The 70,601-nt window shown below is 49.1% G+C and overlaps 1 protein-coding gene across 4 annotated transcripts; it reads left to right on the top strand.

Annotated features, from left to right (window-relative positions):
* Nucleotides 1-42,487: 42,487 nt before the first annotated feature.
* LOC130018854 (glutathione S-transferase C-terminal domain-containing protein-like) lies at nucleotides 42,488-69,187 on the top strand. Of its 4 annotated transcripts, none has more exons than XM_056109535.1 (5): nucleotides 42,488-42,907; nucleotides 43,641-44,060; nucleotides 47,658-47,918; nucleotides 50,573-50,666; nucleotides 68,348-69,187. In XM_056109535.1, exons 1-5 carry the CDS (start codon nucleotides 42,488-42,490, stop codon nucleotides 68,416-68,418), a joined length of 1,266 nt encoding a protein of 421 aa, XP_055965510.1. In that variant the 3' UTR covers nucleotides 68,419-69,187. The 4 variants fall into 4 exon arrangements, with proteins under 4 accessions (XP_055965510.1, XP_055965509.1, XP_055965507.1 ...); XM_056109534.1 differs by having other exon boundaries at nucleotides 68,345-69,187; XM_056109532.1 differs by lacking the exon at nucleotides 68,348-69,187 and adding an exon at nucleotides 51,340-51,461.
* Nucleotides 69,188-70,601: the final 1,414 nt, after the last annotated feature.

The raw sequence follows: 70,601 nt of genomic DNA, 5'->3' as shown, positions 1-70,601 counted from the left end.
CACTTACGAGTCCGATGTTTGCTGAAGGCCCTCTTTAGGAGATTCAATGAGGATTCCTTTGGTCGAGGAGGCGATCCTGAGGAGGCTATAGAGGTCTCAGAGGGATGAGGAGGTGCGCCTTAGGAAATTTACTGAGCAATCTGATGGTTGGAGGATGCGCTCCTGAGTAGGCTGTAGAGGAGGTAGATGGAGGAGTAATCGCTCCTTTGTAGATTGACTGAGAAGACGAATGTTTCGTGGAGGTGCTCCTGTGCAGGTTCGCAGAGGAGCTGGATGGATGGAGGAGGCACCCCTGAGGAGGCTATAGAGGAGTCAGATGAAGATGAGGCGCCCCTTTGGAGATTCAATGAGGATTCGGATGGTCAGAGGAGGCGATCCTGAGGAGGCTATAGAGGTCTCAGAGGGATGAGGAGGTGCGCCTTAGGAAATTTACTGAGCAATCTGATGGTTGGAGGATGCGCTCCTGAATAGGCTATAGAGGAGGTAGATGGAGGCGGAATCGCTCCTTAGTAGATTGACTGAGAAGACGAATGTTTCGCGGAGGTGGTCCTGTGCAGGTTTGCGGAGGAGCTGGATGGATGGAGGAGGCACCCCTGAGGAGGCTATAGAGGAGTCAGATGAAGATGAGGCGCCCCTTAGGAGATTGAATGAAGATTCGGATGTTTGATGGTGGCACTCCTGAGGGGGTTCAGTGAATTCCTGGATCTTTTGAGGAGGCGCCCCTGAGGAGGCTATAGAGATGTCAGTTGGATGATGAGGCGCTCCTTAGGAGATTCACTTACGAGTCAGATGTTTGCTGCATGCGCTCCTTAGGTGATTCGCTGAGGATTCGGACGGTCGGAGGAGGCGCTCCTTAGAAGGATATAGAGGACTCAGATTGATGAGGATGTGCTCTTTATGGTATTTACTGAGCAATGGGATGGCTCGAGGAGGCGCTCTGGAGACAGATGGAGGAGTAATCGCTCCTTAGTACATTCAATGAGGAGTCAGATGTTTGTGGGAGGCGCACGTGAGGATTTCGGTGAGGAGCTAGATGGTTGGAGGAGGCACTGCTGAGGAGGCTATGGAGGAGTCAGATGAAGAGGAGGCCCCCCTTAAGAGATTCAATGAGGAGTTAGGTGTTTGATGCAGGCACTCCTGAGGGGGTTCAGTGAAGACCTGGATCTTTGGAGGAGGCGCCCCTGAGGAGGCTATAGAGATGTCAGTTGGAAGATGAGGCGCTCCTTAGGAGATTCACTTACGAGTCCGATGTTTGCTGAAGGCCCTCTTTAGGAGATTCAATGAGGATTCCTTTGGTCGAGGAGGCGATCCTGAGGAGGCTATAGAGGTCTCAGAGGGATGAGGAGGTGCGCCTTAGGAAATTTACTGAGCAATCTGATGGTTGGAGGATGCGCTCCTGAGTAGGCTGTAGAGGAGGTAGATGGAGGAGTAATCGCTCCTTTGTAGATTGACTGAGAAGACGAATGTTTCGTGGAGGTGCTCCTGTGCAGGTTCGCAGAGGAGCTGGATGGATGGAGGAGGCACCCCTGAGGAGGCTATAGAGGAGTCAGATGAAGATGAGGCGCCCCTTTGGAGATTCAATGAGGATTCGGATGGTCAGAGGAAGCGATCCTGAGGAGGCTATAGAGGTCTCAGAGGGATGAGGAGGTGCGCCTTAGGAAATTTACTGAGCATTCTGATGGTTGGAGGATGCGCTCCTGAGTAGGCTATAGAGGAGGTAGATGGAGGAGGAATCGCTCCTTAGTAGATTGACTGAGAAGACGAATGTTTCGCGGAGGTGCTCCTGTGCAGGTTTGCGGAGGAGCTGGATGGATGGAGGAGGCACCCCTGAGGAGGCTATAGAGGAGTCAGATGAAGATGAGGGCCCCTTAGGAGATTGAATGAAGATTCGTATGTTTGATGGTGGCACTCCTGAGGGGGTTCAGTGAATTCCTGGATCTTTTGAGGAGGCGCCCCTGAGGAGGCTATAGAGATGTCAGTTGGATGATGAGGCGCTCCTTAGGAGATTCACTTACGAGTCAGATGTTTGCTGCATGCGCTCCTTAGGTGATTCGCTGAGGATTCGGACGGTCGGAGGAGGCGCTCCTTAGAAGGATATAGAGGACTCAGATTGATGAGGATGTGCTCTTTATGATATTTACTGAGCAATCGGATGGCTCGAGGAGGCGCTCTGGAGACAGATGGAGGAGTAATCGCTCCTTAGTACATTCATTGAGGAGTCAGATATTTGTGGTAGGCGCACGTGAGGATTTCGGTGAGGAGCTAGATGGTAGGAGGCGGCACTGCTGAGGAGGCTATGGAGGATTCAGATGAAGAGGAGGCCCCCCCTTAGGAGATACAATGAGGAGTTAGGTGTTTGATGCAGGCACTCCTGAGGGGGTTAAGTGAAGACCTGGATCTTTGGAGGAGGCGCCCCTGAGGAGGCTATAGAGATGTCAGTTGGAAGATGAGGCGCTCCTTAGGAGATTCACTTACGAGTCCGATGTTTGCTGAAGGCGCTCCATAGGAGATTCAATGAGGATTCCTTTGGTCCAGGAGGCGATCCTGAGGAGGCTATAGAGGTCTCAGAGGGATGAGGAGGTGCGCCTTAGGAAATTTACTGAGCAATCTGATGGTTGGAGGATGCGCTCCTGAGTAGGCTGTAGAGGAGGTAGATGGAGGACTAATCGCTCCTTTGTAGATTGACTGAGAAGACGAATGTTTCGTGGAGGTGCTCCTGTGCAGGTTCGCAGAGGAGCTGGATGGATGGAGGAGGCACCCCTGAGGAGGCTATAGAGGAGTCAGATGAAGATGAGGCGCCCCTTTGGAGATTCAATGAGGATTCGGATGGTCAGAGGAGGCGATCCTGAGGAGGCTATAGAGGTCTCAGAGGGATGAGGAGGTGCGCCTTAGGAAATTTACTGAGCAATCTGATGGTTGGAGGAGGCGCTCCTGAGTAGGCTATAGAGGAGGTAGATGGAGGAGTAATCGCTCCTTTGTAGATTGACTGAGAAGACGAATGTTTCGCGGAGGTGCTCCTGTGCAGGTTTGCGGAGGAGCTGGATGGATGGAGGAGGCACCCCTGAGGAGGCTATAGAGGAGTCAGATGAAGATGAGGCGCCCCTTAGGAGATTGAATGAAGATTCGGATGTTTGATGGTGGCACTCCTGAGGGGTTTCAGTGAATTCCTGGATCTTTTGAGGAGGCGCCCCTGAGGAGGCTATAGAGATGTCAGTTGGATGATGAGGCACTCCTTAGGAGATTCACTTACGAGTCAGATGTTTGCTGCATGCGCTCCTTAGGTGATTCGCTGAGGAGTCGGACGGTCGGAGGAGGCGCTCCTTAGAAGGATATAGAGGACTCAGATTGATGAGGATGTGCTCTTTATGGTATTTACTGAGCAATGGGATGGCTCGAGGAGGCGCTCTGGAGACAGATGGAGGAGTAATCAATGAGGAGTCAGATGTTTGTGGGAGGCGCACGTGAGGATATCGGTGAGGAGCTTGATGGTTGGAGGAGGCACTGCTGAGGAGGCTATGGAGGAGTCAGATGAAGAGGAGGCCCCCCTTACGAGATTCAATGAGGAGTTAGGTGTTTGATGCAGGCACTCCTGAGGGGGTTCAGTGAAGACCTGGATCTTTGGAGGAGGCGCCCCTGAGGAGGCTATAGAGATGTCAGTTGGAAGATGAGGCGCTCCTTAGGAGATTCACTTACGAGTCCGATGTTTGCTGAAGGCCCTCTTTAGGAGATTCAATGAGGATTCCTTTGGTCGAGGAGGCGATCCTGAGGAGGCTATAGAGGTCTCAGAGGGATGAGGAGGTGCGCCTTAGGAAATTTACTGAGCAATCTGATGGTTGGAGGATGCGCTCCTGAGTAGGCTGTAGAGGAGGTAGATGGAGGAGTAATCGCTCCTTTGAAGATTGACTGAGAAGACGAATGTTTCGTGGAGGTGCTCATGTGCAGGTTCGCAGAGGAGCTGGATGGATGGAGGAGGCACCCCTGAGGAGGCTATAGAGGAGTCAGATGAAGATGAGGCGCCCCTTTGGAGATTCAATGAGGATTCGGATGGTCAGAGGAAGCGATCCTGAGGAGGCTATAGAGGTCTCAGAGGGATGAGGAGGTGCGCCTTAGGAAATTTACTGAGCATTCTGATGGTTGGAGGATGCGCTCCTGAGTAGGCTGTAGAGGAGGTAGATGGAGGAGGAATCGCTCCTTAGTAGATTGACTGAGAAGACGAATGTTTCGCGGAGGTGCTCCTGTGCAGGTTTGCGGAGGAGCTGGATGGATGGAGGAGGCACCCCTGAGGAGGCTATAGAGGAGTCAGATGAAGATGAGGGCCCCTTAGGAGATTGAATGAAGATTCGTATGTTTGATGGTGGCACTCCTGAGGGGGTTCAGTGAATTCCTGGATCTTTTGAGGAGGCGCCCCTGAGGAGGCTATAGAGATGTCAGTTGGATGATGAGGCGCTCCTTAGGAGATTCACTTACGAGTCAGATGTTTGCTGCATGCGCTCCTTAGGTGATTCGCTGAGGATTCGGACGGTCGGAGGAGGCGCTCCTTAGAAGGATATAGAGGACTCAGATTGATGAGGATGTGCTCTTTATGATATTTACTGAGCAATCGGATGGCTCGAGGAGGCGCTCTGGAGACAGATGGAGGAGTAATCGCTCCTTAGTACATTCATTGAGGAGTCAGATATTTGTGGTAGGCGCACGTGAGGATTTCGGTGAGGAGCTAGATGGTAGGAGGTGGCACTGCTGAGGAGGCTATGGAGGACTCAGATGAAGAGGAGGCCCCCCCTTAGGAGATACAATGAGGAGTTAGGTGTTTGATGCAGGCACTCCTGAGGGGGTTAAGTGAAGACCTGGATCTTTGGAGGAGGCGCCCCTGAGGAGGCTATAGAGATGTCAGTTGGAAGATGAGGCGCTCCTTAGGAGATTCACTTACGAGTCCGATGTTTGCTGAAGGCGCTCCATAGGAGATTCAATGAGGATTCCTTTGGTCCAGGAGGCGATCCTGAGGAGGCTATAGAGGTCTCAGAGGGATGAGGAGGTGCGCCTTAGGAAATTTACTGAGCAATCTGATGGTTGGAGGATGCGCTCCTGAGTAGGCTGTAGAGGAGGTAGATGGAGGACTAATCGCTCCTTTGTAGATTGACTGAGAAGACGAATGTTTCGTGGAGGTGCTCCTGTGCAGGTTCGCAGAGGAGCTGGACGGATGGAGGAGGCACCCCTGAGGAGGCTATAGAGGAGTCAGATGAAGATGAGGCGCCCCTTTGGAGATTCAATGAGGATTCGGATGGTCAGAGGAGGCGATCCTGAGGAGGCTATAGAGGTCTCAGAGGGATGAGGAGGTGCGCCTTAGGAAATTTACTGAGCAATCTGATGGTTGGAGGAGGCGCTCCTGAGTAGGCTATAGAGGAGGTAGATGGAGGAGGAATCGCTCCTTAGTAGATTGACTGAGAAGACGAATGTTTCGCGGAGGTGGTCCTGTGCAGGTTTGCGGAGGAGCTGGATGGATGGAGGAGGCACCCCTGAGGAGGCTATAGAGGAGTCAGATGAAGATGAGGCGCCCCTTAGGAGATTGAATGAAGATTCGGATGTTTGATGGTGGCACTCCTGAGGGGGTTCAGTGAATTCCTGGATCTTTTGAGGAGGCGCCCCTGAGGAGGCTATAGAGATGTCAGTTGGATGATGAGGCGCTCCTTAGGAGATTCACTTACGAGTCAGATGTTTGCTGCATGCGCTCCTTAGGTGATTCGCTGAGGATTCGGACGGTCGGAGGAGGCGCTCCTTAGAAGGATATAGAGGACTCAGATTGATGAGGATGTGCTCTTTATGGTATTTACTGAGCAATGGGATGGCTCGAGGAGGCGCTCTGGAGACAGATGGAGGAGTAATCGCTCCTTAGTACATTCAATGAGGAGTCAGATGTTTGTGGGAGGCGCACGTGAGGATTTCGGTGAGGAGCTAGATGGTTGGAGGAGGCACTGCTGAGGAGGCTATGGAGGAGTCAGATGAAGAGGAGGCCCCCCTTAAGAGATTAAATGAGGAGTTAGGTGTTTCATGCAGGCACTCCTGAGGGGGTTAAGTGAAGACCTGGATCTTTGGAGGAGGCGCCCCTGAGGAGGCTATAGAGATGTCAGTTGGAAGATGAGGCGCTCCTTAGGAGATTCACTTACGAGTCCGATGTTTGCTGAAGGCGCTCCATAGGAGATTCAATGAGGATTCCTTTGGTCGAGGAGGCGATCCTGAGGAGGCTATAGAGGTCTCAGAGGGATGAGGAGGTGCGCCTTAGGAAATTTACTGAGCAATCTGATGGTTGGAGGATGCGCTCCTGAGTAGGCTGTAGAGGAGGTAGATGGAGGAGTAATCGCTCCTTTGTAGATTGACTGAGAAGACGAATGTTTCGTGGAGGTGCTCCTGTGCAGGTTCGCAGAGGAGCTGGATGGATGGAGGAGGCACCCCTGAGGAGGCTATAGAGGAGTCAGATGAAGATGAGGCGCCCCTTTGGAGATTCAATGAGGATTCGGATGGTCAGAGGAGGCGATCCTGAGGAGGCTATAGAGGTCTCAGAGGGATGAGGAGGTGCGCCTTAGGAAATTTACTGAGCAATCTGATGGTTGGAGGATGCGCTCCTGAATAGGCTATAGAGGAGGTAGATGGAGGCGGAATCGCTCCTTAGTAGATTGACTGAGAAGACGAATGTTTCGCGGAGGTGGTCCTGTGCAGGTTTGCGGAGGAGCTGGATGGATGGAGGAGGCACCCCTGAGGAGGCTATAGAGGAGTCAGATGAAGATGAGGCGCCCCTTAGGAGATTGAATGAAGATTCGGATGTTTGATGGTGGCACTCCTGAGGGGGTTCAGTGAATTCCTGGATCTTTTGAGGAGGCGCCCCTGAGGAGGCTATAGAGATGTCAGTTGGATGATGAGGCGCTCCTTAGGAGATTCACTTACGAGTCAGATGTTTGCTGCATGCGCTCCTTAGGTGATTCGCTGAGGATTCGGACGGTCAGAGGAGGCGCTCCTTAGAAGGATATAGAGGACTCAGATTGATGAGGATGTGCTCTTTATGGTATTTACTGAGCAATGGGATGGCTCGAGGAGGCGCTCTGGAGACAGATGGAGGAGTAATCGCTCCTTAGTACATTCAATGAGGAGTCAGATGTTTGTGGGAGGCGCACGTGAGGATTTCGGTGAGGAGCTAGATGGTTGGAGGAGGCACTGCTGAGGAGGCTATGGAGGAGTCAGATGAAGAGGAGGCCCCCCTTAAGAGATTCAATGAGGAGTTAGGTGTTTGATGCAGGCACTCCTGAGGGGGTTCAGTGAAGACCTGGATCTTTGGAGGAGGCGCCCCTGAGGAGGCTATAGAGATGTCAGTTGGAAGATGAGGCGCTCCTTAGGAGATTCACTTACGAGTCCGATGTTTGCTGAAGGCCCTCTTTAGGAGATTCAATGAGGATTCCTTTGGTCGAGGAGGCGATCCTGAGGAGGCTATAGAGGTCTCAGAGGGATGAGGAGGTGCGCCTTAGGAAATTTACTGAGCAATCTGATGGTTGGAGGATGCGCTCCTGAGTAGGCTGTAGAGGAGGTAGATGGAGGAGTAATCGCTCCTTTGTAGATTGACTGAGAAGACGAATGTTTCGTGGAGGTGCTCCTGTGCAGGTTCGCAGAGGAGCTGGATGGATGGAGGAGGCACCCCTGAGGAGGCTATAGAGGAGTCAGATGAAGATGAGGCGCCCCTTTGGAGATTCAATGAGGATTCGGATGGTCAGAGGAGGCGATCCTGAGGAGGCTATAGAGGTCTCAGAGGGATGAGGAGGTGCGCCTTAGGAAATTTACTGAGCAATCTGATGGTTGGAGGAGGCGCTCCTGAGTAGGCTATAGAGGAGGTAGATGGAGGAGGAATCGCTCCTTAGTAGATTGACTGAGAAGACGAATGTTTCGCGGAGGTGGTCCTGTGCAGGTTTGCGGAGGAGCTGGATGGATGGAGGAGGCACCCCTGAGGAGGCTATAGAGGAGTCAGATGAAGATGAGGCGCCCCTTAGGAGATTGAATGAAGATTCGGATGTTTGATGGTGGCACTCCTGAGGGGGTTCAGTGAATTCCTGGATCTTTTGAGGAGGCGCCCCTGAGGAGGCTATAGAGATGTCAGTTGGATGATGAGGCGCTCCTTAGGAGATTCACTTACGAGTCAGATGTTTGCTGCATGCGCTCCTTAGGTGATTCGCTGAGGATTCGGACGGTCGGAGGAGGCGCTCCTTAGAAGGATATAGAGGACTCAGATTGATGAGGATGTGCTCTTTATGGTATTTACTGAGCAATGGGATGGCTCGAGGAGGCGCTCTGGAGACAGATGGAGGAGTAATCGCTCCTTAGTACATTCAATGAGGAGTCAGATGTTTGTGGGAGGCGCACGTGAGGATTTCGGTGAGGAGCTAGATGGTTGGAGGAGGCACTGCTGAGGAGGCTATGGAGGAGTCAGATGAAGAGGAGGCCCCCCTTAAGAGATTAAATGAGGAGTTAGGTGTTTCATGCAGGCACTCCTGAGGGGGTTAAGTGAAGACCTGGATCTTTGGAGGAGGCGCCCCTGAGGAGGCTATAGAGATGTCAGTTGGAAGATGAGGCGCTCCTTAGGAGATTCACTTACGAGTCCGATGTTTGCTGAAGGCGCTCCATAGGAGATTCAATGAGGATTCCTTTGGTCGAGGAGGCGATCCTGAGGAGGCTATAGAGGTCTCAGAGGGATGAGGAGGTGCGCCTTAGGAAATTTACTGAGCAATCTGATGGTTGGAGGATGCGCTCCTGAGTAGGCTGTAGAGGAGGTAGATGGAGGACTAATCGCTCCTTTGTAGATTGACTGAGAAGACGAATGTTTCGTGGAGGTGCTCCTGTGCAGGTTCGCAGAGGAGCTGGATGGATGGAGGAGGCACCCCTGAGGAGGCTATAGAGGAGTCAGATGAAGATGAGGCGCCCCTTTGGAGATTCAATGAGGATTCGGATGGTCAGAGGAGGCGATCCTGAGGAGGCTATAGAGGTCTCAGAGGGATGAGGAGGTGCGCCTTAGGAAATTTACTGAGCAATCTGATGGTTGGAGGAGGCGCTCCTGAGTAGGCTATAGAGGAGGTAGATGGAGGAGTAATCGCTCCTTTGTAGATTGACTGAGAAGACGAATGTTTCGCGGAGGTGCTCCTGTGCAGGTTTGCGGAGGAGCTGGATGGATGGAGGAGGCACCCCTGAGGAGGCTATAGAGGAGTCAGATGAAGATGAGGCGCCCCTTAGGAGATTGAATGAAGATTCGGATGTTTGATGGTGGCACTCCTGAGGGGTTTCAGTGAATTCCTGGATCTTTTGAGGAGGCGCCCCTGAGGAGGCTATAGAGATGTCAGTTGGATGATGAGGCACTCCTTAGGAGATTCACTTACGAGTCAGATGTTTGCTGCATGCGCTCCTTAAGTGATTCGCTGAGGAGTCGGACGGTCGGAGGAGGCGCTCCTTAGAAGGATATAGAGGACTCAGATTGATGAGGATGTGCTCTTTATGGTATTTACTGAGCAATGGGATGGCTCGAGGAGGCGCTCTGGAGACAGATGGAGGAGAAATCAATGAGGAGTCAGATGTTTGTGGGAGGCGCACGTGAGGATATCGGTGAGGAGCTTGATGGTTGGAGGAGGCACTGCTGAGGAGGCTATGGAGGAGTCAGATGAAGAGGAGGCCCCCCTTACGAGATTCAATGAGGAGTTAGGTGTTTGATGCAGGCACTCCTGAGGGGGTTCAATGAAGACCTGGATCTTTGGAGGAGGCGCCCCTGAGGAGGCTATAGAGATGTGAGTTGGAAGATGAGGCGCTCCTTAGGAGATTCACTTACGAGTCCGATGTTTGCTGAAGGCCCTCTTTAGGAGATTCAATGAGGATTCCTTTGGTCGAGGAGGCGATCCTGAGGAGGCTATAGAGGTCTCAGAGGGATGAGGAGGTGCGCCTTAGGAAATTTACTGAGCAATCTGATGGTTGGAGGATGCGCTCCTGAGTAGGCTGTAGAGGAGGTAGATGGAGGAGTAATCGCTCCTTTGAAGATTGACTGAGAAGACGAATGTTTCGTGGAGGTGCTCATGTGCAGGTTCGCAGAGGAGCTGGATGGATGGAGGAGGCACCCCTGAGGAGGCTATAGAGGAGTCAGATGAAGATGAGGCGCCCCTTTGGAGATTCAATGAGGATTCGGATGGTCAGAGGAAGCGATCCTGAGGAGGCTATAGAGGTCTCAGAGGGATGAGGAGGTGCGCCTTAGGAAATTTACTGAGCATTCTGATGGTTGGAGGATGCGCTCCTGAGTAGGCTATAGAGGAGGTAGATGGAGGAGGAATCGCTCCTTAGTAGATTGACTGAGAAGACGAATGTTTCGCGGAGGTGCTCCTGTGCAGGTTTGCGGAGGAGCTGGATGGATGGAGGAGGCACCCCTGAGGAGGCTATAGAGGAGTCAGATGAAGATGAGGGCCCCTTAGGAGATTGAATGAAGATTCGTATGTTTGATGGTGGCACTCCTGAGGGGGTTCAGTGAATTCCTGGATCTTTTGAGGAGGCGCCCCTGAGGAGGCTATAGAGATGTCAGTTGGATGATGAGGCGCTCCTTAGGAGATTCACTTACGAGTCAGATGTTTGCTGCATGCGCTCCTTAGGTGATTCGCTGAGGATTCGGACGGTCGGAGGAGGCGCTCCTTAGAAGGATATAGAGGACTCAGATTGATGAGGATGTGCTCTTTATGATATTTACTGAGCAATCGGATGGCTCGAGGAGGCGCTCTGGAGACAGATGGAGGAGTAATCGCTCCTTAGTACATTCATTGAGGAGTCAGATATTTGTGGTAGGCGCACGTGAGGATTTCGGTGAGGAGCTAGATGGTAGGAGGCGGCACTGCTGAGGAGGCTATGGAGGACTCAGATGAAGAGGAGGCCCCCCCTTAGGAGATACAATGAGGAGTTAGGTGTTTGATGCAGGCACTCCTGAGGGGGTTAAGTGAAGACCTGGATCTTTGGAGGAGGCGCCCCTGAGGAGGCTATAGAGATGTCAGTTGGAAGATGAGGCGCTCCTTAGGAGATTCACTTACGAGTCCGATGTTTGCTGAAGGCGCTCCATAGGAGATTCAATGAGGATTCCTTTGGTCGAGGAGGCGATCCTGAGGAGGCTATAGAGGTCTCAGAGGGATGAGGAGGTGCGCCTTAGGAAATTTACTGAGCAATCTGATGGTTGGAGGATGCGCTCCTGAGTAGGCTGTAGAGGAGGTAGATGGAGGACTAATCGCTCCTTTGTAGATTGACTGAGAAGACGAATGTTTCGTGGAGGTGCTCCTGTGCAGGTTCGCAGAGGAGCTGGATGGATGGAGGAGGCACCCCTGAGGAGGCTATAGAGGAGTCAGATGAAGATGAGGCGCCCCTTTGGAGATTCAATGAGGATTCGGATGGTCAGAGGAGGCGATCCTGAGGAGGCTATAGAGGTCTCAGAGGGATGAGGAGGTGCGCCTTAGGAAATTTACTGAGCAATCTGATGGTTGGAGGAGGCGCTCCTGAGTAGGCTATAGAGGAGGTAGATGGAGGAGGAATCGCTCCTTAGTAGATTGACTGAGAAGACGAATGTTTCGCGGAGGTGGTCCTGTGCAGGTTTGCGGAGGAGCTGGATGGATGGAGGAGGCACCCCTGAGGAGGCTATAGAGGAGTCAGATGAAGATGAGGCGCCCCTTAGGAGATTGAATGAAGATTCGGATGTTTGATGGTGGCACTCCTGAGGGGGTTCAGTGAATTCCTGGATCTTTTGAGGAGGCGCCCCTGAGGAGGCTATAGAGATGTCAGTTGGATGATGAGGCGCTCCTTAGGAGATTCACTTACGAGTCAGATGTTTGCTGCATGCGCTCCTTAGGTGATTCGCTGAGGATTCGGACGGTCGGAGGAGGCGCTCCTTAGAAGGATATAGAGGACTCAGATTGATGAGGATGTGCTCTTTATGGTATTTACTGAGCAATGGGATGGCTCGAGGAGGCGCTCTGGAGACAGATGGAGGAGTAATCGCTCCTTAGTACATTCAATGAGGAGTCAGATGTTTGTGGGAGGCGCACGTGAGGATTTCGGTGAGGAGCTAGATGGTTGGAGGAGGCACTGCTGAGGAGGCTATGGAGGAGTCAGATGAAGAGGAGGCCCCCCTTAAGAGATTAAATGAGGAGTTAGGTGTTTCATGCAGGCACTCCTGAGGGGGTTAAGTGAAGACCTGGATCTTTGGAGGAGGCGCCCCTGAGGAGGCTATAGAGATGTCAGTTGGAAGATGAGGCGCTCCTTAGGAGATTCACTTACGAGTCCGATGTTTGCTGAAGGCGCTCCATAGGAGATTCAATGAGGATTCCTTTGGTCGAGGAGGCGATCCTGAGGAGGCTATAGAGGTCTCAGAGGGATGAGGAGGTGCGCCTTAGGAAATTTACTGAGCAATCTGATGGTTGGAGGATGCGCTCCTGAGTAGGCTGTAGAGGAGGTAGATGGAGGACTAATCGCTCCTTTGTAGATTGACTGAGAAGACGAATGTTTCGTGGAGGTGCTCCTGTGCAGGTTCGCAGAGGAGCTGGATGGATGGAGGAGGCACCCCTGAGGAGGCTATAGAGGAGTCAGATGAAGATGAGGCGCCCCTTTGGAGATTCAATGAGGATTCGGATGGTCAGAGGAGGCGATCCTGAGGAGGCTATAGAGGTCTCAGAGGGATGAGGAGGTGCGCCTTAGGAAATTTACTGAGCAATCTGATGGTTGGAGGAGGCGCTCCTGAGTAGGCTATAGAGGAGGTAGATGGAGGAGTAATCGCTCCTTTGTAGATTGACTGAGAAGACGAATGTTTCGCGGAGGTGCTCCTGTGCAGGTTTGCGGAGGAGCTGGATGGATGGAGGAGGCACCCCTGAGGAGGCTATAGAGGAGTCAGATGAAGATGAGGCGCCCCTTAGGAGATTGAATGAAGATTCGGATGTTTGATGGTGGCACTCCTGAGGGGTTTCAGTGAATTCCTGGATCTTTTGAGGAGGCGCCCCTGAGGAGGCTATAGAGATGTCAGTTGGATGATGAGGCACTCCTTAGGAGATTCACTTACGAGTCAGATGTTTGCTGCATGCGCTCCTTAAGTGATTCGCTGAGGAGTCGGACGGTCGGAGGAGGCGCTCCTTAGAAGGATATAGAGGACTCAGATTGATGAGGATGTGCTCTTTATGGTATTTACTGAGCAATGGGATGGCTCGAGGAGGCGCTCTGGAGACAGATGGAGGAGTAATCAATGAGGAGTCAGATGTTTGTGGGAGGCGCACGTGAGGATATCGGTGAGGAGCTTGATGGTTGGAGGAGGCACTGCTGAGGAGGCTAAGGAGGAGTCAGATGAAGAGGAGGCCCCCCTTACGAGATTCAATGAGGAGTTAGGTGTTTGATGCAGGCACTCCTGAGGGGGTTCAGTGAAGACCTGGATCTTTGGAGGAGGCGCCCCTGAGGAGGCTATAGAGATGTCAGTTGGAAGATGAGGCGCTCCTTAGGAGATTCACTTACGAGTCCGATGTTTGCTGAAGGCCCTCTTTAGGAGATTCAATGAGGATTCCTTTGGTCGAGGAGGCGATCCTGAGGAGGCTATAGAGGTCTCAGAGGGATGAGGAGGTGCGCCTTAGGAAATTTACTGAGCAATCTGATGGTTGGAGGATGCGCTCCTGAGTAGGCTGTAGAGGAGGTAGATGGAGGAGTAATCGCTCCTTTGTAGATTGACTGAGAAGACGAATGTTTCGTGGAGGTGCTCATGTGCAGGTTCGCAGAGGAGCTGGATGGATGGAGGAGGCACCCCTGAGGAGGCTATAGAGGAGTCAGATGAAGATGAGGCGCCCCTTTGGAGATTCAATGAGGATTCAGATGGTCAGAGGAAGCGATCCTGAGGAGGCTATAGAGGTCTCAGAGGGATGAGGAGGTGCGCCTTAGGAAATTTACTGAGCATTCTGATGGTTGGAGGATGCGCTCCTGAGTAGGCTGTAGAGGAGGTAGATGGAGGAGGAAACGCTCCTTAGTAGATTGACTGAGAAGACGAATGTTTCGCGGAGGTGCTCCTGTGCAGGTTTGCGGAGGAGCTGGATGGATGGAGGAGGCACCCCTGAGGAGGCTATAGAGGAGTCAGATGAAGATGAGGGCCCCTTAGGAGATTGAATGAAGATTCGTATGTTTGATGGTGGCACTCCTGAGGGGGTTCAGTGAATTCCTGGATCTTTTGAGGAGGCGCCCCTGAGGAGGCTATAGAGATGTCAGTTGGATGATGAGGCGCTCCTCAGGAGATTCACTTACGAGTCAGATGTTTGCTGCATGCGCTCCTTAGGTGATTCGCTGAGGATTCGGACGGTCGGAGGAGGCGCTCCTTAGAAGGATATAGAGGACTCAGATTGATGAGGATGTGCTCTTTATGATATTTACTGAGCAATCGGATGGCTCGAGGAGGCGCTCTGGAGACAGATGGAGGAGTAATCGCTCCTTAGTACATTCAATGAGGAGTCAGATATTTGTGGTAGGCGCACGTGAGGATTTCGGTGAGGAGCTAGATGGTAGGAGGCGGCACTGCTGAGGAGGCTATGGAGGACTCAGATGAAGAGGAGGCCCCCCCTTAGGAGATACAATGAGGAGTTAGGTGTTTGATGCAGGCACTCCTGAGGGGGTTAAGTGAAGACCTGGATCTTTGGAGGAGGCGCCCCTGAGGAGGCTATAGAGATGTCAGTTGGAAGATGAGGCGCTCCTTAGGAGATTCACTTACGAGTCCGATGTTTGCTGAAGGCGCTCCATAGGAGATTCAATGAGGATTCCTTTGGTCGAGGAGGCGATCCTGAGGAGGCTATAGAGGTCTCAGAGGGATGAGGAGGTGCGCCTTAGGAAATTTACTGAGCAATCTGATGGTTGGAGGATGCGCTCCTGAGTAGGCTGTAGAGGAGGTAGATGGAGGACTAATCGCTCCTTTGTAGATTGACTGAGAAGACGAATGTTTCGTGGAGGTGCTCCTGTGCAGGTTCGCAGAGGAGCTGGATGGATGGAGGAGGCACCCCTGAGGAGGCTATAGAGGAGTCAGATGAAGATGAGGCGCCCCTTTGGAGATTCAATGAGGATTCGGATGGTCAGAGGAGGCGATCCTGAGGAGGCTATAGAGGTCTCAGAGGGATGAGGAGGTGCGCCTTAGGAAATTTACTGAGCAATCTGATGGTTGGAGGAGGCGCTCCTGAGTAGGCTATAGAGGAGGTAGATGGAGGAGGAATCGCTCCTTAGTAGATTGACTGAGAAGACGAATGTTTCGCGGAGGTGGTCCTGTGCAGGTTTGCGGAGGAGCTGGATGGATGGAGGAGGCACCCCTGAGGAGGCTATGGAGGAGTCAGATGAAGATGAGGCGCCCCTTAGGAGATTGAATGAAGATTCGGATGTTTGATGGTGGCACTCCTGAGGGGGTTCAGTGAATTCCTGGATCTTTTGAGGAGGCGCCCCTGAGGAGGCTATAGAGATGTCAGTTGGATGATGAGGCGCTCCTTAGGAGATTCACTTACGAGTCAGATGTTTGCTGCATGCGCTCCTTAGGTGATTCGCTGAGGATTCGGACGGTCGGAGGAGGCGCTCCTTAGAAGGATATAGAGGACTCAGATTGATGAGGATGTGCTCTTTATGGTATTTACTGAGCAATGGGATGGCTCGAGGAGGCGCTCTGGAGACAGATGGAGGAGTAATCGCTCCTTAGTACATTCAATGAGGAGTCAGATGTTTGTGGGAGGCGCACGTGAGGATTTCGGTGAGGAGCTAGATGGTTGGAGGAGGCACTGCTGAGGAGGCTATGGAGGAGTCAGATGAAGAGGAGGCCCCCCTTAAGAGATTCAATGAGGAGTTAGGTGTTTGATGCAGGCACTCCTGAGGGGGTTAAGTGAAGACCTGGATCTTTGGAGGAGGCGCCCCTGAGGAGGCTATAGAGATGTCAGTTGAAAGATGAGGCGCTCCTTAGGAGATTCACTTACGAGTCCGATGTTTGCTGAAGGCGCTCCATAGGAGATTCAATGAGGATTCCTTTGGTCGAGGAGGCGATCCTGAGGAGGCTATACAGGTCTCAGAGGGATGAGGAGGTGCGCCTTAGGAAATTTACTGAGCAATCTGATGGTTGGAGGATGCGCTCCTGAGTAGGCTGTAGAGGAGGTAGATGGAGGAGTAATCGCTCCTTTGTAGATTGACTGAGAAGACGAATGTTTCATGGAGGTGCTCCTGTGCAGGTTCGCAGAGGAGCTGGATGGATGGAGGAGGCACCCCTGAGGAGGCTATAGAGGAGTCAGATGAAGATGAGGCGCCCCTTAGGAGATTCAATGAGGATTCGGATGGTCAGAGGAGGCGATCCTGAGGAGGCTATAGAGGTCTCAGAGGGATGAGGAGGTGCGCCTTAGGAAATTTACTGAGCAATCTGATGGTTGGAGGAGGCGCTCCTGAGTAGGCTATAGAGGAGGTAGATGGAGGAGGAATCGCTCCTTAGTAGATTGACTGAGAAGACGAATGTTTCGCGGAGGTGGTCCTGTGCAGGTTTGCGGAGGAGCTGGATGGATGGAGGTGGCACCCCTGAGGAGGCTATAGAGGAGTCAGATGAAGATGAGGCGCCCCTTAGAAGATTGAATGAAGATTCGGATGTTTGATGGTGGCACTCATGAGAGGGTTCAGTGAATTCCTGGATCTTTTGAGGAGGCGCCCCTGAGGAGGCTATAGAGATGTCAATTGGATGATGAGGCGCTCCTTAGGAGATTCACTTACGAGTCAGATGTTTGCTGCATGCGCTCCTTAGGTGATTCGCTGAGGATTCGGACGGTCGGAGGAGGCGCTCCTTAGAAGGATATAGAGGACTCAGATTGATGAGGATGTGCTCTTTATGGTATTTACTGAGCAATGGGATGGCTCAAGGAGGCGCTCTGGAGACAGATGGAGGAGTAATCAATGAGGAGTCAGATGTTTGTGGGAGGCGCACGTGAGGATATCGGTGAGGAGCTTGATGGTTGGAGGAGGCACTGCTGAGGAGGCTATGGAGGAGTCAGATGAAGAGGAGGCCCCCCTTACGAGATTCAATGAGGAGTTAGGTGTTTGATGCAGGCACTCCTGAGGGGGTTCAATGAAGACCTGGATCTTTGGAGGAGGCGCCCCTGAGGAGGCTATAGAGATGTGAGTTGGAAGATGAGGCGCTCCTTAGGAGATTCACTTACGAGTCCGATGTTTGCTGAAGGCCCTCTTTAGGAGATTCAATGAGGATTCCTTTGGTCGAGGAGGCGATCCTGAGGAGGCTATAGAGGTCTCAGAGGGATGAGGAGGTGCGCCTTAGGAAATTTACTGAGCAATCTGATGGTTGGAGGATGCGCTCCTGAGTAGGCTGTAGAGGAGGTAGATGGAGGAGTAATCGCTCCTTTGAAGATTGACTGAGAAGACGAATGTTTCGTGGAGGTGCTCATGTGCAGGTTCGCAGAGGAGCTGGATGGATGGAGGAGGCACCCCTGAGGAGGCTATAGAGGAGTCAGATGAAGATGAGGGCCCCTTAGGAGATTGAATGAAGATTCGTATGTTTGATGGTGGCACTCCTGAGGGGGTTCAGTGAATTCCTGGATCTTTTGAGGAGGCGCCCCTGAGGAGGCTATAGAGATGTCAGTTGGATGATGAGGCGCTCCTTAGGAGATTCACTTACGAGTCAGATGTTTGCTGCATGCGCTCCTTAGGTGATTCGCTGAGGATTCGGACGGTCGGAGGAGGCGCTCCTTAGAAGGATATAGAGGACTCAGATTGATGAGGATGTGCTCTTTATGATATTTACTGAGCAATCGGATGGCTCGAGGAGGCGCTCTGGAGACAGATGGAGGAGTAATCGCTCCTTAGTACATTCATTGAGGAGTCAGATATTTGTGGTAGGCGCACGTGAGGATTTCGGTGAGGAGCTAGATGGTAGGAGGCGGCACTGCTGAGGAGGCTATGGAGGACTCAGATGAAGAGGAGGCCCCCCCTTAGGAGATACAATGAGGAGTTAGGTGTTTGATGCAGGCACTCCTGAGGGGGTTAAGTGAAGACCTGGATCTTTGGAGGAGGCGCCCCTGAGGAGGCTATAGAGATGTCAGTTGGAAGATGAGGCGCTCCTTAGGAGATTCACTTACGAGTCCGATGTTTGCTGAAGGCGCTCCATAGGAGATTCAATGAGGATTCCTTTGGTCGAGGAGGCGATCCTGAGGAGGCTATAGAGGTCTCAGAGGGATGAGGAGGTGCGCCTTAGGAAATTTACTGAGCAATCTGATGGTTGGAGGATGCGCTCCTGAGTAGGCTGTAGAGGAGGTAGATGGAGGACTAATCGCTCCTTTGTAGATTGACTGAGAAGACGAATGTTTCGTGGAGGTGCTCCTGTGCAGGTTCGCAGAGGAGCTGGATGGATGGAGGAGGCACCCCTGAGGAGGCTATAGAGGAGTCAGATGAAGATGAGGCGCCCCTTTGGAGATTCAATGAGGATTCGGATGGTCAGAGGAGGCGATCCTGAGGAGGCTATAGAGGTCTCAGAGGGATGAGGAGGTGCGCCTTAGGAAATTTACTGAGCAATCTGATGGTTGGAGGAGGCGCTCCTGAGTAGGCTATAGAGGAGGTAGATGGAGGAGGAATCGCTCCTTAGTAGATTGACTGAGAAGACGAATGTTTCGCGGAGGTGGTCCTGTGCAGGTTTGCGGAGGAGCTGGATGGATGGAGGAGGCACCCCTGAGGAGGCTATAGAGGAGTCAGATGAAGATGAGGCGCCCCTTAGGAGATTGAATGAAGATTCGGATGTTTGATGGTGGCACTCCTGAGGGGGTTCAGTGAATTCCTGGATCTTTTGAGGAGGCGCCCCTGAGGAGGCTATAGAGATGTCAGTTGGATGATGAGGCGCTCCTTAGGAGATTCACTTACGAGTCAGATGTTTGCTGCATGCGCTCCTTAGGTGATTCGCTGAGGATTCGGACGGTCGGAGGAGGCGCTCCTTAGAAGGATATAGAGGACTCAGATTGATGAGGATGTGCTCTTTATGGTATTTACTGAGCAATGGGATGGCTCGAGGAGGCGCTCTGGAGACAGATGGAGGAGTAATCGCTCCTTAGTACATTCAATGAGGAGTCAGATGTTTGTGGGAGGCGCACGTGAGGATTTCGGTGAGGAGCTAGATGGTTGGAGGAGGCACTGCTGAGGAGGCTATGGAGGAGTCAGATGAAGAGGAGGCCCCCCTTAAGAGATTAAATGAGGAGTTAGGTGTTTCATGCAGGCACTCCTGAGGGGGTTAAGTGAAGACCTGGATCTTTGGAGGAGGCGCCCCTGAGGAGGCTATAGAGATGTCAGTTGGAAGATGAGGCGCTCCTTAGGAGATTCACTTACGAGTCCGATGTTTGCTGAAGGCGCTCCATAGGAGATTCAATGAGGATTCCTTTGGTCGAGGAGGCGATCCTGAGGAGGCTATAGAGGTCTCAGAGGGATGAGGAGGTGCGCCTTAGGAAATTTACTGAGCAATCTGATGGTTGGAGGATGCGCTCCTGAGTAGGCTGTAGAGGAGGTAGATGGAGGACTAATCGCTCCTTTGTAGATTGACTGAGAAGACGAATGTTTCGTGGAGGTGCTCCTGTGCAGGTTCGCAGAGGAGCTGGATGGATGGAGGAGGCACCCCTGAGGAGGCTATAGAGGAGTCAGATGAAGATGAGGCGCCCCTTTGGAGATTCAATGAGGATTCGGATGGTCAGAGGAGGCGATCCTGAGGAGGCTATAGAGGTCTCAGAGGGATGAGGAGGTGCGCCTTAGGAAATTTACTGAGCAATCTGATGGTTGGAGGAGGCGCTCCTGAGTAGGCTATAGAGGAGGTAGATGGAGGAGTAATCGCTCCTTTGTAGATTGACTGAGAAGACGAATGTTTCGCGGAGGTGCTCCTGTGCAGGTTTGCGGAGGAGCTGGATGGATGGAGGAGGCACCCCTGAGGAGGCTATAGAGGAGTCAGATGAAGATGAGGCGCCCCTTAGGAGATTGAATGAAGATTCGGATGTTTGATGGTGGCACTCCTGAGGGGTTTCAGTGAATTCCTGGATCTTTTGAGGAGGCGCCCCTGAGGAGGCTATAGAGATGTCAGTTGGATGATGAGGCACTCCTTAGGAGATTCACTTACGAGTCAGATGTTTGCTGCATGCGCTCCTTAAGTGATTCGCTGAGGAGTCGGACGGTCGGAGGAGGCGCTCCTTAGAAGGATATAGAGGACTCAGATTGATGAGGATGTGCTCTTTATGGTATTTACTGAGCAATGGGATGGCTCGAGGAGGCGCTCTGGAGACAGATGGAGGAGTAATCAATGAGGAGTCAGATGTTTGTGGGAGGCGCACGTGAGGATATCGGTGAGGAGCTTGATGGTTGGAGGAGGCACTGCTGAGGAGGCTAAGGAGGAGTCAGATGAAGAGGAGGCCCCCCTTACGAGATTCAATGAGGAGTTAGGTGTTTGATGCAGGCACTCCTGAGGGGGTTCAGTGAAGACCTGGATCTTTGGAGGAGGCGCCCCTGAGGAGGCTATAGAGATGTCAGTTGGAAGATGAGGCGCTCCTTAGGAGATTCACTTACGAGTCCGATGTTTGCTGAAGGCCCTCTTTAGGAGATTCAATGAGGATTCCTTTGGTCGAGGAGGCGATCCTGAGGAGGCTATAGAGGTCTCAGAGGGATGAGGAGGTGCGCCTTAGGAAATTTACTGAGCAATCTGATGGTTGGAGGATGCGCTCCTGAGTAGGCTGTAGAGGAGGTAGATGGAGGAGTAATCGCTCCTTTGTAGATTGACTGAGAAGACGAATGTTTCGTGGAGGTGCTCATGTGCAGGTTCGCAGAGGAGCTGGATGGATGGAGGAGGCACCCCTGAGGAGGCTATAGAGGAGTCAGATGAAGATGAGGCGCCCCTTTGGAGATTCAATGAGGATTCAGATGGTCAGAGGAAGCGATCCTGAGGAGGCTATAGAGGTCTCAGAGGGATGAGGAGGTGCGCCTTAGGAAATTTACTGAGCATTCTGATGGTTGGAGGATGCGCTCCTGAGTAGGCTGTAGAGGAGGTAGATGGAGGAGGAATCGCTCCTTAGTAGATTGACTGAGAAGACGAATGTTTCGCGGAGGTGCTCCTGTGCAGGTTTGCGGAGGAGCTGGATGGATGGAGGAGGCACCCCTGAGGAGGCTATAGAGGAGTCAGATGAAGATGAGGGCCCCTTAGGAGATTGAATGAAGATTCGTATGTTTGATGGTGGCACTCCTGAGGGGGTTCAGTGAATTCCTGGATCTTTTGAGGAGGCGCCCCTGAGGAGGCTATAGAGATGTCAGTTGGATGATGAGGCGCTCCTCAGGAGATTCACTTACGAGTCAGATGTTTGCTGCATGCGCTCCTTAGGTGATTCGCTGAGGATTCGGACGGTCGGAGGAGGCGCTCCTTAGAAGGATATAGAGGACTCAGATTGATGAGGATGTGCTCTTTATGATATTTACTGAGCAATCGGATGGCTCGAGGAGGCGCTCTGGAGACAGATGGAGGAGTAATCGCTCCTTAGTACATTCAATGAGGAGTCAGATATTTGTGGTAGGCGCACGTGAGGATTTCGGTGAGGAGCTAGATGGTAGGAGGCGGCACTGCTGAGGAGGCTATGGAGGACTCAGATGAAGAGGAGGCCCCCCCTTAGGAGATACAATGAGGAGTTAGGTGTTTGATGCAGGCACTCCTGAGGGGGTTAAGTGAAGACCTGGATCTTTGGAGGAGGCGCCCCTGAGGAGGCTATAGAGATGTCAGTTGGAAGATGAGGCGCTCCTTAGGAGATTCACTTACGAGTCCGATGTTTGCTGAAGGCGCTCCATAGGAGATTCAATGAGGATTCCTTTGGTCGAGGAGGCGATCCTGAGGAGGCTATAGAGGTCTCAGAGGGATGAGGAGGTGCGCCTTAGGAAATTTACTGAGCAATCTGATGGTTGGAGGATGCGCTCCTGAGTAGGCTGTAGAGGAGGTAGATGGAGGACTAATCGCTCCTTTGTAGATTGACTGAGAAGACGAATGTTTCGTGGAGGTGCTCCTGTGCAGGTTCGCAGAGGAGCTGGATGGATGGAGGAGGCACCCCTGAGGAGGCTATAGAGGAGTCAGATGAAGATGAGGCGCCCCTTTGGAGATTCAATGAGGATTCGGATGGTCAGAGGAGGCGATCCTGAGGAGGCTATAGAGGTCTCAGAGGGATGAGGAGGTGCGCCTTAGGAAATTTACTGAGCAATCTGATGGTTGGAGGAGGCGCTCCTGAGTAGGCTATAGAGGAGGTAGATGGAGGAGGAATCGCTCCTTAGTAGATTGACTGAGAAGACGAATGTTTCGCGGAGGTGGTCCTGTGCAGGTTTGCGGAGGAGCTGGATGGATGGAGGAGGCACCCCTGAGGAGGCTATGGAGGAGTCAGATGAAGATGAGGCGCCCCTTAGGAGATTGAATGAAGATTCGGATGTTTGATGGTGGCACTCCTGAGGGGGTTCAGTGAATTCCTGGATCTTTTGAGGAGGCGCCCCTGAGGAGGCTATAGAGATGTCAGTTGGATGATGAGGCGCTCCTTAGGAGATTCACTTACGAGTCAGATGTTTGCTGCATGCGCTCCTTAGGTGATTCGCTGAGGATTCGGACGGTCGGAGGAGGCGCTCCTTAGAAGGATATAGAGGACTCAGATTGATGAGGATGTGCTCTTTATGGTATTTACTGAGCAATGGGATGGCTCGAGGAGGCGCTCTGGAGACAGATGGAGGAGTAATCGCTCCTTAGTACATTCAATGAGGAGTCAGATGTTTGTGGGAGGCGCACGTGAGGATTTCGGTGAGGAGCTAGATGGTTGGAGGAGGCACTGCTGAGGAGGCTATGGAGGAGTCAGATGAAGAGGAGGCCCCCCTTAAGAGATTCAATGAGGAGTTAGGTGTTTGATGCAGGCACTCCTGAGGGGGTTAAGTGAAGACCTGGATCTTTGGAGGAGGCGCCCCTGAGGAGGCTATAGAGATGTCAGTTGAAATATGAGGCGCTCCTTAGGAGATTCACTTACGAGTCCGATGTTTGCTGAAGGCGCTCCATAGGAGATTCAATGAGGATTCCTTTGGTCGAGGAGGCGATCCTGAGGAGGCTATACAGGTCTCAGAGGGATGAGGAGGTGCGCCTTAGGAAATTTACTGAGCAATCTGATGGTTGGAGGATGCGCTCCTGAGTAGGCTGTAGAGGAGGTAGATGGAGGAGTAATCGCTCCTTTGTAGATTGACTGAGAAGACGAATGTTTCATGGAGGTGCTCCTGTGCAGGTTCGCAGAGGAGCTGGATGGATGGAGGAGGCACCCCTGAGGAGGCTATAGAGGAGTCAGATGAAGATGAGGCGCCCCTTAGGAGATTCAATGAGGATTCGGATGGTCAGAGGAGGCGATCCTGAGGAGGCTATAGAGGTCTCAGAGGGATGAGGAGGTGCGCCTTAGGAAATTTACTGAGCAATCTGATGGTTGGAGGAGGCGCTCCTGAGTAGGCTATAGAGGAGGTAGATGGAGGAGGAATCGCTCCTTAGTAGATTGACTGAGAAGACGAATGTTTCGCGGAGGTGGTCCTGTGCAGGTTTGCGGAGGAGCTGGATGGATGGAGGTGGCACCCCTGAGGAGGCTATAGAGGAGTCAGATGAAGATGAGGCGCCCCTTAGAAGATTGAATGAAGATTCGGATGTTTGATGGTGGCACTCATGAGAGGGTTCAGTGAATTCCTGGATCTTTTGAGGAGGCGCCCCTGAGGAGGCTATAGAGATGTCAATTGGATGATGAGGCGCTCCTTAGGAGATTCACTTACGAGTCAGATGTTTGCTGCATGCGCTCCTTAGGTGATTCGCTGAGGATTCGGACGGTCGGAGGAGGCGCTCCTTAGAAGGATATAGAGGACTCAGATTGATGAGGATGTGCTCTTTATGGTATTTACTGAGCAATGGGATGGCTCGAGGAGGCGCTCTGGCGACAGATGGAGGAGTAATCGCTCCTTAGTACATTCAATGAGGAGTCAGATGTTTGTGGGAGGCGCACGTGAGGATTTCGGTGAGGAGCTAGATGGTTGGAGGAGGCACTACTGAGGAGGCTATGGAGGAGTCAGATGAAGAGGAGGCCCCCCTTAAGAGATTCAATGAGGAGTTAGGTGTTTGATGCAGGCACTCCTGAGGGGGTTCAGTGAAGACCTGGATCTTTGGAGGAGGCGCCCCTGAGTAGGCTATAGAGATGTCAGTTGGAAGATGAGGCGCTCCTTAGGAGATTCACTTACGAGTCCGATGTTTGCTGAAGGCCCTCTTTAGGAGATTCAATGAGGATTCCTTTGGTCGAAGAGGCGATCCTGAGGAGGCTATAGAGTTCCCAGAGGGATGAGGAGGTGCGCCTTAGGAAATTTACTGAGCAATCTGATGGTTGGAGGATGCGCTCCTGAGTAGGCTGTAGAGGAGGTAGATGGAGGAGTAATCGCTCCTTTGTAGATTGACTGAGAAGACGAATGTTTCGTGGAGGTGCTCCTGTGTAGGTTCGCAGAGGAGCTGGATGGATGGAGGAGGCACCCCTGAGGAGGCTATAGAGGAGTCAGATGAAGATGAGGCGCCCCTTTGGAGATTCAGTGAGGATTCGGATGGTCAGAGGAGGCGATCCTGAGGAGGCTATAGAGGTCTCAGAGGGATGAGGAGGTGCGCCTTAGGAAATTTACTGAGCAATCTGATGGTTGGAGGATGCGCTCCTGAGTAGGCTATAGAGGAGGTAGATGGAGGAGGAATCGCTCCTTAGTAGATTGACTGAGAAGACGAATGTTTCGCGGAGGTGGTCCTGTGCAGGTTTGCGGAGGAGCTGGATGGATGGAGGAGGCACCCCTGAGGAGGCTATAGAGGAGTCAGATGAAGATGAGGCGCCCCTTAGGAGATTGAATGAAGATTCGGATGTTTGATGGTGGCACTCCTGAGGGGGTTCAGTGAATTCCTGGATCTTTTGAGGAGGCGCCCCTGAGGAGGCTATAGAGATGTCAGTTGGATGATGAGGCGCTCCTTAGGAGATTCACTTACGAGTCAGATGTTTGCTGCATGCGCTCCTTAGGTGATTCGCTGAGGATTCGGACGGTCGGAGGAGGCGCTCCTTAGAAGGATATAGAGGACTCAGATTGATGAGGATGTGCTCTTTATGGTATTTACTGAGCAATGGGATGGCTCGAGGAGGCGCTCTGGAGACAGATGGAGGAGTAATCGCTCCTTAGTACATTCAATGAGGAGTCAGATGTTTGTGGGAGGCGCACGTGAGGATTTCGGTGAGGAGCTAGATGGTTGGAGGAGGCACTGCTGAGGAGGCTATGGAGGAGTCAGATGAAGAGGAGGCCCCCCTTAAGAGATTCAATGAGGAGTTAGGTGTTTGATGCAGGCACTCCTGAGGGGGTTAAGTGAAGACCTGGATCTTTGGAGGAGGCGCCCCTGAGGAGGCTATAGAGATGTCAGTTGGAAGATGAGGCGCTCCTTAGGAGATTCACTTACGAGTCCGATGTTTGCTGAAGGCGCTCCATAGGAGATTCAATGAGGATTCCTTTGGTCGAGGAGGCGATCCTGAGGAGGCTATACAGGTCTCAGAGGGATGAGGAGGTGCGCCTTAGGAAATTTACTGAGCAATCTGATGGTTGGAGGATGCGCTCCTGAGTAGGCTGTAGAGGAGGTAGATGGAGGAGTAATCGCTCCTTTGAAGATTGACTGAGAAGACGAATGTTTCGTGGAGGTGCTCATGTGCAGGTTCGCAGAGGAGCTGGATGGATGGAGGAGGCACCCCTGAGGAGGCTATAGAGGAGTCAGATGAAGATGAGGCGCCCCTTTGGAGATTCAATGAGGATTCGGATGGTCAGAGGAAGCGATCCTGAGGAGGCTATAGAGGTCTCAGAGGGATGAGGAGGTGCGCCTTAGGAAATTTACTGAGCATTCTGATGGTTGGAGGATGCGCTCCTGAGTAGGCTATAGAGGAGGTAGATGGAGGAGGAATCGCTCCTTAGTAGATTGACTGAGAAGACGAATGTTTCGCGGAGGTGCTCCTGTGCAGGTTTGCGGAGGAGCTGGATGGATGGAGGAGGCACCCCTGAGGAGGCTATAGAGGAGTCAGATGAAGATGAGGGCCCCTTAGGAGATTGAATGAAGATTCGTATGTTTGATGGTGGCACTCCTGAGGGGGTTCAGTGAATTCCTGGATCTTTTGAGGAGGCGCCCCTGAGGAGGCTATAGAGATGTCAGTTGGATGATGAGGCGCTCCTTAGGAGATTCACTTACGAGTCAGATGTTTGCTGCATGCGCTCCTTAGGTGATTCGCTGAGGATTCGGACGGTCGGAGGAGGCGCTCCTTAGAAGGATATAGAGGACTCAGATTGATGAGGATGTGCTCTTTATGATATTTACTGAGCAATCGGATGGCTCGAGGAGGCGCTCTGGAGACAGATGGAGGAGTAATCGCTCCTTAGTACATTCATTGAGGAGTCAGATATTTGTGGTAGGCGCACGTGAGGATTTCGGTGAGGAGCTAGATGGTAGGAGGCGGCACTGCTGAGGAGGCTATGGAGGACTCAGATGAAGAGGAGGCCCCCCCTTAGGAGATACAATGAGGAGTTAGGTGTTTGATGCAGGCACTCCTGAGGGGGTTAAGTGAAGACCTGGATCTTTGGAGGAGGCGCCCCTGAGGAGGCTATAGAGATGTCAGTTGGAAGATGAGGCGCTCCTTAGGAGATTCACTTACGAGTCCGATGTTTGCTGAAGGCGCTCCATAGGAGATTCAATGAGGATTCCTTTGGTCGAGGAGGCGATCCTGAGGAGGCTATAGAGGTCTCAGAGGGATGAGGAGGTGCGCCTTAGGAAATTTACTGAGCAATCTGATGGTTGGAGGATGCGCTCCTGAGTAGGCTGTAGAGGAGGTAGATGGAGGACTAATCGCTCCTTTGTAGATTGACTGAGAAGACGAATGTTTCGTGGAGGTGCTCCTGTGCAGGTTCGCAGAGGAGCTGGATGGATGGAGGAGGCACCCCTGAGGAGGCTATAGAGGAGTCAGATGAAGATGAGGCGCCCCTTTGGAGATTCAATGAGGATTCGGATGGTCAGAGGAGGCGATCCTGAGGAGGCTATAGAGGTCTCAGAGGGATGAGGAGGTGCGCCTTAGGAAATTTACTGAGCAATCTGATGGTTGGAGGAGGCGCTCCTGAGTAGGCTATAGAGGAGGTAGATGGAGGAGGAATCGCTCCTTAGTAGATTGACTGAGAAGACGAATGTTTCGCGGAGGTGGTCCTGTGCAGGTTTGCGGAGGAGCTGGATGGATGGAGGAGGCACCCCTGAGGAGGCTATAGAGGAGTCAGATGAAGATGAGGCGCCCCTTAGGAGATTGAATGAAGATTCGGATGTTTGATGGTGGCACTCCTGAGGGGGTTCAGTGAATTCCTGGATCTTTTGAGGAGGCGCCCCTGAGGAGGCTATAGAGATGTCAGTTGGATGATGAGGCGCTCCTTAGGAGATTCACTTACGAGTCAGATGTTTGCTGCATGCGCTCCTTAGGTGATTCGCTGAGGATTCGGACGGTCGGAGGAGGCGCTCCTTAGAAGGATATAGAGGACTCAGATTGATGAGGATGTGCTCTTTATGGTATTTACTGAGCAATGGGATGGCTCGAGGAGGCGCTCTGGAGACAGATGGAGGAGTAATCGCTCCTTAGTACATTCAATGAGGAGTCAGATGTTTGTGGGAGGCGCACGTGAGGATTTCGGTGAGGAGCTAGATGGTTGGAGGAGGCACTGCTGAGGAGGCTATGGAGGAGTCAGATGAAGAGGAGGCCCCCCTTAAGAGATTAAATGAGGAGTTAGGTGTTTCATGCAGGCACTCCTGAGGGGGTTAAGTGAAGACCTGGATCTTTGGAGGAGGCGCCCCTGAGGAGGCTATAGAGATGTCAGTTGGAAGATGAGGCGCTCCTTAGGAGATTCACTTACGAGTCCGATGTTTGCTGAAGGCGCTCCATAGGAGATTCAATGAGGATTCCTTTGGTCGAGGAGGCGATCCTGAGGAGGCTATAGAGGTCTCAGAGGGATGAGGAGGTGCGCCTTAGGAAATTTACTGAGCAATCTGATGGTTGGAGGATGCGCTCCTGAGTAGGCTGTAGAGGAGGTAGATGGAGGACTAATCGCTCCTTTGTAGATTGACTGAGAAGACGAATGTTTCGTGGAGGTGCTCCTGTGCAGGTTCGCAGAGGAGCTGGATGGATGGAGGAGGCACCCCTGAGGAGGCTATAGAGGAGTCAGATGAAGATGAGGCGCCCCTTTGGAGATTCAATGAGGATTCGGATGGTCAGAGGAGGCGATCCTGAGGAGGCTATAGAGGTCTCAGAGGGATGAGGAGGTGCGCCTTAGGAAATTTACTGAGCAATCTGATGGTTGGAGGAGGCGCTCCTGAGTAGGCTATAGAGGAGGTAGATGGAGGAGTAATCGCTCCTTTGTAGATTGACTGAGAAGACGAATGTTTCGCGGAGGTGCTCCTGTGCAGGTTTGCGGAGGAGCTGGATGGATGGAGGAGGCACCCCTGAGGAGGCTATAGAGGAGTCAGATGAAGATGAGGCGCCCCTTAGGAGATTGAATGAAGATTCGGATGTTTGATGGTGGCACTCCTGAGGGGTTTCAGTGAATTCCTGGATCTTTTGAGGAGGCGCCCCTGAGGAGGCTATAGAGATGTCAGTTGGATGATGAGGCACTCCTTAGGAGATTCACTTACGAGTCAGATGTTTGCTGCATGCGCTCCTTAAGTGATTCGCTGAGGAGTCGGACGGTCGGAGGAGGCGCTCCTTAGAAGGATATAGAGGACTCAGATTGATGAGGATGTGCTCTTTATGGTATTTACTGAGCAATGGGATGGCTCGAGGAGGCGCTCTGGAGACAGATGGAGGAGTAATCAATGAGGAGTCAGATGTTTGTGGGAGGCGCACGTGAGGATATCGGTGAGGAGCTTGATGGTTGGAGGAGGCACTGCTGAGGAGGCTAAGGAGGAGTCAGATGAAGAGGAGGCCCCCCTTACGAGATTCAATGAGGAGTTAGGTGTTTGATGCAGGCACTCCTGAGGGGGTTCAGTGAAGACCTGGATCTTTGGAGGAGGCGCCCCTGAGGAGGCTATAGAGATGTCAGTTGGAAGATGAGGCGCTCCTTAGGAGATTCACTTACGAGTCCGATGTTTGCTGAAGGCCCTCTTTAGGAGATTCAATGAGGATTCCTTTGGTCGAGGAGGCGATCCTGAGGAGGCTATAGAGGTCTCAGAGGGATGAGGAGGTGCGCCTTAGGAAATTTACTGAGCAATCTGATGGTTGGAGGATGCGCTCCTGAGTAGGCTGTAGAGGAGGTAGATGGAGGAGTAATCGCTCCTTTGTAGATTGACTGAGAAGACGAATGTTTCGTGGAGGTGCTCATGTGCAGGTTCGCAGAGGAGCTGGATGGATGGAGGAGGCACCCCTGAGGAGGCTATAGAGGAGTCAGATGAAGATGAGGCGCCCCTTTGGAGATTCAATGAGGATTCAGATGGTCAGAGGAAGCGATCCTGAGGAGGCTATAGAGGTCTCAGAGGGATGAGGAGGTGCGCCTTAGGAAATTTACTGAGCATTCTGATGGTTGGAGGATGCGCTCCTGAGTAGGCTGTAGAGGAGGTAGATGGAGGAGGAATCGCTCCTTAGTAGATTGACTGAGAAGACGAATGTTTCGCGGAGGTGCTCCTGTGCAGGTTTGCGGAGGAGCTGGATGGATGGAGGAGGCACCCCTGAGGAGGCTATAGAGGAGTCAGATGAAGATGAGGGCCCCTTAGGAGATTGAATGAAGATTCGTATGTTTGATGGTGGCACTCCTGAGGGGGTTCAGTGAATTCCTGGATCTTTTGAGGAGGCGCCCCTGAGGAGGCTATAGAGATGTCAGTTGGATGATGAGGCGCTCCTCAGGAGATTCACTTACGAGTCAGATGTTTGCTGCATGCGCTCCTTAGGTGATTCGCTGAGGATTCGGACGGTCGGAGGAGGCGCTCCTTAGAAGGATATAGAGGACTCAGATTGATGAGGATGTGCTCTTTATGATATTTACTGAGCAATCGGATGGCTCGAGGAGGCGCTCTGGAGACAGATGGAGGAGTAATCGCTCCTTAGTACATTCAATGAGGAGTCAGATATTTGTGGTAGGCGCACGTGAGGATTTCGGTGAGGAGCTAGATGGTAGGAGGCGGCACTGCTGAGGAGGCTATGGAGGACTCAGATGAAGAGGAGGCCCCCCCTTAGGAGATACAATGAGGAGTTAGGTGTTTGATGCAGGCACTCCTGAGGGGGTTAAGTGAAGACCTGGATCTTTGGAGGAGGCGCCCCTGAGGAGGCTATAGAGATGTCAGTTGGAAGATGAGGCGCTCCTTAGGAGATTCACTTACGAGTCCGATGTTTGCTGAAGGCGCTCCATAGGAGATTCAATGAGGATTCCTTTGGTCGAGGAGGCGATCCTGAGGAGGCTATAGAGGTCTCAGAGGGATGAGGAGGTGCGCCTTAGGAAATTTACTGAGCAATCTGATGGTTGGAGGATGCGCTCCTGAGTAGGCTGTAGAGGAGGTAGATGGAGGACTAATCGCTCCTTTGTAGATTGACTGAGAAGACGAATGTTTCGTGGAGGTGCTCCTGTGCAGGTTCGCAGAGGAGCTGGATGGATGGAGGAGGCACCCCTGAGGAGGCTATAGAGGAGTCAGATGAAGATGAGGCGCCCCTTTGGAGATTCAATGAGGATTCGGATGGTCAGAGGAGGCGATCCTGAGGAGGCTATAGAGGTCTCAGAGGGATGAGGAGGTGCGCCTTAGGAAATTTACTGAGCAATCTGATGGTTGGAGGAGGCGCTCCTGAGTAGGCTATAGAGGAGGTAGATGGAGGAGGAATCGCTCCTTAGTAGATTGACTGAGAAGACGAATGTTTCGCGGAGGTGGTCCTGTGCAGGTTTGCGGAGGAGCTGGATGGATGGAGGAGGCACCCCTGAGGAGGCTATGGAGGAGTCAGATGAAGATGAGGCGCCCCTTAGGAGATTGAATGAAGATTCGGATGTTTGATGGTGGCACTCCTGAGGGGGTTCAGTGAATTCCTGGATCTTTTGAGGAGGCGCCCCTGAGGAGGCTATAGAGATGTCAGTTGGATGATGAGGCGCTCCTTAGGAGATTCACTTACGAGTCAGATGTTTGCTGCATGCGCTCCTTAGGTGATTCGCTGAGGATTCGGACGGTCGGAGGAGGCGCTCCTTAGAAGGATATAGAGGACTCAGATTGATGAGGATGTGCTCTTTATGGTATTTACTGAGCAATGGGATGGCTCGAGGAGGCGCTCTGGAGACAGATGGAGGAGTAATCGCTCCTTAGTACATTCAATGAGGAGTCAGATGTTTGTGGGAGGCGCACGTGAGGATTTCGGTGAGGAGCTAGATGGTTGGAGGAGGCACTGCTGAGGAGGCTATGGAGGAGTCAGATGAAGAGGAGGCCCCCCTTAAGAGATTCAATGAGGAGTTAGGTGTTTGATGCAGGCACTCCTGAGGGGGTTAAGTGAAGACCTGGATCTTTGGAGGAGGCGCCCCTGAGGAGGCTATAGAGATGTCAGTTGAAAGATGAGGCGCTCCTTAGGAGATTCACTTACGAGTCCGATGTTTGCTGAAGGCGCTCCATAGGAGATTCAATGAGGATTCCTTTGGTCGAGGAGGCGATCCTGAGGAGGCTATACAGGTCTCAGAGGGATGAGGAGGTGCGCCTTAGGAAATTTACTGAGCAATCTGATGGTTGGAGGATGCGCTCCTGAGTAGGCTGTAGAGGAGGTAGATGGAGGAGTAATCGCTCCTTTGTAGATTGACTGAGAAGACGAATGTTTCATGGAGGTGCTCCTGTGCAGGTTCGCAGAGGAGCTGGATGGATGGAGGAGGCACCCCTGAGGAGGCTATAGAGGAGTCAGATGAAGATGAGGCGCCCCTTAGGAGATTCAATGAGGATTCGGATGGTCAGAGGAGGCGATCCTGAGGAGGCTATAGAGGTCTCAGAGGGATGAGGAGGTGCGCCTTAGGAAATTTACTGAGCAATCTGATGGTTGGAGGAGGCGCTCCTGAGTAGGCTATAGAGGAGGTAGATGGAGGAGGAATCGCTCCTTAGTAGATTGACTGAGAAGACGAATGTTTCGCGGAGGTGGTCCTGTGCAGGTTTGCGGAGGAGCTGGATGGATGGAGGTGGCACCCCTGAGGAGGCTATAGAGGAGTCAGATGAAGATGAGGCGCCCCTTAGAAGATTGAATGAAGATTCGGATGTTTGATGGTGGCACTCATGAGAGGGTTCAGTGAATTCCTGGATCTTTTGAGGAGGCGCCCCTGAGGAGGCTATAGAGATGTCAATTGGATGATGAGGCGCTCCTTAGGAGATTCACTTACGAGTCAGATGTTTGCTGCATGCGCTCCTTAGGTGATTCGCTGAGGATTCGGACGGTCGGAGGAGGCGCTCCTTAGAAGGATATAGAGGACTCAGATTGATGAGGATGTGCTCTTTATGGTATTTACTGAGCAATGGGATGGCTCGAGGAGGCGCTCTGGCGACAGATGGAGGAGTAATCGCTCCTTAGTACATTCAATGAGGAGTCAGATGTTTGTGGGAGGCGCACGTGAGGATTTCGGTGAGGAGCTAGATGGTTGGAGGAGGCACTACTGAGGAGGCTATGGAGGAGTCAGATGAAGAGGAGGCCCCCCTTAAGAGATTCAATGAGGAGTTAGGTGTTTGATGCAGGCACTCCTGAGGGGGTTCAGTGAAGACCTGGATCTTTGGAGGAGGCGCCCCTGAGTAGGCTATAGAGATGTCAGTTGGAAGATGAGGCGCTCCTTAGGAGATTCACTTACGAGTCCGATGTTTGCTGAAGGCCCTCTTTAGGAGATTCAATGAGGATTCCTTTGGTCGAAGAGGCGATCCTGAGGAGGCTATAGAGTTCCCAGAGGGATGAGGAGGTGCGCCTTAGGAAATTTACTGAGCAATCTGATGGTTGGAGGATGCGCTCCTGAGTAGGCTGTAGAGGAGGTAGATGGAGGAGTAATCGCTCCTTTGTAGATTGACTGAGAAGACGAATGTTTCGTGGAGGTGCTCCTGTGTAGGTTCGCAGAGGAGCTGGATGGATGGAGGAGGCACCCCTGAGGAGGCTATAGAGGAGTCAGATGAAGATGAGGCGCCCCTTTGGAGATTCAGTGAGGATTCGGATGGTCAGAGGAGGCGATCCTGAGGAGGCTATAGAGGTCTCAGAGGGATGAGGAGGTGCGCCTTAGGAAATTTACTGAGCAATCTGATGGTTGGAGGATGCGCTCCTGAGTAGGCTATAGAGGAGGTAGATGGAGGAGGAATCGCTCCTTAGTAGATTGACTGAGAAGACGAATGTTTCGCGGAGGTGGTCCTGTGCAGGTTTGCGGAGGAGCTGGATGGATGGAGGAGGCACCCCTGAGGAGGCTATAGAGGAGTCAGATGAAGATGAGGCGCCCCTTAGGAGATTGAATGAAGATTCGGATGTTTGATGGTGGCACTCCTGAGGGGGTTCAGTGAATTCCTGGATCTTTTGAGGAGGCGCCCCTGAGGAGGCTATAGAGATGTCAGTTGGATGATGAGGCGCTCCTTAGGAGATTCACTTACGAGTCAGATGTTTGCTGCATGCGCTCCTTAGGTGATTCGCTGAGGATTCGGACGGTCGGAGGAGGCGCTCCTTAGAAGGATATAGAGGACTCAGATTGATGAGGATGTGCTCTTTATGGTATTTACTGAGCAATGGGATGGCTCGAGGAGGCGCTCTGGAGACAGATGGAGGAGTAATCGCTCCTTAGTACATTCAATGAGGAGTCAGATGTTTGTGGGAGGCGCACGTGAGGATTTCGGTGAGGAGCTAGATGGTTGGAGGAGGCACTGCTGAGGAGGCTATGGAGGAGTCAGATGAAGAGGAGGCCCCCCTTAAGAGATTCAATGAGGAGTTAGGTGTTTGATGCAGGCACTCCTGAGGGGGTTAAGTGAAGACCTGGATCTTTGGAGGAGGCGCCCCTGAGGAGGCTATAGAGATGTCAGTTGGAAGATGAGGCGCTCCTTAGGAGATTCACTTACGAGTCCGATGTTTGCTGAAGGCGCTCCATAGGAGATTCAATGAGGATTCCTTTGGTCGAGGAGGCGATCCTGAGGAGGCTATACAGGTCTCAGAGGGATGAGGAGGTGCGCCTTAGGAAATTTACTGAGCAATCTGATGGTTGGAGGATGCGCTCCTGAGTAGGCTGTAGAGGAGGTAGATGGAGGAGTAATCGGTCCTTTGTAGATTGACTGAGAAGACGAATGTTTCGTGGAGGTGCTCCTGTGCAGGTTCGCAGAGGAGCTGGATGGATGGAGGAGGCACCCCTGAGGAGGCTATAGAGGAGTCAGATGAAGATGAGGCGCCCCTTAGGAGATTCAATGAGAATTCGGATGGTCAGAGGAGGCGATCCTGAGGAGGCTATAGAGGTCTCAGAGGGATGAGGAGGTGCGCCTTAGGAAATTTACTGAGCAATCTGATGGTTGGAGGAGGCGCTCCTGAGTAGGCTATAGAGGAGGTAGATGGAGGAGGAATCGCTCCTTAGTAGATTGACTGAGAAGACGAATGTTTCGCGGAGGTGGTCCTGTGCAGGTTTGCGGAGGAGCTGGATGGATGGAGGTGGCACCCCTGAGGAGGCTATAGAGGAGTCAGATGAAGATGAGGCGCCCCTTAGGAGATTGAATGAAGATTCGGATGTTTGATGGTGGCACTCATGAGAGGGTTCAGTGAATTCCTGGATCTTTTGAGGAGGCGCCCCTGAGGAGGCTATAGAGATGTCAATTGGATGATGAGGCGCTCCTTAGGAGATTCACTTACGAGTCAGATGTTTGCTGCATGCGCTCCTTAGGTGATTTGCTGAGGATTCGGACGGTCGGAGGAGGCGCTCCTTAGAAGGATATAGAGGACTCAGATTGATGAGGATGTGCTCTTTATGGTATTTACTGAGCAATGGGATGGCTCGAGGAGGCGCTCTGGCGACAGATGGAGGAGTAATCGCTCCTTAGTACATTCAATGAGGAGTCAGATGTTTGTGGGAGGCGCACGTGAGGATTTCGGTGAGGAGCTAGATGGTTGGAGGAGGCACTGCTGAGGAGGCTATGGAGGAGTCAGATGAAGAGGAGGCCCCCCTTAAGAGATTCAATGAGGAGTTAGGTGTTTGATGCAGGCACTCCTGAGGGGGTTCAGTGAAGACCTGGATCTTTGGAGGAGTCGCCCCTGAGGAGGCTATAGAGATGTCATTAGGAAGATGAGGCGCTCCTTAGGAGATTCACTTACGAGTCCGATGTTTGCTGAAGGCCCTCTTTAGGAGATTCAATGAGGATTCCTTTGGTCGAGGAGGCGATCCTGAGGAGGCTATAGAGGTCTCAGAGGGATGAGGAGGTGCGCCTTAGGAAATTTACTGAGCAATCTGATGGTTGGAGGAGGCGCTCCTGAGTCGGCTATAGAGGAGGTAGATGGAGGAGGAATCGCGCCTCAGTAGATTCACTGAGGAGACGAATGTTTGTTGGAGGCTCTCCTGTGGAGGTTCGGTGAGGAGCTGCATAGTAGGAGGAGGCACTCCTGAGGAGGGTATAGAGGAGTCAGATGAAGATGAGGCGCCCCTTAGGAGATTCAATGAGGATTCGGATGGTCAGAGGAGGCGATCCTGAGGAGGCTATAGAGGTCTCAGAGGGATGAGGAGGTGCGCCTTAGGAAATTTACTGTGCAATCTGATTGTTGGAGGATGCGCTCCTGAGTACGCTATAGAGGAGGTAGATGGAGGAGGAATCGCTCTTTAGTAGATTGACTGAGAAGACGAATGTTTCATGGAGGTGCTCCTGTGCAGGTTCGCAGAGGAGCTGGATGGATGGAGGAGGCACTACTGAGGAGGCTATAGAGTTGTCAGATGAAGATGAGGCGCCCCTTAGGAGATTCAATGAGGATTCGGATGTTTGATGGTGGCACTCCTGAGGGGGTTCAGTGAAGTCCTGGGTCTTTTGAGGAGGCGCCCCTGAGGAGGCTATAGAGATGTCAGTTGGATGATGAGGCGCTCCTTAGGAGATTCACTTACGAGTCAGATGTTTGCTGGATGCACTCCTTAGGTGATTCAATGAGGATTCGGACGGTCGGAGGAGGCGCTCCTTAGAAGGATATAGAGGACTCAGATTGATGAGGATGTGCTCTTTATGGTATTCACTGAGCAATCGGATGTCTCTAGGAGGCGCTCTGGAGACAGATGGAGGAATAATCGCTCCTTATTGCATTCACTGAGGAGTCAGATGTTTGTGGGAGGCGCACGTGAGGATTTCGGTGAGGAGCTAGATGGTAGGAGGAGGCACTGCTGAGGAGGCTATGGAGGAGTCAGATGAAGAGGAGGCCCTCCTTAGGAGATTCATTGAGGAGTTGGGTGTTTGATGCAGGCACTCCTCAGGGGGTTCAGTCAAGACCTGGATCTTTGGAGGAGGCGCCCCTGAGGAGGCTATAGAGATGTCAGTTGGATGATGAGGCGCTCTTTAGGAGATTCACTTACAAGTCAGATGTTTGCTGAAGGCGCTCCTTAGGAGGTTCAATGAGGATTCCTATGGTCGAGGAGGCGATTCTGAGGAGGCTATAGAGGTCTCAGATGGATGAGGAGGTGCGCCTTAGGAAATTTACTGAGCAATCTGATGGTTGTAGGAGGCACTCCTGAGTAGGCTATGGAGGAGGAATCGCTCCTTAGTAGATTCACTGAGGAGATGAATGTTTGGTGGAGGCGTTCCTGTGGAGGTTCGGTGAGGAGAACTTTCATTTTCTCTCAAGTATCTCTGTAAGTTTTACATATGGTATTTTATTGCTGTTCTGTTTTGTTCACATTTAATATTTATTAAATGCTTACAGGGAGAAGAGTTTACAGAGTATTCAAAAAAAAAAAAAAAAGCACTCCTGTTTTCAAGTTCCTGAGGTACCTGGATAGTGGCAGATCTATGTGTATGTTATTTTCCTTTCCTATTTCTTTGTTTCTCATCCAAAACAGCAAGATATTATTTCAGTTTGATTTTTGTAAAAACCTTGTTAGTAAGCCTAGACATAGTTGCTAATTTCTAAATGCCAGACAAATGAGGACACCTTTTTCCTTTCATGTCTTTCCTTGAGCACTCGGGCATCTTCTTTGTACCATTCACTGTCAGAAGGTGACTAAGAATGTTGGGAAATTAACTAGCAGTTTCATAGAGCAAGAGAAGTTTTGTAACCCTTGGGCTCTGATGGGAAAATAGTACAGTTCTTTACCTGAATAGCCCACCCTGCATGCAGCGGACCTAGGTTCCATCCCCGGCATCCCATCTGGTCCCCGAGTACCACCAGAAGTGATCCCTGAGTGCAGAGCCAGGAGCCATCCCTGAGCAATGCCCAGTGTGACAAAAAAAACAAAAAATAAATAGAAATAAACCATTGGGCTTTTAGAACAGAGCTGTGGGAGTGGGCTCAAAGTCATCTGGGCACAGTGTAGAGAGTTTTGGTGCTTTGGTGGTGGTACTGGTGATTGAAGCAGAAGTCTTAATACTATTGTGAACCATGTGCTTCAATAATAAAATTTAACTTATTGTTTATAAGCTATATGGAATAGTTTCTAGAGAATATTAAACAAAAAACATGGTACAGTCTGTTATCTTTATTTAAAAATATGGAAAAGCGATTGTATTATTAAATGATTTTGAAAGATAATAGTACTTATATCCCCTGTGTTATGGTAATGAATGATTTGCTCCTTTAACATACTGAAAAGTGGGCCTGAAGCTCGCCTCATTACCAGTGGACCCAGGTTCACACTCTCAGCACCCCAGTGGCCCCCTGGGCCTAGCCAAAAGGCAAATCAATAAAATACTGAGGGACCTCAGAGAGCACAGTTAACTGAAGCACATGCTTGTGCAAGGAGGGTTAGTTAGGTTTAGTCCCCGGTGTTGCATACATCCCCTGGGCACGCAACCAGGTATAGGCCCTGCGCACTCCCAGGTATAGCCAAAAGACAGAAAAATAGAAGTTCACTAAAAAGTGAGCAAGAAGCATTAAAAAGTGACCTTTGATTTAAAATTGTTAGAATAGTAAAAGAATTTAGAATATCAAAGGAATTTTGGAACATTGAAGATTTTATAAAATTCTGGGCACACTGGTAGTTCAAATATGCGCCTGGGTTGCATGTGTAGTTTTCAATGGTTTTTTACTCTTCAACCATAAGTACCCTAGCACCCTGTTACTGCTTCCATGGTGAATGCCTCTTCAAGTGTGCCATCTAGCGTCAAGTTTGGTGCTATGATTTATGGATTAAAATTCCCCCTAGGGGGGATGGGGGTGGGAGGGATACTGGGATCTGTGGTGGTGGGAAATGGGCACTGGTGGAGGGATGGGTATTTGATCATTGCATAATTGAAACCCAAGCACAAAAATTTGTAAGTCTGCAACTGTACCTCATGATGTCTCACTATTAAAAATTTTTTTAATAAAAAATAAAATGAAATGAAATTCCCCCTAGAAAAATTTTTATATCAATTTAAATTTTTAATAACAGACACATGTGTTAAGGAATGTGATTTGAAAATGCCCACCACCACCCCCCAATAATTGTGTATTGTTGCATCTGTAAAATAAGCAAAGCCTGTGTGTTTCTGATAAATCTATTCAATAAGAGCTTCGTGATAATATGTACATACCTGTTGAAAAAGATATTAAGGGCATTCAGGTAGGAAAGGAAGAAATCAAGCTCTCACTATTCGCAGATGATATGATACTCTACTTAGAGAACCCAATAACTTCCACCAAAAAACTCCTAGAAACAATAGACTCGTATAGTAAAGTTGCAGGTTATAAAATCAATACCCAAAAGTCCATGGCTTTCCTATACGCAAACAGTGAGAGAGAAGAAAGCAACATGAAAAAAACAATCCCATTCACAATTGTGCCCCAGAAAATCAAGTACCTAGGAATCAGCTTAACTAAGGAAGTAAAGGACCTGTACAAAGAAAACTACAAAACGCTACTTCAGGAAATAAAAGAGGACATGAGGAAATGGAAAGATATCCCCTGCTCATGGGTCGGGAGACTTAACATTGTCAAAATGGCAATACTACCGAAAGCATTGTATAAATTCAATGCAATCCCTATAAGGATACCCATGACATTCTTCAAAGAAATGGAGCAAACACTCTTGAAATTTATATGGAACAAAAAGCCCCCACGAATAGCTAAAGCAATTCTTGGGAAAAAGAAAATGGGAGGAATCAACCTCCCGAACTTCAAACTGTACTACAAAGCAGTAATAATTAAAACAGCATGGTACTGGAACAAAGGCAGAACTGCAGACCAATGGAACAGGGTTGAATACACTGACATCTCTCCTCAATCATATGCTCATCTAATCTTTGATAAAGGTGCAAGTAATGTGAAGTGGAGTAAGGAAAGCCTCTTTAATAAATTGTGTTGGCATCACTGGACGGCTACATGCAAAAAAATAGGCTCAGAACTCTGCCTAAAACCATGTACAAAAGTAAGATCAAAATGGATTAAAGACCTCAACATCAGACCAGAAACCATAAGGTACATTGAAGATAAAGTTGGCAAAACCCTCCATGACATTGAAGCTAATGGTATCTTCAAAGATGCCACGCCACTGGCCGAGCAAGTGAAAACAGAGATAGATAAATGGGACTATCTTAAACTAAGAAGCTTCTGCACCTCCAAAGAAACAGTGACCAAAATACAAAGACAGTCTACAGAATGGGAAAGGATATTCACCGAATACACATCTGACAAGGGGTTGATGTCCAGGATATACAAAATACTGGTTAAACTCCACAAGAAGAAAACATCCAACCCCATCCAAAAATGGGGCAATGAAATGAACAGAAACTTTCTCAAAGAAGAAATCCGAATGGCAAAAAAGCACATGAGAAAATGCTCTACATCATTAATCATCAGGGAGATGCAGATCAAAACCACAATGAGATACCATCTCACACCTCAGAGACTGGCCCACATTCAAAAGAACAAAAGCAACCGATGCTGGCGTGGATGTGGCGAGAAAGGGACACTCCTTCACTGTTGGTGGGAATGTCCACTGGTTCAGCCCTTCTGGAAAACAGGATGGACGATTCTCAAAAAATTAGAAATTGAGATCCCATTTGACCCAGCAATACCACTCCTGGGAATATATCCCAGAGAGACAAAAATGTATAGTCGAAGTGACATCTGCACTTGTTTGTTCATTGCAGCACTCTTTACAATAGCCAGAAACTGGAAGAAACCTGAATGCCCAAGAACAGACGACTGGTTAAAGAAACTTTGGTACATCTACACAATGGAGTACTATGTAGCTCTTAGAAAAGATGAAGTCATGAACTTTACATACAAGTGGTACAATATGGAAAGTATCATGCTAAGCGAAATGAGTCAGAAAGAGAGGGATAGACATAGAAAGATTGCATTCATCTGGGGGATATAAAGTAACAAAGTATGAGATTAATACCCAAGAATAGCTGAGATCAGCACCAGGAGGATTACTCCATAACTTAGAGGCCAGCCGGGTATCCTAGAGGAAAGGGCAGTTCAGATAGAGAAGGGAGCACCAAATAAAGGATGTTTGGAGGATCCTCCCAGGAGGGGAGATGCATGTCGAAAGTAGACTATGGACTGAACATGTTTGCCACTCAATGCCTCTTTTGCAGACCACAACACCCAAAAGGAGAGAGAGAACACAGGGGATTGCCCTGCCACAGAGACAGGGGGGATGGGGGGATGGGGGTGGGAGGGATATTATCCATGGTGGTGGAAAATGGGCACTGGTGGAGGGATGGGTATCTGATCATTGTATAATTGAAACCAAAGCACAAAAAATTGTAAATCTACAACTTTAAAATAAAATAAAGGGAAAAAAAATAAAATAAAATAAAAATAAAAATTAAAAAAAAAATGTACATACCTGTAACAGGCCCTTAGGTGGAACATGAACAAAGCACACCTTTCCAAGGGGGGTGGGGCTTAGAGTTTGAAACTTGAATCCAGTAGCCTTGGAAGATGGATATTTGAGGAAATGTCTGAAAATGTTGAAGGGGTTCTGGGCAGGACACATCAAGGCCCAGGGCGGGAATATGAGCAGACATTCAGGGAAGAGGAATCTGTTGGCTGGGTTAGGAACCTCGTGGAGGAGTCCGTTCTAGAGCTGTGTTGGCTGCTGGAGGAACTTGGCCTTTTCTCTGAGGGGTGGAAGATTCAAGCAGACTCGTGAGTGATGAGAGCTTCATTTTTGACTAACCATCTTCGCTGTTGTGTTGAGAACAGACCAGAATGGAGCGGGGAGGGCAGCAGGCTTGGGAGGACGCTTCTGTAGCTGGCAGGACTGGTTCTTGATTCACAGAGGTAACCATGGCGATGCTGTGCACGGCCAGGTGCTTGGAGACACTGCAATGGAACCCGAGCAGGCGCTGGGGGCATTGGTGGTGGAATATGGGGGGAGACCGGGGGGGGGGGGTGTTCTCCTCCTGGGCCTCTGAAGTGCTGTTAGCTGGGCAGAGGATGCAGGAAAGTCGGGTTTAGGGGCTAGGGAGAAGAAGCTTGATATTTTGCATGTGTAAGGTAGCTTAAGCCTCAGTCTCTTCAGTTGGGGGGCGATTCAGTCCATGGTGGGGAACCCCTTTGGTCTGGCAGGAATGAGGTCATGCAGGGCAGGCAGGAGGCAGCGGACACAGGTACTGGGGGTCGTCACACTTTCACAGGCTCTCAGTGTTCTCGGCTAGCAAGTTTCCATCCTGGGCATCTCGTGTTCTTGTCTCTCCGTTGTGCAGATGACTGAATGCTCCTTTTAGGGGCTCCCTGGCAGTCATTAACCAATCAGGCAGAAATACTTGTCTTTTCTGGTTTTCTCTATTGGCCACTTTTGGAGATCCGTGGTCTGTGGCTCCTGGTGTGGCAGGTTGCGGGTGTGTGCTCACGCAGTGTGTGCTCTGCCTTCAACTGCCTCCCTGGAATTTTTCTTTTCCAGGGCTTGGGACCCTGGCGGTCACTCCCAGTGATTCTCAGCCAACTGGTGGCCGTTGTTTCTGTGCTGGGGCCATCACAGCACTCAGGGAGTCTCCAGGGATGGCCTCATGCCGCATGAGGCCTCCGCATCTACACCCCCTCTGGGGTGCTGGGAGCCATAGCAGCAACCTAATCCCACTACTGCTCCCTGACCCAGAAGGACTTTTGGGGGGAAAATTCTATGGAGACCAGGAACACATTTTGTAGAGTCTAATCTCTTACAAATACTAGCATAAGTTTTAGAAAGACTCCCTTCTCTCAGCTTCTAAGTTAACGTATCAGAGCCCCATGTCTCAGTGTGTTTCTTCCCTGCTTCTCAGATGCCCCCATGCAAGGAGAAGATGAAAGGCATCAGGAAGCATCCTCCCGCAGAGTGCCTCTACCTCAGCTTCTCCCACCAGTCCGAGGGCTGCGTCTTCCCACTGCACACAGCCGTGAGCTTGTTCCTCTTGGCCTACTGTGACTGCAAAGTCTTTAAGGTTTACTTGGTTCTCACCGAAGACAGTGAGGACCTTTCACGGCCCAAAAGTCCCCTGGCCCAGGGTGTTCAAACCCATGTCATCTCACGGCACGAGCTGCCCCCCATAGTCCAGAACTGCCGTTTGCCTGCAGTGGTGGAAAAACCTGACAATTTCTGTAGAGCTGGACTTGCTGTTGTGCTAAGACACATAATCCAAACGTCCTACGACATGGACCCCTCAAGGAAGGAGATCCTGGAGCTTCTGGGCTTCAAGAAGACCTGCCTGAAAGCATGTGCTGAAGTGAGTCTGGGGCTCCTTCCTTCCTTCCTCCCTTCCTTCCTTCCTTCCTTCCTTCCTTCCTTCCTTCCTTCCTTAATTCTGTGATGCACAGGGGTTACTCCTGGCTTTGCACTCAGGAATTACTCCTCGTGGTGCTCAGGGGACCATATGGGATGCTGGGAATCAAACCCTGGTCGGCCGCATGCAAGACAAATGCCCTACCAGCTGTGCTATCGCTCCAGCCCCAGGTAGGGGTCTCTTTCTGTTTCATAAAGCTGTGAGGAGCGGTCACCTTCCTGGTCACCTTCCCAGGGACTTTTATTTGAGCTGTGTGGAGACATCAAACTAGCCTTTTGTCTCAGCCAGCATTTCAGTGTAGTGTTGAATGTAACATTGAAGATAAAATCTGTGAGCTTTGGAAATATGTTCTGGAGGATGGCTTTTTGTCTTAGTTACTTTGAAAGTTGTTAAAGGCTGTTAATAGCCTTTGGAAAGCTGCTGTCCTAGGGGTTGGGTGCTGCCCTAGAAAGTTCCGGGAAGGAGGAAAGCCCCTTGGGACCCGGGTCAGGAACAGAGCCTGCATTTTTAGATAACCACTGCCCGTGTCCCGAAGTGGCTGCGGTGGCCTGCCCGCTCCTTCCCAGGGACGGCTGGCCTGCAGACCCCAGGGAAGCCGCTGTCTTTCCCCCCCCCCCCCCCCACCCCCCCCCCCCACCCACCCAGAACCCCTTTCAGGGCGGGTTTTGTGTTGCAGGTCAGCCAGTGGACGCGACTCTGTGAGCTCACCGTCCCCCTGGCCATTGAGAGTTTCCTGCAGGGGTCCCCACAGCCCCTGAGCATCCCCACCGAGCTGCAGCAGCTGGAGCGGAAGCTGAGGGAGCCAGTGCGGGTGCACAACGACGACAAGCTGCGGCGGCAGAAGCTGAAGCAGCAGCAGGCCGAGGGCCCCTGTCCCGCCCAGCCCCAGCACCCCGGCGCGGCCCCCAACCTGGAGCTGCAGGTGGCCTTCTCCAAGCTGGGGGTGCAGGAGGAGCCGGCCGCTGCCAGGAGGGAGCCGCCCCACGTCCGCAAGGCCCGGGCCTCGGAGCTGCCCCCGCTGGAGCACGTGTTCGCCGAGGGCCTGTACTTCACGCTGGCCGACATCGTGCTCCTGCCTTGTGTCCACCTCTTCCTGGTAAGGCCAGCCCTTCCCGAGCCCCGCCCCTCCTCTTATCTGCAGGCAGTGGTTGGGAGCACCGAGCCCCCAACTGTGCGAGGGACAAGTGCCCACCTGTGAGGCACGGGGACAGCGTCCCCACATAGAGAGCTGGAGAAAGGCCAACAAGGAGGAAGCCTCGCTCAATTTAGGACAGTGTTAGCAACTCTTATGATCATTTAGTTTCAAATTGTTTCAAATATGATTCCCTTCTCATATTAGAGGGCCCAGGGTTAAAATGCTAAAACAAAACATTAATAGTCAGAATAACTTGACAGTGAAATGGGGTGAAAAAGAAAGATGTAACAATGGTTTAGATACACTAATGATTTGTTTCTACTTTCGTAGAGTACCCCCCACCCCATCCTAGCTGCACCTGATGGGCATTCCCCGCGTGTGAGAGATGGGGGTGGGGGGGTGCCTGACAGTGCTCTGGGCACCTGGGATCCTCTGGGCTCCAGGGATCACACTCCTACCTGCCGGGCGTTTGCTCTAGTTCTACCACTTACGCTCTCAGCCCAGCTCCCTAGATATTCTGGATTTTGGGGAGGGGGCCACTGCTCATGATTTTCTGCCTAACCAGCTTTGGGTTCAGGGAGAGGCAGATGGCACCTGGGACTGTGTTTTCCTCCCCACCCCGCATTGATGTTAAATGTCACATGTATTCATATTCTGTTATCTCTGGAGTGGGGTGGGGAGAAACATTGATTCTCTTTTCTAGACAAATGATTAACAATGTTCTTGTTCCTGACTCTCTTCTTTATTAACTCAGTTCACAGAGGGGTCACTGATACCTGTCATGAAATACTGTTGGTCTTCTTCATGATTTCTTTAGTTTACTATGTTCATGTCTAATTTAAAGAAAATTGGATCAAAGTGACACATCTATTGACTCATTAAATATGAATTATATAGTTACCTAGTCACAACTTAGTTTCAAAAGGAAGAAAAGATGCTATGTGCATGTAATAAATAATAAAAGATTGCTACTAAGAGGACTTGAGAAACGGAGAAAATGAGAACATTTCTTAATTATTTACTTTGGTTTAACCTTTATTTGCGTAGTATATAATCTATTCCTGGGCAATTAAAATTTTTGGGTGAAAATTTGGTGAAACTTTTGACATCTCAGAATGTCATTTAGATGATTTTCAGACTTTTTAACGCTCACAATAAATCATGCATTTTATAAGTCATCAACGTACAAGTAAATATTTTTATGTTGGTGTGAAGGTATGGAGACTGAGATGTTACATGAGATTTCTAGGTATGAGTAAATTACCTGCGGCTGCAGGATCAGGAGGAGGCTCAGGGATGGTGAGCGTCCCAGGGTCCTAGAGGACGCCTGGAGCGCGTATGTGGGCAAAGCCAAGTCCTGAGTTCGAATAATGACTGACCTGGGGGAGGAAGAAGACCAGGCACAGTGTTGGGGACAAACAGGAAGAGACTCAGGGATGGTGAGCATCCCAGGGTTCACGTAAATATCTTTATAGTATGTTTATAAGTACTTAAAAAGTAAACCATCTTTCTCTACATGCTTAATATTTTTTTTGTAGGAGTACTGCTATTTATTCAGCCACTGATTAGCTGATTGAATTGGGCATGAACTCCACCTTAATTTTTTTATTTATTTTTTTCTTTTTATATTTATTTTTTGAATCACTTGTGGGAAAAGTTACTAAGCTTTCAGGTTTAAGTCTTGGTCATACAATGATCAAACACCTTTCCCTTCACCAGTACTCATTTTTCACCACCAAGAACCCCAGTATACCCCCCCACCCCTCCAAATGTCTGTGAGGCAGATGATTTCTACTTAACTCTTCTCTACATTGATTACATTCATTATTTCAACAAGAGATGTACCATTATTGTTTAGAATTTCCCCCCAAACAATCAGAATTGCTGAAAAGACATTGTGAAATATTTTGTTTTCTATAGCAGGTTATGTACATGCTTAATATTTTAGTAGTTTTTTTTTCATTAAAAAACATTAATTTTATAGCCTTTGATCATATACAGTAGTTTGAAAAATGCTCACTGGGGGATGTTCTTTGATGACATTTTCTTGCTTATTGATTCAAAGAGTGTATTTGTATGGTAGTATTTTGAATATTTTCGCATATAAGAAGTTAGATATAAAGCCTGTCCATATAAACAATTTCTTGTGCTTACTTAACCTTGAAAGTCCAGTTAAAATAAATTGTTCATGTGTGTTAATTTTTCTGTTTTTTTCTAGCTCCTTAGGCTATAATTATTGCTAGATATTTTTGTAGAGATTATCTGTGGTTTGACCTTTTTACTTATCTGTTCATAATCATGTCATAAAATGGTTGTAACATTATAAGTGTTCCCATGGAAACAGCATTCAGTGTCTTGATAAGCAAGAACAGTCTTTTAAAAAAAACTGAGGTTAAAAAACAAAACAAAACTGAGGTTTGGTGGGAATGCCAGGAGAAGTCATCTGATCATGAGAAGCAAAACTGCATCTATATCAGGAGCAATAGTTTAGCTCTTTCTAGTTTGAAGAGTAAAAATCTTAATTTAAGCGCTGCATAATGATAAAAAAAATACCATTTTGAGTGTAGAAAATCACAAATCATGTTTGTGATTCCACTTACATGAAATTCTGGGAAAGGAGAATTGATCCAGAACTGTCAGCCATGCTGTACACAGCTGAGCCAGGAGCAGATTGAACAGTTACAGAGGCACTCTTCACGGTGGTCTACAGGCTCGGGAGCTGCATTCTGGGGCCAGCTACCCAAGGTTGATGCTGAAGATAGGTCCGCTGCCCCATGAGCACCCCAGAACCCCCAATACCGTCCCGCCAAGCTTTTCCCAAAAGGGAGAGACTTGATTGCATTCCAGAGTGCAGGGAAGGTTGGAGCAGTGCTCAGATCTACACCCCTGTCCCTTCGCTGGAGAAACTTTTGATGGGTAGAAAGGTTAGAACATCTGTTTCTTCTTTCTTTGATTTTGAGTCCACACCTGGTGGCGCTTGGGGCTACTCCCAGCTTTGTGCTCGGGGTGCTCTGAGAACTGCAAGCCCGCAAGCCTGCGCTTGGCTATTGAGCTTTCCCTCTGTCCTGACCCCGTCCTGTTTTCTAAGAATCAGGACATGGTTTTCAGGACAGATACGATGAGAACTCAAAAGCATCAGATCGTTTGGCATCCTGAATGAACACTGATAGTTTTTTTGAGTGCTTCCCCCGAAAGCATAAATTATAATAGGTCTTCAAGCTCTGCTATCTGCTCAGAAGCCAGAGGCAAGAAGGAACGAAGAGATTTGTGTGTTTCAGCTTGTTGTTCTTTCCAAAAAATGTTATGACAAATTTATGTCTCTGCAAAGCAGATACTGCAGAGAATGATAGTGTTACCATCCTTTGTCCAAGCCAGTTTAGCAGGTGCAGGTAGTGCTTGTTCTTCAGGGCCGGGGGGCCAGGCTTACTGTTTGAACCTGCACTTAAAATACACGAGTTATACAGAGTGTGAAGTCATCTCACTGTTGCTATTTGTCGGCAAGCAGAAACTATATAGTTATGTGTCCTGTTATCCCTAATGTGTGTTGCTCCCGCCTAGGTCACCATCTGTAAGAAGCTTTCTGAGAAGCTGGTGGAATTCCCACTGCTGACTGCATGGTACCAGCGGGTTCAGGAGGTGCCACGCGTGAAAACAGCAGCTTCTCAGTGCGGGATCCATTTCCTCCACTTGCCGGAGTCGCTGTCCTCTGCACAGGAGCAGCACCCCGAGTTTGTGGAGACCCTGGGTGCAGAGGAACCAGAGGAGCAAAGTGAGCCTCCGTTTATAGGCGGGCCGAGACCAACGATGACAAAGTTAAGGGTATGTGAATATGCACAATTTGGGTTCAGATTTTTCATGGGACATTGCAATCTACTGAGCTTGTAGGCATTTGTCAACTTTTGTTGTTGTTTTTTTTTTTTTGTTATTGGAGCAATACCATACAGTGCTCAGGAGCACCTTGCCCACGTGGTACTTGGCAAAGCAGTCTTAACCCTGAAACCGAGTCCTTCAAGAGGACACAGGGATTTCTCAGCGGCTGGGACTGGGGAGCTCCCAGGGGACAGCATCTGATGGCCTGGATTCCCAGCATTTAGCTCACTAGCACTGGTCTTCAGTAAGTCACTTCACAGCTCAGAACTTTAGAATAACAGACATTTAGGTTTTTCTGTGACATCTTAGTGTAACTCTTAGGTTGGACAAAAGATGACTGGGACATTTTACCCAGTTTTTCATTTTTTTTAATTTATTTTTTTTAAAGTTTTGAAGCTTATTATAATGAGTAGATGCGGCCCTTTCGGTGGGGGTGGGGGAGGGCGTCACACCCAGTGATGCGCAGGGATTATTCTTGGCAGTGCTCCGGGGACCATATGGGATGCTGGGAATCAAACCTGGGTGGTTGGCCGTGTGCAAGGCAAACACCCTACCGGCTGTACTATAGCTCCAGCCCCCTCACCCAGTTGTTTTTCTTTTTTTTCTTTTTTGGGTCACACATGGCAATGCACAGGGGTTACTCCTGGCTCTGCACTCAGGAATTACTCCTGGCAGTGCTCAGGGGACCATATGGGATGCTGGCAATCGAACCTGGGTCAGCCGTGTGCAAGGCAAATGCCCTACCCACTGTTCTATCGCTCCAGGTCACCCCCCACTCAGTTTTTTAAAGATGTAAAGTTCAGATCTTAAAAAGGGTAAACTTTCCATTTTAATTTAATTCTAGCTTGATAATAGTAAAAGATGAAATAAATGTTCAGCAGGGCATTGTTTTCGTTACTTACTAGTGAATTTTTCCATTAACATTTTAAAAGACTGTTTTTATCAAATTAATATATTATGTGAGCCATATGTCTCATTTCTTGTCAGGTTGTGTCAATTACATGAAGAAATTGGTCCTTAGTGGAGTTATAAAATAGGAGAGTTTCTTAGAGAAATACGTCTCACTTTTTTTTCCCTGCCTTTTGTTTCTTTCCATACAATCTTGCCTCCAAAATTTTCCTTAGCTCTAGTGGCTTTAAATTTATTCAGTTAGTAAAATATCAATAAGTGCATGTGCCTATTGATCATCAGGAGTTTTCTGAATGTTGGTTATATAAAAAGTACATTTAGGTTTCCTTTAGGGATCTTAAATTCTGGTGGAGGGAAAATAAAGAGGGAACATGAGTAGGTAATGTATCAGGGAATAAGTTCTATGTCAGTAATAATGTGAGCAGGTGGGTGGGAGGTGGCAGCAGTTGGGGTGATTTTTCTGTACGGTAATCAGAATATACATTCCTTTTCTGAGGTCAAGACATGGATGAATAAATTCATTAAACCTGAATCAATTAAAGATTTGGAAGAAGTGTTCTAAGCAGAAGGGCTGGCTAGAAAGCTACTGAGCTTGACTCTGGGCACTTTGGGATGTATCCCTGGAGGACCCGCCACCAGCACCACCCTCCTCCCAAAAAATTGGTGTGAATGATCATTCGGGTTGAGACTTTTTGAGTAGAACCTCGTAGGCCGAGCTCCTTTTCCTATGCAGAGATGGACCGTGAGGGCTCGAGGGGTGTCTGGGGAATGCACTTGCTTTGCATGTGACTGAATCCAGTTTGGTACCTGGCACTGCATGGTCCATTGAGTGACCCCCGAAAACAGCCGGAGTAGGAGATGCTGAGCATCAGCAGTAGCTCTCAGCACCCCCCCACCCCCAACATCCCCGAAAGACAGAGCTCGAAGGGTGTGTGCAGAGTAAGTAGGGATTTATCTTCATGTGGATTTAGGGCGTTTGCCTAGCACGTGGCCGACCCAGATTTGATTCCTCCGTCCCTCTTGGAGAGCCTGGCAAGCTACCCAGAGTATCCCGCCCACACGGCAGAGCCTGGCAAGCTCCTCCCCGTGGCATATTCGATATGCCAAAAACAGTAACAAGTCTCACAATGGAGACGTTACTGGTGCACGCTCGAGCAAATCGATGAACAACAGGAAGACAGTGCTACAGTGCTACAGTGGATTGTTTGTGATAAAATGTTTATCCTCAAGAGACTTTCCTCTTTGATGCTCAGTGTAATTCTAGGGAGCTTTTTTCCTTTCTATGCAATTTCAGATAAGAATTGCATTACTTTGGACCATTTCAGTATGAAAAATAATCAAGTAACTTCTGTCAAAAGATGCCACCTATCACATTTGGGTGTTTCGTCTTTCGGTTTGGGGCCATGTCCAGCAGTGCTTCAGGCTTCCTCCTGTCTCTGTGCTCAGTGGTCAGGGAATTGCTGGGTGGTGCTGGGATCACACTCGATTTGGCCGCATTCCAGGCAAGGACCTGGGCCTCTGGACACTCTCTGGCTCCACATGCCGTGTTTCTAATGTGACTCAGGGGTTTGACGTCCATCTGCCTATTACTGTGTCTGTGCCTTCCTAGTTTTGGAAATAGACATGTGGACTTCTAGAACATTGCGGGATTTTATGAATTTAGTGATTCGGAAAGAACTTACTTCCTTTTCTAGGAAAAAGGCATTGAAGTGATGTTTGCTCCGCACCCTTGCCCCACGTGGACCCTTGATTGGGATTCTCTTCCTGCCGCCGCGAGCCCAAAGGAAGGTGAGGGTTTGCTCGTCCTTAGCTTTGACTCAGTCGGATTTCCTCTGCAGTTCCATCTCCCAGTTCTTTTTAATTTTGTATTTGGCTTTATCTAATATTCTGATTACACGTTAACTTTGTACTGAAACTTTCAAAATGAAATATATGCCTCACTCGGGATTAGTGTTTCTTCCCTTTTCCTACATTTGCTTCATCTATTTTTTCTTTCATTGCTGAGATTTTTTTTGAGGGGAGGTGGTTTGGGCCACACCCAGTGATGTGCAGGGGTTCCTCCTGGCTCTGCACTCAATAATCTCTCCTGGCAGTGCTCAAGGGACCCACAGGAGATGTCTGGGATTGAGCCTGGGTCTGTGTGTGCAGGGCAAGTGCCCTCCCGCTATAGGATCGCTCTGGCCCAACATTGCTGAAATATTTGAAGCACATCCCAGACATGTCATACTTTATTAAATCTAAAAAAAAAAAAACTCAAATAATCACGATGGCATCCTAAATAATTCCCACTCATTAGCACTCCTAATTTAAATTTTCAAAATATCCTGTGCCATCTGATAACTAATTCATAATCATTTCCCCACAGTTAAATAAAATTGATTTGAAAACATTTTTCTAGTTAGGTGTCTACTTTTTATTTTATTTTTGACTGTCTGAAATCATGTTTGGTCTGTGTTTGCAGGGGTGAGTTTGGGTCCTTCATGGCAGCGCCCAGGCACTCGGTGCTCAGGAAGCATAGGGGGTCTTTCCCTCCTCTCCACCCTCAGTCTTCTCAGGAGCATGCAAGGCCCCCGCCCCTCTTAAGCATGCTTAATTATGGTGTGTGACTAAAAATAAAAAGCAAAATCTCTTTTCCCTTGGAAGTAGTTTTTTTCTCATTCTCAGTTTTCTGTTATGCTTTGTTCTACCCTAGGTTAGATCAGAGACCTTATTTTTAGACCTTCTTTTTAAATATTGGCAAGCAGAACTTAATGGTGACAAATTACCAAGGGAGTTATAATTGCCATTTTGTCTAATGTGGATTACATAGAATCCTCTTAGTATCACCTTTTCAAACAAAAGTCTGTGATGAGAAATAATGAATGAAGTGTTAAAAATTAGTTATCTACAGTTTTTTTCTTTTTTTGTTTTTTTTGTTTGTTTGTTTGTTTTTTTTTTCTATTTTTGGGTCACACCTGGCTATGCACACGGGTTACTCCTGGCTCTGCACTCAGGAATTACCCCTGGCAGTGCTCAAAGGACCATATGGGATGCTGGGAATCGAACCCGGGTTGACCATGTGCAAGGCAAACCCTCTACCTGCTGTGCTATTGCTCCAGCCGCTACAGTTTTTTTCAATTAGGTCATATGTATATTGTTAAGAATTATTTGAAATTTCTCCTCCCTGTATACAGGTGAACAAACAGGAATTATTGAACAGTCAAGCACGTTTAGATCTTTTCCTGACTCTGCTAGATAATTTATTCACTACTGGACCCATTTGAAACTTACTGTGGTTTATTTGGGAATATTTATGCATTCACTCTAAGAAACCTCAACTTACCCATTCTAGAGTGAATGGTAAAGATTAAAATGTTTCAAGAGTAAATAGCTTCCAAAGGTTGCGATGCAGGATTGACATGCTGTGACATCCCTTTGAGAAGCAGTGGCAAGTGAGAGTCTGTGTATATAAATATGAAGCCCCGTTGCTCTCTCTCGCCGCCTCTGATGGGTGGTCACAGATAAACACAGGAATGGGAGTGCCTTGGGAGCACTGTGAATGGGTGCAACCCAGTAAATCCAAGCTCCCTCTGTCAAGGGAGACAGGACATACCGATGTTATCCTACAGGAGTTCTGTCTCTTCAGTGTGTGTTGATGGGGCTGGCAGGGGGGCAGTTCGAACTCAGGCCCTCTTTGTGTAATGGCCTGTTCTGGGTCTCTTCTCCTCCGGGGGTCCCTCACCCACACACTCACCTGGAGCTGTGTCCCAGCTCGAGAGATGACTGCTCCTCAGCCTTCTCTCGCTCTGACTTCTTTGAGGCTTTCCTACTGATCATGGCTGGCAGGCACTATAATAACAGACTGTGATATGTTTTAGAAAGTCATATTTGGATGAAAATTTGCAGAAATGTTACGTTAATTATTAATGGTTGAATTTTCAGTAAGGACCCATTTTAAGTGGAGAAAAACTATCAAATTGGCCCAAAGCAAGGAAGAAAACAGATACACCTCTAAAACAAAGATTTCAGCAATAAATTATTTAGTCCAAGGCTTTCCTGTTACTCTAAAGGAGACACAGGAGAATCCCTGACCTTGCAGTTAGTTCCCTGCAGGCTATATGTGGTGTCTCTGAAAGCCCTGGAAACAAGCTTCTGTTCCTAACCCACGCAAACCCAACTCTATTAATTCTGTCCTGTCCATCTGCAGGATTCTTTTTCCTCATATAACTTAGCTCTTGAATTGCCTTTCAGAGCACTTTTGAATATCTAACACTAAATAACTCAGTTTTTAGTCTTAACAACTCCCAGTATTGCTAAGTTTGAAGAAAAACTGTAAGTACAATTTTATAACTACATTTAAGGAGACAGAGGAAAACCGTGATGTAGTTCTTTATTATTTTTTGGTAATGGAAACTAATTAGTATTGCTCGTTTCAGTTTAAATTGGCACTTTCTGTTCTGCTCCAGACAGTCATGATTAAAATCAGCTTGCCTACACAATGAACTATTATAATTTCGTGCTTTGAACCAACTCCTCTCAGCACTGAAACCCATTCATCATTTTTACTAAATTAGGGCCAGCTCGCACTGGAGAGAAACCTAAGCAAGGAAATAGCACCGTTGTAGCTCTCGAAGATAGTGGATCCCGGGTGCTGCCGTGTTTGAGTAAATCTCAGAAATAGAATTGTAAAGGATCTTCAACCAGCGGGCAGGAGTCTGACCATAAGTAGAAAATAGTCTTAGCTAAGTGACGTACATGAGTTGTTGTAGTAATCAATAGGATAATGTTTTTAGTCTCTTTTGTTTTGTTTTTGCTTTTTGGGTCGCACCCAGCGATGCAAGGGGTTCCTCATGACTCTGCACTCAGGAATTACTCCTGGCGGTGCTCAGGGGACCATTTGAGATGCTGGGAATGAAACCCGGGTCAGCTGCATGCAAGGCAAACGCCCTACCCGTTGTGCTATCACTCCAGTTCCAACAGGATAATGTTTCCAGGTATAGATTATGCTTGTGGAAAGTGATTAGTTTTGAGTTAGAATCAGTAATTGTTATTATAAAGGTTTTCATGTAATGGTATATGACTTGTGCACTTTCTGGAGAAAAAATTAGGTGCTTTGTGTGTGATGCATGTGAGTAGATGGTCATTTGTTAAACTGCAGTGAAATCAGTTTTCAGGAGCTCCTTGTGTTAGAGGCAGCTTGTCGTACGCTTCATCTTACTGATTGCTGCTAGTGTAGAAAGGAAGAGTGTCCTTGTGGTAGAGTGCCCGGAAACTGTAAGGACGGGTGAGAGGGAGTCTGTCTCTCTGCAAAGAAACCTTACTCACTGGATCTTTCCATGTCTTTTGGAGACATAGTCACACTTAATTTTTTTAATTTTTGGTTTGGGGGCCACAGCCAGCAGTGTCCAGCAGATACTCCTGGCTCTTTTCTTTCAGGGATCCCCTTTGCAGGACAAGGGACCACCTGGGGTTCCGGGGCTCAAACCCGGGCCAGCCTGTGCACGACCAGTGCTTTACCTGCTCTACTGTCTCTCCAGCCACACACTGAGGTTGTTTTTTTTTTAATTTTTATTGGTGAAACACCATGAGGTACAGTTGTAGACTTACAAATTTTTGTGCTTGGGTTTGAATTATACAATGATCAAATAAATACCCATCCCTCCACCAGTGCCCATTTTTCACCACCACGGATCCCAGTATCCCTCCCACCCACCCCCCATCCCCCCCAACCCACCCTGCCTCTGTGGCAGGGCATTCCCTTTTGTCCTCTCTCTCCTTTTGGGCATTGTGGTCCACAAAAGAGGCACTGAGTGGCAATCATGTTTGGTCTATAGTCTACTTTTGGCCTGCTTCTCCCATCCTGGGAGTATCCTTCCAACACCATCTATTTGGTGCTCCCTTCCCTTTCTGAGTTGCCCTTTTCCCTAGCATGTGTGGCTGGCTTCCAAGCCATGGAGTAAACCTCCTGGTACTAATCTCAGCTATTCTTGGGTATTAATCTTCTATTTTGTTACTTTATGTTCCCCAGATGAATGTAATCTTTTTATGTTTATCCCTCTCTTTCTGACTCATTTCGCTTAGCATGATACTTTCCATGTAGTACCACTTGTATGTAAATTTCATGACTTCATCTTTTCTAACAGCTACATAGTACTCCATTGTGTAGAGCAAAAGCAGAAGAGGAAAGAAAAGCCAAGTTGCCGAAGGAAAGATTTAAGGAAATTACCTAGAAAATTTGTGTTTCGGTCACGTCTGTCTGCACACATCTGATCTAGCTGGTTCACATTTAAAAGTAAACCATTGTCGGGTTAATTAATTAGATCTGAATCATTAACTGATCTGACCAAAAAGACGTTGATAATAACTCACTGTGCTTCTAAGCAAGCACCTTCGCTAAGTGTCTTTGGAGTGAAACAGCAGCCAGTCACCGGCAGCGTTCTTAGGCACACACTCCTGTGTCCATTCAGTGCTGAATTCTCATCCACCCTTGATCAGGTGCTCTGAAAAATGATGGGGTGTTGGAGTGATAGCACAGTGGGGAGAGTGTTTGCCTTGCATGTGGCCGACCCAGTTCCGATTCCCAGCATCCCTATATGGTCCCCTAAGTACCTCCGGGAGTAATTCCTGAGTGCAGAGCCAGGAGTAACCCCTGTGCATGACTGGGTGTGACTGAGTCACACCTCAGCTGTCACTGAGTCTAGGCAAGGGTCTCAGCCCACCTGCCAACACATGGTTGCTGGGGGCTCAGCCTGGGCCTCTTCAAGGGCTGTCTCCCGGCTCTGGCCACTTCTCATCACTTGTTCATTCCTTTCCTGAAATGTCTCAAGCTCACTTTCCTACCATCCAGGAAGAGCATCATGTTTGCTTCCAGCTTTTGATGGTTATGAATGAAGCTGCCGTTGAATTTTTTTTTTAAGTAGAAGCAGCATTTCGGGGCCAGGGAGATGAATCACAGGGGTGAAGTGTGAACTCTGTATCCTGGACACCAGCACGTCCATCCCGGCACCTTGGGGCTCCTGGGCACTATTCTGGGGATAGCCCCCAGCCCACTGGGTCTGGCCTCCAAACCAATCTGGCAATCTGGCAATCTGATTACTTTGACATTTTCAGCTGTTTCTTGCTTTATTCATTTTGCGTTGATGCCGTTTGGTTGTATTCTACCAAGTAATTCCCAGTTGTCGGGTGCATGTGTAATTTCCTGGAGGTAGGGTGGGAAATGAGCCCTTCCAGCTCCCTGGCATTTCGGAAGCCCTTGATCACAGAGCTTGCTCCAGATGAAAGATCTTGCTGAGAACAGCAAACGCGATTGATTTCTCACCGAAACAGTCTCCTTGCCCCGCCTATCTCTCCTTTCTCAGATAGCTTGCATGGAGGACCACGTCAGTCTAAGGGCAACGTTTTCTTTGGTTAGGAAGTAATAAACTAATTCACAGAACTTTATTCTGGCTTTCTCAGTACTTTCATTGGCTCTCTAAGCATTTTTCTTCGTACGTTTATTAGGCTTGTCATTTAATGTCACACTATTTAGGGATTCAGCTGCTTCACGTTGAGTAGCTTTTAGAGGAGTAGTTACGAACATCTGAGACACAACAGTCACTCCTGAATAAAGCTTCTTATTTTGATGGTTCTGCTAAAGTATTAGTGTTTCACCACACGGACTTAACTATATTTCGTTTAGGTATCTGCAGTTGTTAGAAATTTGTTTTTGACTATCTATCACACTACAACAAAAACACCCTGAATATGACTTCTTCTTGTCTTTGAGTGATTTCTCAGAAGCAAGATGATTGTCTCAGAATGTGAATGTGTGTTGCTCTCCACACACTGCTAATGCGGTATCCGGAAAGGGTCCGCCTGCTCTCGACGCCTCTCTGCTTCACTGCACCCTCACTGTCTTTAGTTCCTCAGACTTAGAGGGGTGGGGGTGGGGGTGAGTTTATAGGTGAAAGGAGATGACTCGTGTCACTTGTGTTACTCTACATCGGGCTTTGGTATTTCCACTCATTTTCCTTCATATCTGTGTCTTATCAATTTCTCATTGGTTTGAATGAATGTATTGATGCTCCCCGCCGCCCCTCCCCTGCCTTGCCCTGCCCTGCCCTCTCCTGCACTCTCCTCTTCTTTTCTTTTTTTTTAATAGTCTTTCCTTTTTTAAAAAGAAAAACATTTTTAAAATGTCTTTCATTTTTGCTCTTTGGGCCACACATGGTTGTTCTTCCTCCTGGCTCTGCTGCACTCAGGGCTGATGCCTCCCCGGGCTTGGGACCATATGGGGTGCCAGGAAGCGAACTTGGGTTGACTGCACGGCATGTGCCTGACCTGCTGTACTATCTCTCTGACCCCAGAAAACAAATTGAAAGCATTAATTTTTAAAAATTCCCCATCTTCTATGATATTTTGACTCTGCCAGTCAGATTTTGCCCATTGCATTGCATTTAGAACCATGGTTTTTTGGGGTGGTTAAGGGGCCCTGAGTTGGAACAGGGGTGGCAGTTGGCCATGAAAGGTGGCAACGGACGGGCTCTGACCTTGGCCTGGGCTGGGCTCTGGCCCTGAAACAGCCAGTTTGGATGGATTGAAGAAGAATGTAACTTTATTTCAGGGAAAGGGAAACTATTGGACTAGGTGGATTAGATGAGGGCTGGAGGGCAGGAGGGTCAGCTGAGGCAGCTCCCTGGGGCTGGGTTTGCAGGTCGCCTCAGGGTCCCTCAGGGTCCTTCACACCAGAGTCTCTTTTTTGCTATTCTGGGAGAGGGTGATTGCTGTTTTCTTTTGATTTCGAAATATCTTTTATAATTTCAGTACTCTTCCTGAGGAAGAATTCTGGTTCATCAGTAGCAACATTAGTTCTTCCTTTGGATTTTCACCTTGTTCTCTTAATAAAGGAACTTAGGAACACCTGTGTCACTGAAGATGTCTCAATCAATTTTCCATTCTGTGGACATCAGCAGTGCCAGGGTAGAGAGTGGGTACCGCAGCCCATTGCTTATCTGTTCAAACGTGTTGGGAGGAAGCTGTCGGGATGGCGCTGGGGTTGGTGTCTTCCCCTGGGAGCGTCACTTCACTCAGCTGTCAGCCTCCAGATGCTGCTGGCGTCCCCAGGTTTCTCTGACACCCTCTGGTCTCCTCCAGGACAGTCTCCCGGCCTCTGCGAGTGTGCCACACTGCTGCCTGCCAGCCGGTGGCTTCAGGGCTCTGGAGAAAGCGCAGCTAAAGCAGGGGAGCCGGGCCCTGTCACTCGGGCAGAACAGGGGAGCCAGGCCCTGTCACTCCGACAAAGCAGGGAAGCCGGCCCCGTCACTTGGGCAGAGCAGGGGAGCTGTCCTCTGTCACTCGGGCAGGATTTGCTTGCTGCTCATGTACTTTCAGTCTGGGCCACTTTTCTTGTGTGTCTGTGGTCCAGACACCCTCAGTTAAATAAGGGGGAACTCAAAAATTCTATTTCTGGAAGTCGAGAGTTCTATTTCGAGAGATGCTCATTTACTCCTGCTGGAGAGGGCGGTCTTTGCTGTGTCTCCCCGCCCTGCTGTCCCCCAGGGAGCGTCCCTGAGAGAGAGTCCCCGAGGGAGAGAGTCCCTGGCTCGAGTCAGTCGCTGCAGTCTCCGGCTTTCTTGTCATACTGAAGTGTCTTTGCCGTCAGCCCCTGAGCCCACATTTCAGGTGTCATCCCAAAGGGAAAAGCGTCTGTCCTCCCTGAATAATTCCTGTCCCCTAATGAATGATGCAGAAGGGCCTGTCACACGTGGGCACCTCACCGCAGGCCCGGTGAGTGGCAGGTGGAGGCAGTGGCTATGGGTTGTGGCCATCAGCCTGAGACGCTGTAAGCCGATGTTCCGCCTCACTGATCCCCCTACCCCTCTCTTAGGCTCTTCTCGGCGGTACCTTAGCCCAGACCACGCTGTCCTTAGAGTTTGCTGCTTATCCTAAGTCGATTAACACTTCGGATTTAAGAGTGATGGCCACAGAGACAAATAGAAATGATCCCTGAGCGGGTGCTTCACCAGAATTCAGTTGGGTTTCTGGCTGGGCTAATAAGCCGGATCCTCCCCCTGCGGGAACTTGATAGGCACCGGTGGGGTCTTGAGGCATCGGGTGTGCCCGGAGCTGGGTGGGACGGACGTGTCCCAACTCCAGCGCCTGCGACAGTGATGGCACCTTTCCTGCTTAGAAACCCAGAAAAGCTTTTAAAAATCAATCCTTGTGCCTTGTGCTTTGATTTCAGAGAAGGTATTTGAATTCGTCTGGACATGTTGTTGTTGTTGTTCTTGAGGGTGATATCTATTATGGTTTCTGTTTTACTGTTTCCTTCATGTTTGAGGTCTTGAAAGGTCACCCAGTCTGCTGTCTTCAATCTGAGCAGACTTAGTTCATCCTGAACACAACATCCTTCATGAAAACTGTCCATTGGGCCATTGGGAAGATGGCGAGTGCACACCCCTGCTCTGCTGTACATGTGCATGGGAAGGACAGGTGCACATGCAACTCGTCCTGTCTCTGGCCTGGATGTGTTTCCTTCATGCAGGGGCCGTGCCTGATGACCTCGCTCAGAGCTCAGGCAGTTGAGGACAGAGAAGGCTGAGATCCTCCCAAAGGTTTGTGCTTATGAAGCGCTCTGTGACAGCGAATGAAGCCAGAAGGAATAAAGAAGACAAAAAATGGTTCTGGTGAGAAATTTCCATGTGGCAGGCTGGGGACATGCTCTTTGCTGGGTCTCCAGCTCCACATGCTCCTGGAAGCCACCTGCCCTGGCCCTAAGCAGCCGCAGCAAAGAACTTCAGCGTTGACCATTTTTCTTCTCAACCGACATGTCTCTCTTGGGGTTGGAAGTGTGGAACGGGAAGAAGGCCCAGCCATGCTCTGGGCTTGTTCCTGGCTCTGAGCTCAGGGAACCCTGTGCAGTGCCGGGGATTGAATCTGGGTCAACGTCATTTAACACACCCGCTTCTCTGCTGGCCAAGCTCTCGGCCTCCCTGTCTTTCTAAAATCTGTGTGCAGAATGCCGTCTTAACAGTAAATCTCCCCTGGTGACAGCCCAGTGCTGTGTAGGTTTGCAGCACTCCTCATCTACAGGCAAAGAACCTGAGGCGGAGAGAAATCAGGTGATTGACCCAAGGCCCCGCAGCTTGAAAAACTTGGAAGCAGGATTTGCGTCAGGTTAATTCAGAATTAAGCACAGTCTCTGGAGATGGACCCGCGGGGCAGCGTGTCACCATGCACCCCTCTGTGTGTACGAGCGGGAGGGTCAGGGGACGCTCGTGTCCTCCTCGGTCAAGCATCGATCAGGTCATGCAGCACCCAAGGGGCAGCCACAGACCTCGCCCATGGGCTGTTAGCTGTCTGGAATGCCCCGAGTGTGCATCGTGTGGAAGCTCAGGATCAAACCTCAGCTCCTTTTGCGTTTTCTGACCACATTTTTCCCCATCTCAGACTTTCCCAGGGTTTTTATGCTGCTTTAATTCTTTAGTCACAAATAGATTCTGTAATAGTTTGATTCCTCTCCCCACCTAGCTTTGCCTCCATCATTTGCAGGAAGTGACCTGTAGAGTCTGCTCAGACACATTATTGGCCCTGCAGGTGGTCGGGCCCCTGCTTCCCTGGGGCCTGGGGGCCACGGCAGCTGAGCAGGGCATATGTGTGGTCTGGGGGCCGCATTGACCTGGTTCCGTCCCAGCACCCCACACACGGGCGTCCCCATGCTGGACCTCGTCACTGGGTGTCGTTTTGGAGTCCCCAGCTCTGTGGCCCCGTGGGACACTTGGAAGAGTGTCCGTGGGTGTGGCCCAGGGCGCCTGAGCTTTGCTGGGAGGAGCCCCTGCCCCAGCCCACATGTGCCCCCCCCCCCCAGAAAAACACAATCATTTTTTTTCCTAGAAGTGATTAAAAATGCTAGAAATATAAAAAGAACAGAATAGAAAATCACATCAAAGTGTAACGTGCAGGACTCTCACTCCCCCAGGCGCGTTTTCACTTAGATGTGTATTGGTGAGCAATTGAAAACGCAGAACAAGTTTTATAGAGAAATAAAATGCTATTGGTATTAAAAAGTAGAATCATAATATATTTAAATTTTTTATATCACTGTTATGCTTCTAACTCAGATGTGCTAAATGTGATCTTGCACAATTAATTTATACTATGGTACATCTTCCTAACTGATAATTTCAATTGAACTGTGAACAGTCTGTTCATCTGTGAGTGGCTATAGTAGTTTCACAGAAAGATGTGGGGTGATTAGGGACCAATCACGGATCTCATTTGCCCTTCACTATTACTGCTTGTAAAGCCCTGGATCTGTGCAGTGGGGGTCAGGCCTTATTCTTAGGAATTTCTTGAGAAGAAAAATCCACATATGGGTTATTTCATTGGTTCTGCTAATAATAATTTACTTTGCCAGGCAATAAAACCAGACATTTTGCTTTAAATTATTTCCGGAGAGAATACAGATGTTTTGTGATCTTTTCAGATCTTAGGCAAGGGTGAGCTAGCAAGCTCCCTCGCAAAATGTTTAGGCCCCGCTTCCCTCGAAGGGTGCTTTGTCCTTCACGTGCCCATTCATGTACACTGGCCATCACTTATGTCCTCCTAGTTGAAACAAGGGTGTATCTTACAAATCTTATTTGTTTATTTATTGTTTCAGGGCCACACCCGATCATTCTCAGGGGCTAATCCTGACTCTTCCCTCTGGGATTACTCGGGGAGTCTGATTAGTCGGGGAGTAAGGGGTGCTGGAGACTAGACCCTGGTAGGCTCTTGCCTTGCCCACTGTCCTATCTCTCCAGCCCAGAACATAGATCAAACTTCTGTTTGTTGGGTTTGGGTTTGGATTTGGGTTTGGGGCCATTCCTGGTAGTGCTCGGTCATACTCTTGGGTCTGCGCCCAGGGGATCACTCCTGGCAGTGCTCAGGGGACCATATGGGGTGCCAAGAATCAAACCAGGGTTGGCTGCATGCAAGGCCTTACCTGCTGTGTTGTTACTCTAGTCCCTGAGGTGGCGATTCTCACCTGCATACTCTGCTGTTGTGTGCCATTTTCCATTCTGCTTGTCCCCTTTCTCATTTATTTTTGAAGCATGGTGGGGATTGAGCTTTATGTGTATGTAAGGATTGTACTTTATCACTGAACCACACACTCAGTCCTTCTTTTATTCATCTTAAAATGGTTTCTAGGACCTGCTAAATAGTAAAAAAAAAAAAAAAACACTAACTCAAATTATGGGGTACTGCCAACACTTGGAAATCTCTCATTTTAAAGGATTTGTAAATACTTATTTGACCCATGTTCTCTCAAAGAGAACACTGATGCGTGTTTCTAATAAATCACTAAGAATGTAACTATTGTGTTTTATCAGAGGTTTTTTGTTGACTTGTTTTGTTTAGTTTTGCTTTTGCGTTGCCAAGAGAGGAGCAGCCGGTGTCCAGCTTGTGGGCCCAAGCTCTCAGTGTCCCAAGCCCCTTTGCAGAGCTGTGCAGGACTGACTGCCCAGGGCCGGTGACCAGGAGACCGGGCCTTCTCTCAGGGCACCCCGAGTCCTCCAGGACTTGAGACAACCCAAGTGAGGAATGCAGGAGCTTGGTAAGCGCGGTGTGTTGGCCCCCGTAAGCCAGAGTTCCTGAGGAGAGATGCAGAGAGGAACCTTACCTCCATTCCACCAGCATCTTGGTTTCCTTGTATATTGGAGAGAGACTGTTTTGGTCACTTTATCTGCTGCTTGCTTTTGGGAATCAGTGTTTCCCCAGGCTAGTCAGCATCGGGTGTTAGTGGAAGAGCCGTAGTTGGGAAGCTGGTTGGTGGCATCCCGGAGACTTGCAGGGCGGCCGTGCTCCTCTCTCTGCTTGGGGTCCCAGCGGGAGCCGAGGAGGGTCTGCATGGGCCACCCAGGAGCAGGTGGAGGGGCATTCTGTCCCCCTGCCGCCCAGGCTTCTACCAGGAGCAGGGCACAGACGTCAGCTCTGCCCCTGCACAGACGCCAGACCCTGCGAACACGCACCTGGCCTGAGCCTGAGGCTCAGCTGGCTTTTCTTATTTCATTCTGTTTTATTTATGCTGCCCCTCAAATGACTTACTGTTGTAAATATCCCTGGTGCCTCTGGTACTCACGGAAAGAGCTCCAGGCTTTTGGAGAACCTCCCTCTCTCCTGTTCTCGTTGAATCATGTGCAGTGATTTATTGAGCCAGTTTTATCTAACGTGGAGGCTGCATGGAGGTTGCTGTTATAACTGACTCTGCCATGACTGTGCCCACACACGCCTTTTCTCCTGTATTATTCTAATTGTCTCTGTCACTGTCACTGTTCTCCCGTTGTTCATCGATTGGCTCAAGCGGGCCCAGTAACATCTCCATTTTGAGATTTGTTACTGTGTTTGGCATATTGAATACGTCACGGGTAGCTTGCCGGGCTCTCTGAGAGGGGCGGAGGAATCGAACCCGGCTCGGCCGGGCTGGCTGCTCGCAAGGCAAACCCCCTACTGCTGTGCTATCCCTCCAGCCCATTATTCTAATTACTGCTTTAAGGGATCATACTCAGAAGGTGGGTTAATGAACCAGACGCGTGAAGAGATTTATGGCTCAGCTTGCCCGTGGACGAGTATCCACAGACACCTTTTGGCTCTTTGTAACGCCTGTATACGTTAGAATAGTGTCATAAAAAAAAAAACTGATTTATTGCCAATTTAATTGGTGAGTAATAGTGACTGGTTTTCCATGGCTTATCCCTGTATTATCGGGACACTGAGTCTATTTCTCATGTGTGTGTGGATTGCCAGCATACTCTCTTTTGCAAATGGTTTGTTCGTGTTCTGGCAAAATTGCTGAGACTGTGGAGGGATAAAAAGCTCAGAGACAGCGAGGAAGCAAAGGAAGCCCCGAGCTGAGATAGTGAGGGTGGAGTCAGACAGGGTACAGGGGTGAGGGAGACAGAGTCCCAGCAGGGGACAGGGGTGAGGGAAGTGGAGTCATGGCAGGGGACAGGGGTGAGGGAGATAGAGATTTCTTTTTCCTAAAAGAATTCTCCTTTTTCCCTAAAGCTAAAAACATATTTTTTCACAAATTAAAAAAAAAAAACCTTGTGTTTTGATAGAAAGGAGTACAATAGTTTTTAGATTCTTAAATTTGCATTTTTATATAGTAAGGGTTATTATGGTTTTAAAAGATAGGTCTCACTATTCTGTTGTATGAAATTTTCCCGTAATTAGGATCTTCGCTATGATGGGCCTACTGTTTAATTTTTTACGAACTTTATAATAAGGGGAAATAGCTTTGATTTTTATCAGAAAAATAGAATTGTTTTCTTGTACGCAAGGCTTCTGACACTGTGAGGCTGCCATGGTCTTGTAAATGCCTCCTTTAGTTCGTTAAGTCAAATTTACTCTCATGGCTGGAGCTGACTCCCAACCTAGCCAATTATTTTAGAAATCCACCTGATGCTGTCAGCTGTCCGCTCATGCCGGAAGGACAGACACTCTCCAGAAACCATCCTCAGCCTGGTCTCTGACAGGTGTCCATATCTTCTGCTGAGGGGAGCAACCCTCTCTCGTGGCTCTGCTGTGCAGGTGAATCGCGTGCCCTGGCCCACGGTGCGTGGGTCCGTGCTTGCAAGGTGCAGTTTCTATTCCTGACAGCCCCGTCAGCTCTGTCTCCTGTTTTACCAGATTTTTATTTTGAGTTGCTCCTTCCTGATCCTTAAATTAGGTCCTGTTTGGCCATTGTGCCTTCACAAATTCTCTTTTTTTTTTTCTTGATAAGTTACTATCTTTGCTGTGTGAATTTGATCGTTTTTTCATGCATTTGGTTGCATGACTGGTTAGGGTTTTTTTTTTATTTTCTACTATTGATAATCAGGATATGTAACTTATGATTATAAAAGCAGATTTTGTTTATATACACCATCTCTGGTGTGTATTTTACAGAAGGAAAAAAACTGTTTAAAAGTCCATTTTGATTTAGTCTCCTAGAAGATGGATCCGAATCTGAAGCTGGAGGGGTCTCAGAGGCAGGGCATGGGCACAAGGGCATGGGCAAGGGACGAAGCTAGGGGTGGGGGGAGGGCCCAGGCTGGCTACAAGGGACCTGACCCGGATCCCTGGCCCCGGGGAAATCAGGCCCACAGAGCAGCCATGGAGCTGCTCCTCCCCTCCTCCCTCCCTGCAATCTGGGCTCCTCCTGTCTTTGCATCCAGGGATGATCATGCTGGGCGCAGGTGCCTGTGCTGAGCCAGGGACTGTGCCAGGGACCAAAGCTGGGCAAGGCAGGTGCCAGGCAAGTGCCCTACCTGTTGTATTACCTCTTCGGCTCCTCTCCATCACTGTCCTCTCTATTTTCTCTGACACTAAACTGAGTATCTCCTATTTTAGCATTTCCCCATGTTAGCGCCTTCCTGAGAGCTGTTTGCTTGACAGAATGAGCAATCTGCTTCTTATAGCTGTAAAGACTCTTGGTCGGGTGTGGGTGTCATGCAGGAGGGAGTTGTATTGGCTCATCTTTGAGTACCCCATAGCTAGTGTGCTGAGTATGTCTTAGAGGGTGATAACTGCATCCTCACTCCCCTGTTCTCCCTTCCCTACTTCCCCTGCCCATCCTAAAACTGAGTTTGGATCAGTCCTCTTCGTGAGTATGTAACAGATAAAATCGAATCTGTTTGCAGTGAAAAAAATGAACATTAGTAGCTTTTTTGAAATGTGATGGAGTTTTCTAGGTTGCCGTTCATTAATAGCCTGCTGGATAATGTTAAAACAAAAATGTATTGACACATTTTTATGCCTGGTTACTTTTTTAGGGCTAGGACACTGAACTGACCAACAGTACATGCATCTCACACCAGAGGGAAGCTCGAATCCTCATATTTTGCATCTATTTTGCCTTCCTGGCTGATGCGCGTGTTTAGTTTCTAACGTTCATTCCCGTCAGTGGGCCTGGGGCCCTTCTGTGTGCCAGAAGTTGTTTGTCTCCCTTGGAAGCTCCAGTGTCTGACGCTGCTGCCTCAGTGCTGGTGTGGAGTGTTTTTCTCCAGTCGGGCTCTCGCGCTGAGCTCAGACGGTCCAGAGGCCTTTCTGCCTTGGGATGCCTGTGGCTCTCTAATGCACACAGTGCTCCGAATGGGGTCATTTCCTCCACTGAGCTATCCAGGAAACATGTCCCGTCTAGCTTAGAGTCAGGAAGCCCAGCTCGGTCCTTCTCGGGCACTCTCAAGACAGGCTGCGGGTCTCCTCTGCCTCTCGCTTTCTGCACCTGCTCATGACTTCAGGGTGGTTGCAGGGCTTTAGGGAGATGATGTTTGCAGAGTACTCAGAACCCTGCCGGCAACATTGATTAAGGTCAGGAAATTCAAAAGCGTCTTAAATCAGGGTTCACCAGAGTAGCCCACGGGTGTGGTGAGACTGGAAGCCGCTGTGGGCCCAGTTGGGTTCCTGGACAGGCCTGTAGACCCTTGGGCTGACTCAAAGGACAGATGCCAGTTGGCGAGTGTAGAAGGGTTGAAGGGCACTGTCTAAAGTAGGAGCACTGCTGGATTCCATCACTTGAATTATTTAAATCCTCCAGCAGGAAGCACAGTGACTTGAATGTGGCATATGTATTTTTAGAAAGAAGGAAATATTGTAGGAACCCGAAGAGGCAGTGTTCAGCCTTGGGACTGAGGAGACTGGACTGCACTTGGCGTTTGAGCTTTCACCTCCATGGTATGATTCTGACAGAAGTGAACAAAAAGGGCATTTGTACCAAGAAAAAAAGCATGCCACTTTTTTTGCTGTCTTAGCTTAACCTTAGTAATAGGACCACGGGGGGGGGGGGGGGGGTACTTTGCATTAAAAAAAAGAAAAATTAAAAAACCACATCTGAAATACTGACATGGTCACAGTGTCAAAAATAGTTGTTGTTTGAGCCACTCATATGTAGACTATATGTTAAGCAGTGAGAAAAAACTGTGTGTGTGTGTGTGTGTGTGTTTGTGTCATTTTTCCACACTAGCTTGAAGGATTCTATGGCAACATTTTCTTAGTATTTTTGTTTTCGATACCTGCTAAAAGGTAACGAGATAGCATTTTAAATTACTATTTATTTTACCTATGCATTATTTTGTCTGTTTGAGTTAGTGAGACAAGTCTCTGCAAATGGTATTTTTCAGTTGTCAGGGATTATCATGCCTTTGTGTCTCCTCGGTTCAGCTAAATTTGAGAGAGTTGTGTTTAAGGGATAGCTTTCAACAGCTGCAATAATAATCAAGGGATATTCAAGGGATGTGCACCCAAAGATTAGTTCTGTTCCATAACAACATGCCTAAGTCCCTTTTTTGTTACATTCTCTAAACTTTTAATTTTGATATATTTAGAAAAGTTTCCAAAATAGTCCTAAATTTCTCAAGGAACCTAGTTCCATGTTCTGTCAGTGTTCACTTTTTGTGCTATTTCACTTCAGCCAGTCTCAGCTGCTTGAGATAGATGGAGACACAGTTCCATTATTTTCTCCTCAATACTTACCTGTGTTTACAAAGCACTGAAAAAGGTGAATAAAGGTCAATAAAACTTTCATTTACATAGTAAAAAAAATTTTTTTAAAACCCCAAATACAAACTTTGCATTGATCTGATTCACTCCTCCTGGCCCTGCACTCAGGAATCATTACTAGTGGTGCTCAGGGACCCCTTTGTGGCGCTCATCACCCCCCTGGACCACATGCAGAGCAAGCACCTCACCCTATCTCTCCAGTCCTCAGAGGGCTTCTCAGAGACCTGGAATCCTCAGACTTCAAACCCGATGCTTCCTTTTACCTATATTCTAGTTTGCAGAGGAAGGGTAGTGCCCAAATCAGTGCAGGCTGCAGGGATCTTGTATCTAATTACACGCGGCCCATCCTGTTGTCCCTTGTGGGCAAAGAGATGTAAATCGTGCTGAATAATCAGGCTTGCCTAACAAGGTGTGTGCACCCATTTCCCCTGGTGGAGAGACCCAGGGGCATGTCAGAGAGGGGGCCATTGGCTGCTGAACAGCAACCTGCCCCGGGGGATGGAGCGTGAAATTGCCATTGCCAGGCTCTGCCAGGTTGATGGGGACTGGCTTAGGGTAACATACGTGATGCTGTCTCTGCTGCCAGCCGACTGCTCACACCGAGCGTCCAGGGAATCTCGGTCCCCCATGTTCCTGCCTGCTATAAAGTGTTTGGGCCTCGAGAATGGCGACTGGGCAGAAAACTGGCTGACACGTTCCAGTGAGCCCTGCTGAGGGGACATGTTTCATGGAGGGTGGGAGTGTAGGCGTCAGAAGTGGCCCGCCCTCACTTCTTGTTCTTTATGAACTTGGACAAATTCGTTTTTTAAAACCATTTATTTAAGACTGAACATTTTCAATATGGATAAATTCATCATATTTATTACACACAAAATGTTATCAGTGAGTAGTAATTCATCCCATATAGATTCATTTGGCAGAGCCTGAAAGTGTAGTATATTTTTATTCTTAAAATTTATTTCCAAAATGTTTGTTTCTCTTTCGCAAAGAAGAAATTCGAATGGCAAAAAAGGCACGTGAGAAAATGCTCTACATCACTAATCATCAGAGAGATGCAGATTAAAACCACAAGAGATATCGTTTCACACCACAGAGACTGGCCCACATCCACAAGAACAAAAGCAACAGGTGCTGGCGCGGCTGTGGTGAGAAAGGGACCCTCCTTCACTGCTGGTGGGAATGCAGGCTGGTCCAACCCTTTTGGAAAACAGTATGGACGATTCTCAAAAAATTAGAATTCGATCTCCCATTTGACCCAGCTATAGCTATAGCACTCCTGGGAATATATCCCAGAGAGGCAAAAAGGTATAGTCGAAGTGACATCTGCAATTGTTTGTTCATTGCAGCACTCTTTACAATAGCCAGAATCTGGAAAAAACCTGAGTGTCCGAGAACAGATGACTGGTTAAAGAAACTTTGGTACATTTACACAATGGAGTACCATGTAGCTGTTAGAAAAGATGAAGTTATGAAATTTACATACAAGTGGTACTACATGGAAAGTATCATGTTAAGCGAAATGAGTCAGAAAGAGCGGGATAGACACAGAAAGATTGCATTCATCTGGGGAACATAAAGCAACAAAGCGGGAGACTAACACCCAGGAATGGCTCAGATCAGTACCAGGAATTTTGCTCCATGACTTGAAGGCCAGCCACATGTGCTAGGTGAAAAGGAAGCTCAGATAGAGAAGAGAACACCAAATAAAGGGTGTTGTGAAGACCCTCCCAGGGTGGGAGAGACATGCTAAAAGTAGTCTATAGACCAAACATGATTGCCACTCAATGCCTCTCTGGCAAAACACAGTACCCAAAAGAAGAGAGAGAGAATAAGGGGGAATGCCCTGCCACAGCGGCAGGGTCGGACGGGGGGGATGGGGGGATGGGGGGTGGGAGGGATGCTAGGACCCGTGGTGGGGGAGGATGGGCACTGGTGGAGGGATGGGTACTTGATCATTGTATAACTGAAACCCAAGCACAAAAATTTATAAGTCTATAAATGTACCTCATGGTGTTTCACTAATAAAAAAATGATTAAATAAAAAAAATTAAAAAAGAATGTCCAGAAAAACTCCCTGACACAGAACCTCTTCCTAATTTGATTTTAAAATATTACTAAGTTCAGTGCATGCCTTCTTGATGTGCTCAGATCAAAATTACTGTATGGCTATCCCAATATCTCTAACTTCATTTCCATCACACATGTACACACAGAATACATGCATGAGTGTGCAAGCATATATGCATGCATGTGTGTGTGTGTACTGGTGGTGGTGGGGATGTCCCGGAAAGGCTAAGTTGTAGGGTATAGAGTTGGTGCAGCTTTGACTTCATCCCTCTCTCTGCCATCTGTCTGCGTGTCTCAGAAACACACCTGTGATAATCTTAATGGGTCACATTTAGGAGGTGGTATCACATGCATTTATCTATTTTTAAAAAGCAAGGCCTGTCGGATGGTGCCTGGTGCGTGCTGTGTGCGTGCGTGCGCACATGCAAATATAAACTCTCCTGTAGGGCCTGTGATAATGCCAAGTGTCAGAAGGAGCTTAAAACACAGTGAAGCTATAATACATCAAAGGCTCAGGAAATTCCAAGACAGCAAAAAGTTTTGTTTTCAGCTAGTCTAGTGTGGTCCTACTTCTGGCTGTCACCTTTTCAAATGCTTCCCTAGGCAAGGAATTATTAAAATAAAAATGTATACGTTGTGTTCGATCCTTTGATGAATATGCCGTGGCTTGAAATTGCTTTCTCTCTTCCAGGTTAATATTATTATAATGCAACACACTTGCGCGCTGGAGTTAAGGGTCTGTCAGCAATCCCTCCATAATCTCTCATTTGCAGAGGATTATAAAGCCATTAAAATCTGCTGTAGGTTGAATCTTGGCATATGAAAGCTTAGCCTGAAAATGGATTTTGTTCCTTCTCTGTCTACTCTAATCCCTCTCCAACTGACAGAAACACATGCGCGTGTGCTCACACACACACACACACACACACACACACACACACATACACATGCATGCACACGTGTGCACACACACTCATAGGCTTTATTTCTTAAAGTGTTCCAGAAGGTACGAGAAGTGACATGAGCAAAGTCTGGGTGCTCAGAAGTGCCCTGTGTCTGATGTTTGCAGGGTCAGGGGGGCACTTGCAGAATCACTTGTGGTGCTGCGGACCATGGACAACTGGGAGAAGACATCCCTGGGTAGAATCACAGCCCTTACTTATGTATCCAGAACAATGC

Source organism: Sorex fumeus, unplaced genomic scaffold, assembly GCF_029834395.1.
Source record: "Sorex fumeus unplaced genomic scaffold, SorFum_2.1 ptg000295c, whole genome shotgun sequence".
NCBI classification, from domain to species: domain Eukaryota; kingdom Metazoa; phylum Chordata; class Mammalia; order Eulipotyphla; family Soricidae; genus Sorex; species Sorex fumeus.
Note: the sequence above shows the minus strand (reverse complement) of the source record. Positions and strands in the feature narration are given on the sequence as shown.

Coding starts and splice junctions, on each gene's coding strand:
- LOC130018854 (XM_056109532.1), top strand. CDS start 42,488: ATGAAAGGCATCAGGAAGCATCCTCCCGCAGAGTGCCTCTACCTCAGC. Junction 44,061..47,657: donor CTTGTGTCCACCTCTTCCTG/GTAAGGCCAGCC, acceptor GCTCCCGCCTAG/GTCACCATCTGTAAGAAGCT. Junction 47,919..50,572: donor CAACGATGACAAAGTTAAGG/GTATGTGAATAT, acceptor TTCCTTTTCTAG/GAAAAAGGCATTGAAGTGAT.